Raw genomic sequence first — 65,096 nt, forward strand, 5'->3', positions numbered from 1 at the left:
GTTTGAATTTTGAAATGTGTTTATTTGTGATACATGCTTGGTAAGGTATGATTGATTTTAATTGTAATTATCATTTTATACATTTGAATTTAAAATAACTAAATTGAGGATATTCAAGTTTGATAATGTTATAAATGTATCGTTATTCTTTGGTGTATGAAAGGAGATAAATGATTGTGCTGAACTGTGTCTTGTTCGGTAATGCCTCGTAACCTTAATCTGGTGACGGATACAGGTTAGGGTGTTACACGCAAGGTACCATATGAAGATTGTGTATGTTAAATGCGTGCTTATACCATTCTGACAGAAACAAAACTATGCAAATTTGCATTTGTTTTTGTTATCTTTCTATTCCATTAAGCATCAATGGTTACTTTCCTTTGAAAAACTCACTTGCACTGATCGTGACCTATGTTTTTTTGCATTAGCAGCTTTGGCTTTACAATGCTTCATCCTATTAAGTCAGCTTTGTAGTCAAATCTTTATGGAAAAGCCTTGTATCCAGTATGTACTCAAAAACTTTTGCTACAGACTTACAAATGCATAGTGAAAATTGAAGGCAAATCACTAGGTATAATTATATAAACATTTGATCTTATTTGATAAGGGTCCTGGTTTCTTCCCTTATTATTTCTTAGAGATCCTAATGACCAAAAAGTGTTTTTCTACATAATAAAAACAACCCCAACATTCATCGTTCTAAGCATACGTTCCATCTCTAACTTGCATATCAAGCATTCACTATGACGCTGCCATCAGATGGAGGACTTGACCAGTTATGTAGGAAGAGCAAACATTACAGGTATGGAACACATAGCAGGATGCAACTTCAATAAGATGGTTAGCTTTCTTCATCGGTACATCGTTTCCAAACTGGACAATCTTCTTGTTGGAACATTGGCAACAACTAAGCATGAAAACAAATTTGAATCTGCTAAGAAGCTAAATCAAAACCGAAGCAAAAAATAGAGTTTGAACAACAAGATTGAAGGAAAATTAATTCATTTCATTGATAAATTCAAAATATATGTAAGTTACAAATCAAATTTGACAGTTACCTAATAGCATAACTGCTCCCGCTAATACAAACTTGAATTACACACAAAAGCAAGCTGACATATCAGCTACTACATCAATTTCAAGTCAAATTCTAATCCTATTAACTTTGAGTACGTATTACAAAGAAACTAGACTAAGTTATATAGGAACAAAATGGACAAAATGGATCAAACTAGTTGCTGCACTCGATTCTGCTTCATTGCTGGTTTGCTTGGTGAGCTGCTGGTCACATATTGCATTGCAGGCCAATGCTCAACACTCCTCCTTGGACTGTATGCAACATACACCAATTTTTTTTGTTAGAATTTTAAACCTTGTAGCACCGAGTGGCTTGGTCAAAATATTAGCCAATTGATTTTCTGAGCTACAATGAATAAGATTGACTTCCTTTGATTGCTCGGCCTCTCGAACAAAGTGAAACTTGATTTTAAAATGTTTAGTCTTACCATGAAAGACTGGATTTTTAGCTATAGCAACTGTTGATTGGTTGTAAACCATGATTGTTATTGCTTCAACCTGATTTTCATTCAAGTCACATAGCAACTTTCTAAGCCAAATGGCTTGATTCACAGCTGCTGTGGCAGTAATATATTCTACTTCAGCTGTAGACTGAGCAGCATTTTGTTCCGTCTTGGAGCTCCAGCAAAAAAATTCTAAGCCAAGGGTAAAGAAGTAACCTGAGGTGCTCTTCATGTCATCAACAGACCCAGCCCAATCGCTGTTAGAGTATCTAGCCAGCTTAAGCTTCTTTTCCTTCTTAAACATGACTCCATAGCTCAAGGTTCCCTTGATGTATTTGAGGATTCTTTTAGCTGCCTTAAAGTGAACCACATTACAGCAGTGCATAAATCTCGATAGAAGACTAACACCAAACATAATATCAAGCCTGGTTGCTGTTAAGTAGAGCAAGCAACCTACTAGGCTTCGATATTCTTTTTTATCAACCCTTTCTTCACTTTCAATACTAAACAGCTTCTCCCCTTGTGCCACTGGTGTGCTAACTGATTTATAGTTGGTTATACAAAATTTTTTGAAAATCTTTGAAGCAAAGACATGTTGACTGATAAAGATGCCTTGATCAAGTTGTTTTACCTCTATACCAAGGAAGTATGTTATGATTCCCAAGTCTGTCATTTCAAACACTTTTTGTATTTGAACTTTAAATTCATTAATCAGTTCATTCTTGCTTCCATTCACCAATAAATCATCAACATAGAGTGATACAATCAACAATGGCTCACTTTCTGACCTCTTCACATAAAGTGTGGCTTCACTAACACTTTTTTTAAACCCAAGCCTAGACAGGTAGGTGTCAATCCTGTCATACCAGGCTCTTGGTGCCTGTTTTAGGCCATACAATGTCTTCTTTAGCCTATACACTTTATCCTCTTCTCCTGGAACCTTAAATCTATCAGGTTGTTCAATGAAAATTTCCTCCTTTAGAAATCCATTGAGGAAAGCTGACTTGACATCTAGCTGATGAACTTTCTATTGTTTCTGAGCAGCTAAGGCAAACAGTAGCTTGATAGTGTCAAGCCTTGCTACTGGTGCAAAGGTTTTCACAAAATCGATCATATATTGCTAGCTGTAACCTTTCACTACACACCTATAACTTTCTTGTAATCTGGTCTGTTCACTAACTCCTAGGTGTCATTCTTATGGATCATGTCTAGTTAAACTTCCATAGCCTTCTTCCAATGTTTATCATTGGCAGCTTCCTCAAAATCTAAAGGTTCCATTATTGCAACATCACATCTTTGGTAAATTTCAACAATAGTTCTAGTACCTCTTACAGGAGCATCATTAACATCTTCATTGCTTGATCCTTCTTCAGCAAGTTCAACATTGCAGTCTAGCTGATCTTCTTCAATCAGACTTGCATCTTCACCATTCCAGCTCCAAACCTTTTCTTAATTAAATCTGATGTACCTGCTCACCACAATTTTCTTTGTTGAAGAAACAAACACCCTGCAACCTTTCTTAGTACTGTTGTAGCCAACAAAGATTCCTGGAACAGCCCTTTGATCAAGCTTGGTTCTCCTCTCAACTGGGATATGGGTATAACAGATACAACCAAATACTTTGAGGTGTGAAACTGTTGGCTTGAGTCCATGCCAGGCTTCAAATGGAGTCTTTTCCTTTACTGCATGTGTTGGTAGCTTGTTGAGTAAGTATATTGAGGTATTGACAGCCTCAGCCTAAATTTTGTTTGGTAACTTGCTTTGAAATAGCAGACATCTGACCATGTTCAACACTGTTCTGTTCTTTCTCTCACATACTCCATTTTGCTGGGGAGTATAAACATTTATGAGCTGACGATGAATCCCAGCTTGTTGACACAGCTTCTGAAATCTTTCATACATGTACTCAGTCCCATTGCCTGTTCTTAAAGTCTTAATCTTGCAACCTGACTGGTTCTCAGCTAGTGCTTTGAACTTAATAAAAGCTTCAAACACTTCAGATTTCTGCTTCAAGAAATTAATCCAACAAAACCTGGTCAAGTCATCTATAAATAGCACAAGGTACTTATTGTCATTCAGATAAGAAGTCTTCATTGGTCCATAGACATCAGAATGGACCAGCTCAAGCTTGTCTCGGGCTCTCCATGCTATGTTAGCTGGAAAAGGCAATCTAGCCTGCTTATCAAGCTGACAGACTTCATAAATAGTATCCCTGGCCTCAAATTTGGACATGTCTTCCACTAAATTCAACTTATGCAACAGATCAATTGATCTAAAGTTAACATGGCCTAACCTTTTGTGCCATAGGTCAGCATTATCAACAAGGCTAGTGTAAGCCTTCTTCTCAAGTTGATTCATGTTAAGCATGAAATACTTATCAGTCATAGCTACTGAGACTAGCTCCTGACTATATGTGTCCTTAACAATGCAAGTACCATTCTAAAAAATCAGTGAACACCCTTTCTCTACTAGTTGGCTAACACTAAGTAGGTTCTGATTTATATCAGGTACAAAAAGCACATCAGAAATCACTTTGTTAACTGAACAAGTGTTGATTACTACATTGCCCCTACCTTTGGCTTCAATCAGATTCCCATTGCCTATTCTGACTTTCAAGACAAAGCATCTGTCAAGGTCTTTAAACAGGCTTTCATTAGCTGCCATGTAGTGTGTGCAACCACTATCCACAAGCCAATTGCATCTGGCATTGTTTAAACTTGCAAAACAGGAAGCAGTAAAGACGTGCTCCTCCTGAGCTTGAAGGTCATCAGCAGCCTGAGCTTGAATTTGCTGCTGAACTGGTACCTTCCCTTTATTCTTGCACACTTTCTCTATATGGCCAAACTGCTTACAGCCTCTGCACTGAATATCTGGCATGTAACAACAGTATTTCTCCAGATGTGTGGTCTTCTTGTAGTGAATGCATGGTGAGAACTTCTTCTTGCCTGCATCATTTCTTGGTTTCTCCCTTTTATCGAGCCAAGGCTTCTTTCCTTTCTGGCTTGAACCTGAGGCTTCTTTGGCCTTTGCTTGGAAGGCTCCTTCAGGATACTCTTCTTGCCTATTGGCCCTCCTTTGTTCAAGTGCATACAATGAGTTTATCAGCTCAGATAATGAAATAGCTGACAAATCTCTCGAGTCCTCCAATGATGAAATTTTGGACTCAAACTTTTCAAGGAGAGTGGTGATCACCTTTTCAACAACTCTGCTCTCACTAAAGTCTTCTCCAAGAAGCCTTATACTGTTGACAGTGGTCATAATCCTGTCTGAGTACTGCTTTATAGTCTCAGACTCTTTCATCTTTAAATTCTCAAAATTTCTCTTGATATTGATCAACTGTTGCTACCCTGTTTTGTCTGAGCCCATAAACTCCTCCTTCAGCTTCTCCCAGGCTTGCTTAGGTGAGTCACAAGCCATGATTCGAGTGAAGATTACATCTGACACTCCATTCTGCAGACAAGCCAAAGTTTTGTGCTTTTTAGTGCTCTCTTCAGCATGTTGCCTCATTTGGGCAATCGTGGGATTGGCCCTCAATGGAGGTGGTTCGACATCATTCTCAACTACACTCCACAAGTCTTGTGCTTGAAGGTAGTTCTCACCAGCAAACACTGAAGGTGGAGGTGGTGTGAAACTCATCCTGCTAAAACAAATTCAACAGCTTCAATTTCTCTCTTCTTAAACTTTTGTTCTCGATGCAGCAATTAACAACAGAGTCCCTCAAAGACTTAGGCTCTGATTACCATTTGTTGGAGCATTGGCAGCAACTAAGCATGAAATCAGCTACTACATCAATTTCAAGTCAAATTCTAATCCTACTAACTTTGAGTATATATTACAAAGAAACTAGACTAAGTTACATAGGAACAAAATGGACAAAATGGATCAAACTAGTTGCTGCACTCGGTTCTACTTCATTGCTGGTCTGCTTGGTGAGCTGCTGGTCACATGTTGCATTGCAGGTCAATGCTCAACACTTCTCTTTATCAAAGGATACTGGTATCAACGGAGTCCATATCGGTCTTGGTGCAACACCATTAACTCGAATGCCTTTGTTGACAAGCTGAAGTGAAAGGCCTCTAGTGAAAGCTAAGGGTGTGCAAATTTCGGGTAAAACCGAAAAAATTCGATTAACATACCGAATTCAGTTAATCAGTCGGTTAACCGAATTAATTCGGTCGGGGGTACGTTAATTAATTTTTTAAGTTTTCGATTAATGGTTAATTCGACTCGAAATCGGTCGGTTAATCGAATTTTTTCGGTTTAACCCAAAAAAATAATAAATAAAATTATAATATATAAATAGCTCACTATTCACTCAAACCCAATCCAACATAAACCCAAATACCCAATCTAATATATATTAACCCAAGTACCCAACCCAACCCAATTACCCAACCCAATCATAAAAATTACAAATAATTTAATAAATAAAAATAAAAATCTAAAACTAAAAATAAAAATAAAAAATATAATTTATACAAATAATTCTGTTAATTCGATTAATTCGTGTAATTCGTGTAATTCGGTTAATTCGATTAATTCGGTTAATTCGGTTAATTTTATACTTATTTTAACCAAAAATTAAAAAATATATAATTTTCGGTTAATTCGGTTAACCGACCGAATTAACCGAAAAAATTTCGGTTCGGTTAATTTTTTTGAAAAAATTTCAGTTCGGTTAACGGTTAAAAATTTTGAAGAATCAGTTAATTCGGTTAATGTTATTTCGGGTCCGTTAACCGGTCGATTAACCGATTGAACACCCCTAATGAAAGCCACAATGGCACCCTTGGTTGCTGTGTGATCAAGTATGCATTCACCGATGTTGTGTTTATAATGGAACTCCCTCATTCATGTGCTTCAGAGCATGCCTATACAAATAATCACATCACATATAATCAATCACCATCATCACATTTTACTGATTTTGTAAAAGCTTGGTACAAGCAGCATCACCTGGTAATAAAGAAGTAAGACAAGATGTTGGTCCTAAACACCCTTAAAAGCCTTTCCTTATCAATCACCTCCACATTGCTCTCGTACTGTTCAGCTGCATTGTTAACCAGAATATCTATCCGACTGTACACTTCACGATGTCGTCGACAACCTGTTTGCTGTTCTTATCAAACCCCAAATCCGCAGGTATAGCCATGAGATCCTTGGCATCTGAGGTCTTATCCTTTTTCAGCATCTCTAGGGTGTCCTTTGCATCCTTATCCTTTTGAGCCTTTACATATGTGAAGGCCACGATTGCACCCTATAAATGGCAAACTGATCGGCCTATCTCAGAATCACCATTGGTAACCAAAGTCATCTTTCCCTGGAAAAAAAGAAAAACCCTTAAATTGAGAAATATATACTGTGCTGCTACTACAATTAAATTGGAAAAGAAAATAAACATGAGAAAGTACGTGTAAGGTGTCCAAAATGTTCTTATGAAAATTTAAAATAAGCTACGTGCAAATTACTATAAAAAATTTTGATAAAAGAATAACCCGCTTCAATATATTTAAACTCATATTTTTTTACAATGTCAACTGAGCTAAAATTTAATCAACAATTATAATAAGATTTTTTAATATTTGACATTGCCGTAAAAAAATAATATAAAATATAAAAATAATAATATTATTATTTATAATAATTAAATAAATTAATGGTATTAAATATATATACGAGAAAATTAATTTTATTTTTTTATATAAACATAAAAATATATAATTATTTAATAAATATAAAAATAATTACACCCAAAAAAGGGTATTTGTGGTTAAGTAATTTTCTTATAAAGGGTGTTTCGGCCTTTAAATTTTGAAAAAGTGTTGTTAGGCCCTTCATGAAAACTTTAATTAGGTTTTAAAATTTTGTAATCTTACATGATTAGGCCTTTCAAAACTTTTAAAACTTTTTATTAAACCCCTCAAAATTAAAAAAAAATTGTTAAGCCCTTTAAAAATTTGAAAATTTTTAATTAAACTCTTGAATTTTTTTAAAAATTTTATTTAAGCCTCCTAAAACTTAACACAAAGATCCCCTGGCAAATTTTGAATTTCATCTCTACAAAAGGTATAAAATTAAAAATTAATACAATGATTAAATTTCATTTGGACCTTAAAAATTTCTAGAATTTAATAATTCAAGTTCCAATTCTTTTTTTTTCTGACAGGAAAAAATAAAGTGCTTGAAGCTTGTTAGAAGGATTGTAATTAATGAGGGCTGCTGAACTGAGGGATAGGATTCATAACATGTTCTTCGCTAGGTTGAGAATCCTGTTTCTGAGGAGGCTGCTGCTGTCCACTTGAAGCCTTTTTTATCTTAAATAATCCAACAAAATTTTCTGACTCTTAGGAAAATAGTATTTCTTTGAACACTGATTTGTGTTTTGTTTGGATGCCAAGAGACTACAGTTTGGAATTAATGATCGACTTATAGAAGAAGAGAGCTTACGGTTAATGTAAAAAAATCAAAGAAGAGAGCTGTTTGGATATTAGTTCGTAGATTTATAAAGTTGTTTCATAAAGAAATAAATATAGAAGAGAAGGGAAAGCGAGCTTTTGATTGGTGTAGATGATATGAATAGAGAAAGTTATATAACAATAATTTTAGCGGCTAAATGACTTAAATGATTTTTTTTTAATTCTAAGATGATAAAATATATAAATATCCATATATTATACACTATTTTTTTAAATTTTGTTTTTTAAATCTCATTGATTGAATTTGTTGACACCATTTTTTTGGATGAAAACGGGGTCAACTTGGATTTTGAAAATAAAACGAAAAATGGGAGTCGCCACCAATCTTTTTTCATGAGGTGTGATCGGGTCACCTCGTAAAATGGTTGTTTTTAATAAACGATTTAGATTTTATTAAAACAACGATTTTTGTCTACGAAATTCAGAAAAATGGGTTCGGGAGTCGGTTACGCACGAGGAAGGATTAGCACCCTCGATACGCCCAAAATTGGTACCTAGTTGATTAATTTGTGTCTTTGTGTCGAAAATTAAAAACTCGAAAAGAATTTTAAAAATATGATCCCTCCTTATATCGTGTTATTTTAAAAATACTCAAATAAATCAAAATGGAAAATGCCTCCTTATCTCGAAGTAACAAGATATTACATCCAGTAAGTTAGGACACGACACCTCGTATTTTTTAGAGTAAGCTTGCCCTTCATTTTTTATTTAAACCTCATTTATTTTAATTTTAAAAGGATATTCGATTACTTAGAATCAACGAGAAAAATCGAAGCTCAGTAAGTTAGGGCACGATTTCTCGAATTTTCTAAATACGGAATATTGCCTTTACTTTCGAAAAATCCTCATATCGAGAAAACCACGTGTCATATCCAATGCGTTAGGCCACAACATATTGAAATCCCGATAATGAGTTTTTATTTATGTTTTTTATTAAAGAGCATTCTCAAGTATTTAGATTCAACAGAAAATTAGAACCCAGCACGTTAGGGCCCAATTCTCTCGAAGATCCCAAGTATCGAGTATTACCTTTATTTCCAAAATTTTCCTTTTTTACGAATTTGGGTAAAAATTGATGTGACGGAATAACAATTACGATAATGCGAGTAAAAATAATACGAGCAAAAATAACAAAAGTAAATATATAAAAAATCAATTATATACAATAACAAGTAAATAAACAAAATAAAAAAAAAACTGAAACATTTTTAAAAAAATAATAATGGACACCTAAATAAATAAATAAACATAAAGTAAAACAATAATAATAATAAAGAAATGAATAAAATTTTAAAAATTTTAAAAATGTATGTATGAATTTTAAAAAATTTAAAAATACGAAAAAAAAACTATGTAGGTATATATATATAATGAAAATATGTATGTCTATACGTATATATATGTGTATGTATAAGAATTATAAAATATGAAAACATAATTACATATATATAAATAACATGCGCATGTGTGTATATATATTACATAAAGACAAAAAAAGATATAAATATGTATATTATAAAAATAAAATGACGTAAGTATGTACATACATTTATAAATATATGAATTAAAATATGTAAATATATAAGTATATATATATGCATGTAGAAAATATGAAATATAAAAAATATATATTTAAATAAATAAAGAATATGTACATATATATAAAAATTATAAGATATAGTAAGAAATGTATATGAGTATGTATATCTATAAATTATAAAAAAATATGTACGTGTATGTGTATTTAAAACATGTATGTATATATAATGACTTAAATCAAGTAATACAAATAATAAGAAAAATATTAGGTAAATAAAATATACATATATATATACATATATATATAACTTAAAATAAATATTAAAGGAACTCCCCTTTTACTTTTTTAAAAAAAATAAATTAAATGAACTAAAGGATGAAAATAAAATCAAACCAAAATCTGGGGTTCCAAACTGTAAATAAATAAAAAGATCGCCAGGGACCAAAATAGGATGCGTTGGGAAGAAAGAAGGACTGACTGCGCAATATCCCCGTCTATTATGCGCTTCGTTTTGACATGGGCCAGAACGAAATAAGAAACAAATTATGCAGATAAATTAAAAAGGAAAGAAAGTAAGAAAAACGGACTGGATTAAAAGAACTAAAAATGAAGAGGGACTATCTACACAAATAACCCCAAAGAACCAAACATGCAGATTCCCCCCCAAAAACGACGTCGTTTTGCGTCTAGGGTGGGTTCCAACACACTGCCGCTTCAGCTCTCCATTTAAACCCTCCTTTTATTTTTTTGTTCATTTATTCCCCCCTATTAAGAAAAATCTACAGAAACCTCTCAAAGCCTCCCCATGCCTTCCGACAGTTGGGTTTCACACCGCCGTTTATCCGTCCATCGTACCCCACTATACCGGCGGCCAACGAAGCGACAAAGGGGCTTTTAGAGCCTAGCCTTCGGGCGATTTGAAAAGCCGGGTCTTTGAACACCCACGAGCGCCGAGACTGAGGCTCGTAGCTCCCCCCTTTCAGATCCGGGCCAGCGACGGAGAACCACACACCGACGGCGCAGTTGTGAGGTATCTCCGGTAAACCCCCTTTCTTTACTTTGTTTTCGTTAAAAAATATGTATATATAAAATAGAGTAAAACAAAATAAAATAACAGGTCTGGAGAAGAAAAAACTTAGTTTTCTTTTTATTTCTAAAGTTTGTTAAATTGCCCGAAGAAGCCATTACAATGCTTTTGTTCAGCCTATATAGCAAACTTTTACAACCCCTAAACTTCTATTTTTGTCGTTTTATGCTTTGGATCCTTGTACTGTTGCGTGTGGCTTCGTTTTGCAGGTGCCTGTGGCCGACAGTGGTGGCAGAAGCGTGCGAGTGGAGGCGTGGGCTGGAGGCGTGGCAGACGAGGGCGTGGCAGACGAGGGGGCCACGCATGGAAGCTTGCGACGGCTAGCTTGGGGAAGCAAACTAGGGTTTGCTGAAAATGGGGTTAATCTTGGGCTAGGGTTATGTTTGTTTTGGGTTTAGGGTTAATTTTGGGTAGTTTGGGCCATATGAAATTTGGGCTGCAATTTAGACTTTATTTCATGTATTTGGTTTATGTTTTATTTTTATTTTGTTTTTGTTTTGGCACTGGGCCCGGGCAAAATGGGCTCGTACAGCTGCCCCTCTTTGCTCATTTTCGTGTAACGAGAATAGAGCAAAGACATCAAAAGGGCCAATTTTGCCCGGTCTTGCCGAGTCTTGACTTTTGGTGCTCATCTTCTTCAAGTAGCCTTATTCCAACCTACTACGTTTTGTTGCTTCGATCCACTCTACTGCAACTTCAGATACGCCTTGTAGCTTCAATCTACTCTGCTACGACTCCATGGGGATGAGATTTGTGTTTTTAGTCTACTCCACTACTATTTAGGAAGATAAGACTGGGTGTGATCTGCTCCACTACTACTTAGGGAGATAAGATCTGTGGTTTCTTCTGCCCCGCTACTGCTTAAGGAGATAAGACTTGATGCGATCTGCTCCACTACTGCTTAGGGAGATAAGATCTGTGGTTTCGTCCTCTCCGTTACTGCTTAGGGAGATAAGACTTGATTCGATCTGCTCCACTATTGCTTAGGGAGATAAGATCTGTGGTTTTGTCTGCTCCACTACTGCTTAGGGAGATGAGACTTGATGCGATCTGCTCCACTATTACTTAGGGAGATAAGACTTGATGCAATCTGCTCCACTACTGCTTAGGGAGATAAGATCTGTGGTTTTGTCTGCTCCACTACTGCTTAGGGAGATGAGACTTGATGCGATCTGCTCCACTATTACTTAGGGAGATAAGACTTGATGCGATCTGCTCCACTACTGCTTAGGGAGATAAGATCTGTGGTTTCGTCCTCTCCGCTACTGCTTAGGGAGATAAGACTTGATGCGATCTACTTCACTATTGCTTAGGGAGATAAGATCTGTGGTTTTTTCTGCTCCACTACTGCTTAGGGAGATAAGATCTGTAATCTTCACTCTATTCCACTGTTGAATGCAGGGAGATAGAGTTATCGGCTTCAATGTACTCCACTGTAGTCAGGGAGGTAAAATCCGCCATCGTCGACCTGCTTCGCTGCCAAATACAGGAAGGCAAGATCTGCAATCCTCAATCTATTCCCCTGCCAAATACAGGGACAAGATCTGCTTTCTTCGATCTACTTCACCACCAGTATGGGAAGACAAGATCTGTATCTTGGATCCACTTCCTATCAATATAGGAAGATAGGACCTGCTATCTTCGATCTACTTCACGCCAATACATGAAGACAAGATCTGCTTTCTACGATCTACTTCGCCACCAATATGGGAAGACAAGATCTGCATCTTCGATCCACTTCCTACCAATATAGGAAGATAGGATCTGCTACCTTCGATCTACTTCACGCCAATACATGAAGACAAGATCTGCTTTCTGTGATCTACTTCGCCACCAATATGGGAAGACAAGATCTGCATCTTCGATCCACTTCCTACCAATATAGGAAGATAGGATCTGCTACCTTCGATCTACTTCACGCCAATATGGGAAGACAAGATCTACATCTTCGATCCACTTCCTACCAATATAGGAAGATAGGATCTGCTACCTTCGATCTACTTCATGCCAATACATGAAGACAAGATCTGCTTTCTGCGATCTACTTCGCCACCAATATGGGAAGACAAGATCTGCATCTTCGATCCACTTCCTACCAATATAGGAAGATAGGATCTGCTACCTTCGATCTAATTCACGCCAATACATGAAGAAAATATCTGCTTTCTGCGATCTACTTCGCCACCAATATGGGAAGACAAGATCTGCATCTTCGATCCACTTCCTACCAATATAGGAAGATAGGATCTGCTACCTTCGATCTACTTCACGCCAATACATGAAGACAAGATCTGCTTTCTGCGATCTACTTCGCCACCAATATGGGAAGACAAGATCTGCATCTTTGATCCACTTCCTACCAATATAGGAAGATAGGACCTATTTACGCCTAGTGTTTAGGATGACATGATCAGAATGAATCAAATGCTCCTAACTAGATGTGTATGTATTATATTTGTAGAATGTCATGAGAATGATCCATTTTTAATGCTTAGGTTGTCATTCCTCATTGTTCATCAAGGTTCTATCACTGATGCCTTCTTGTTCAGCCAGTACCTTTGACAGAAAACCTAAAGAAATAGATGCTATTTAGACTATCATTTCTCAAATGTTTCCAACCCTTAGGTTTGGTTAGTTCTAAACAATAGTCCTGTTTCAGGTCCTCGTATTATTTAGAAACTTTCAGAGTAATATGCAGAACTCCTTCTGCATGTGTATTGTCAGTCCATTAATCGTTATTTCAATGAAAAATGCTTGAAAAAGATTATCAAAATGGACAAAATGAAATTTTGTTGAGAGCAAAGCTCTAAACAAACAAATCAAGATAGCAAATTTTGCTGAGATACGAGAGGAATAAGATGAAAAAGATTATCACAACGGATAAGATGAAAATTTGCTGAGAGCAAAGCTCTAAATGAACAAATTAATCAAGATAGCAAATTTTGCTAGAATACAAAACGAGAATAAATTAATCAAGATGATGTATTTTGTCAAAAATACAAAAAATGAATAAAATGGAAATAGGTGCCCCAGATATCGTAGCATGAGCTTCTCTGCCCCAAACTTCTTAAGGACCCTTTTGAACTTGATATGTGTTTAGAAGTCCTAGAAGCCTTTGTTGATGCCCCAAGATGTAGCATCTTTCCTTCTTGTTAATTCGGAGAAGATAAAACTACTCTATGCCTCATCTTTGATCGAAAATTTGAATTGCCCATTCTTGGGTTTTCAATTCAAAACCCCTTTGGTCTCAAGGTGCCTTTTACGGGTTTTCGCCTTGGCCTCTCCTTTTTTTTTTTAGGCAAAGTACCTCTTCACTGAATCCGAATTCACAGGATTGGGCAAGCTTTTTCCATCCATCCCAGTTAAAATTAATGCCCCCCCCTGAAAAGGCCTTTTTTACTACATAAGGCCCCTCCCAGTTTGGCATCCACTTTCCTCTGAAGTCTTTTTGTATGGGAAGGATCTTCTTCAGTACCAAGTCCCATTCATGGAAGTTTCTAGGACGAACTTTCTTATTGTAAGCTCGCATCATTCGTTTCTGGTACATTTGACCATGACGGATAGCTCTTAACCTCCTTTCTCCAATCAAGTTCAGCTGATCATATCGGGATTGGACCCATTCTGCTTCGTCTAACTTTAGTTCTGAAAAAACTAGGAGGGAGGGAATTTCAACCTCAATTGGTAGCACTGCCTCCATTCCATAAACCAAAGAGAATGGTGTTGCCCCGGTAGAAGTCCTGACGGACGTTCGATAAGCATAGAGGGCGAATGGCAACTTCTCGTGCCAATCTCTATAGGTCTCAGTCATTTTCCCCACAATCTTTTTGATATTTTTATTGGCTGCCTCCACCGCACCATTCATCGTCGGACGATATGGCGATGAGTTGTGGTGCTTGATCTTGAATTGACTACAAACCTCTGCTATCGTGCTATTATTCAAATTTAATACGTTGTCAGATATAATCCTTTCAGGCATTCCATACCGACATATGATTTCCTTCTTTAAAAACTTGCTGACAGCTGTCTTTGTGACGTTGGTGTAAGAAGTAGCCTCTACCCACTTAGTAAAGTAGTCAATCACTACAAAAATGAAACGATGTCCGTTTGAAGCCTTTGGCGATATCGGCCCAATGACGTCCATGCCCCACATGGAGAAAGGCCATGGGGAAGTCATGACGTGAAGAGGTGATGGAGGCACATGAATTTTGTCTCCGTAAATCTGGCATTTATGGCACTTCTTAGCATATTTGATGCAGTCTCCTTCCATGGTAGACCAATAATATCCAAATCTCATGATCTGTCTGGCCATTGTGAAACCGTTAGCGTGTGTTCCACAAATACCATCATGGACTTCTTCCAAGATCTGCTTGGCCTCCACAGCGTCCACACATCTTAACAGCACCTGATCTTTTCCTCTTTTGTACAGGATCTCTCCATCTAAGACGTAATCACTGGCCAGCCTCCTCAACATTCTCTTGTCATTCTTAGTTGCTTGGTTTGGGTATTCACGATTTTTCACGTATCGCAATATGTCCTGATACAAAGGGTTGTCGTCTTTTTCTTCTTCCTCGTCAATGTTACAACAGTGGGCTGGAGCATCATAAATGCTCATTTGGATAGGCTTCACATCCTCTGGTCTATTTACTTTGATCATGGAAGCCAATGTAGCTAAAACGTCGGCCATCTGATTCTCGTCTTGTGGGAGATAACAAAAAGTGATGTCGTCAAACTCCTCAATCAATTCTAGGACTATCCTTCGATAACTAATCAACTTAGGGTCTCTTGTTTCCCATTCGCCTTTGAGCTGATAAATTACCAATGCCGAATCCCCATATACCTCAAGTACCTTGATTTTGCGTTCCATAGCCGCGCGGATTCCCATGATACATGCTTCATATTCCGCCATGTTATTTGTGCAATCAAAATCTAGTTTACTGGTGAAAGGATAATGATCACCGTTTGGAGATACCAAGACTGCCCCAATCTCGTTGCCCATGGCATTTGAGGCTCCGTCAAAATTTAATTTCCAAGTATTGCCTTCTTGTGTGCTTGCTTCAGTAGTTGCCACATACATCAGATCCTCATTTGGGAAATCAAAGTTCAAAGGCTCATAATCGTCCAGGGCTCTACTTGCTAGAAAATCTGCTATCGCGCTCCCTTTTACAGCCTTTTGATTCACATAGGTTATGTCAAATTCAGATAGTAGAATTTACCATCGGGCCATCCTTCCGTTTAGAGCAGTTGACTCCATCATGTATTTCAGAGGGTCTAACTTTAAGATTAACCAAGTCGTATGGTACAACATGTATTGTCTCAATCTCTGAGTAGTCCAAACCAATGCGCAACATAATTTTTCAATTGGCGAATATCTCGTTTCGCATTCAGTGAACTTCTTACTGAGATAATAGATCGCTCTTTCTTTTCGTCCTGACTCATCATGTTGGCGAGCACGCACCCCATGGAATTCTCAAATACTGCCAAGTATAGTATCAGTGGCTTGTCAGGGCAAGGTGGCATCAGTACTGGGGCGTTGGACAAGTAATGTTTAACTCTTTCGAAAGTTTTCTGGCACTCCTTATCCCATATACCTGGATTGTGTTTCCTAAGAAGACGGAATATGGGGTCACATTTCTTAGTTAATTGTGAAATGAATCGAGCGATGTAATTTAGTTTTCCTAGGAAACCCCGAACTTCTTTTTGAGTACTTGGCGGAGGTAATTCTTGTATGGCCTTAACTTTGTCTGGGTCAATTTCAATTCCCTTTTCGCTGACTAAGAATCCTAGCAATTTTCCTGATCTAGCCCCGAAAGTACACTTGGCTGGGTTAAGTTTTAGCTGGAATTTCCTTAACTTTAGAAACAGTTTTCTCAAAACTTGCACGTGTTCCCCTTCTGTTCTGGATTTTGCGATCATGTCATCAACATAAACTTCTATCTCTTTATGCATCATATCATGGAATAATGCTGCCATGGCTCTCTGATACGTTGCTCCCGCATTTTTCAATCCAAAAGGCATCACTTTATAACAAAACGTCCCCCACATTGTTACGAATGTGGTCTTTTCCCTGTCTTCAGAAAGCATCTTAATTTGGTTGTACCCGGAGAAGCCATCCATGAAAGAGAACAGTGAGTATCCGGCCGTGTTGTCTATCAAGGTATCGATATGAGGCAGTGGGAAATTATCTTTTGGGCTGGCTTTGTTCAAGTCTCTGTAGTCCACACACATTCGCACCTTCCCATCTTTCTTAGGAACATGGACTATATTGGCTACCCATTCTGAGTACTTGACCACCTGTAAGAAACCAGCATCAAATTGCTTCTTAACTTATTCCTTTATTTTTAGCAAGACATCAGGCCTCATCCTTCGGAGCTTTTGTTGGACTGGTTTGCATTCTTCCTTTATAGGCAATCGGTGTACCACGATATCAGTACTTAACCCTGGCATATCTTGGTAGGACCATGCGAAGACATCTTTAAACTCTTGAAGCAACTCAACAAGGTCTTGCCTTGTTTCCTTGGCAATGCAAGCGCCAATTTTTACCTCTCTGCCCTCTTCTAATATCACAACTTCTACTGATTCCTTATAGGGTAGAATTTGTTTTCCTTCTTCTTCCATCATTCTTAACAAATCCAGAGATAAAACGCTGTCTTGGTCACCTTCAAAATCTTGAGGATCATCTATACTCATGTCTTGTTCAAATAGAGACTCTGAATTAGTATCAGCGTCGCTCATCTCGTTGATATCTGAAGACCTGTTATTGGAACAAATGGAGGCCCAAATAAAAGAATCTAAGAATACTTATATGCATAGTATGATTATAAAGGGAATGAAAAGAATGAAAGAATATTTGCTCAAGATGAAACTGAATGATAAGTTTTCACTGAAATTAGATTTTGGACATGTGCCTTTTACAAAAGATTCTTATCACCCCTGGTTCAGGGCAACAAATGTTCTAAATATTACTCTGAATTAGTTCTAAATGTTACAGGGATCTCTTCTGCAGTTCAGTTGTTTAGAACGCCTCTAGGGATGTAGAAACAAGTCCCTGATATGTTTTTTAGTTCTTTCTTCAAAGGCACAAACATCTTTACTTTCCAATCCATCGATATATTCAAAGAATTCTAATTCTTTTTCATCTATCTGGCTCTGTACTAAAGTTCTGAACTCAATACACTTTTGGATTTTAGGAAATTTATTGTATGCAATGAAATGTAATGTTAATGAATAAAAAGATGCTTGCAATGAAATGTAATGCAGATACATGAATGCAAAAAGAGACGTTGATTCTTGATTCAATTCTATTAGAACAACTTTACTAGAAAACAAATCTCTTTACATAAAGCGGATACATATACGGCTTTGCCCTCATATGCGGAGACATTCGATCATTTTCTTCGTTCGAGCGTTAAGATAAGTCTCACGAACTCTTCAAAAGGGACGTATCTTATATCTCCTTTTTACTCAATTCGGGCCGTGACTCGTTGCTCACTAAACCTCATGGTGCTCGTTGGCTTCTCTTTTAAGAAAGTTCAGCGGCTCTCGAATAATCCTTGTCACATTAAATTCTCGGGCCACGGAGCAATGGTTGTGTGGTCCTCCATTAAACAATTATCCTTCTCTTATCACGTTTTTTTGGACCACATTCGGACAACCGTATTATTATCCACTTTATCAAGAAACCCATTTCCTTATGACAAGCTCTCTATTTAACAACTGAACGTGAATCAACACCTCTTTTTATGATGAAAATGCAATGCAATCATAACAAAAAGAAAACAGGTTAGTACAAAGCAAAAGCAAGCAAGAATAAATAGAACACCTATTTGGGTGAATACTAGGGGTTCGAAGTGGTTCTACCTAGGGTGGGCTCCTAAGGTTCACTACATGAGGTTTGGTTCTAAAGTAAGGGTACTCGAACCAGCAGATTCCTCGATCCTCACCCATTATAGGCTCATGCGGACCGAGTTCGGTTCAGGGGGATACATTTCTCTATGGCCATGCGGAGATGAAAATCTCACGAAGACATAGGTACGGATGTATCCCGGAAGCGATTCACTATCCCATGCGGAGGTGAAAACCTCACGAAGGCGTAGTTTCTCACTCCCACTTAAAAGGTGTGACCAACGGTCATGCAATGGAATGTGCAGAAATATACACCTAAACTCTAAACAAAGCAGTAATTATAAACAAATAATAAAAGCCAAAATAAAGGCAAAAAGCAAGTTTTCAATTTTTGACACAAAGACAAAAAGCAATCAACTCGTGGCTTGACTCTCTTATTTAAAGTCCCCAGTGGAGTCGCCAAGCTGTTGACACCATTTTTTTGGATGAAAACGGGGTCAACTTGGATTTTGAAAATAAAACGAAAAATGGGAGTCGCCACCAATCTTTTTTCATGAGGTGTGATCGGGTCACCTCGTAAAATGGTTGTTTTGAATAAACGATTTAGATTTTATTAAAACAACGATTTTGTCTACGAAATTCAGAAAAATGGGTTCGGGAGTCGGTTACGCACGAGGAAGGATTAGCACCCTCGATACGCCCAAAATTGGTACCTAGTTGATTAATTTGTGTCTTTGTGTCGAAAATTAAAAACTCGAAAAGAATTTTAAAAATATGATCCCTCCTTATATCGTGTTATTTTAAAAATACTCAAATAAATCAAAATGGAAAATGCCTCCTTATCTCGAAGTAACAAGATATTACATCCAGTAAGTTAGGACACGACACCTCGTATTTTTTAGAGTAAGCTTGCCCTTCATTTTTTATTTAAACCTCATTTATTTTAATTTTAAAAGGATATTCGATTACTTAGAATCAACGAGAAAAATCGAAGCTCAGTAAGTTAGGGCACGATTTCTCGAATTTTCTAAATACGGAATATTGCCTTTACTTTCGAAAAATCCTCATATCGAGAAAACCACGTGTCATATCCAATGCGTTAGGCCACAACATATTGAAATCCCGATAATGAGTTTTTATTTATGTTTTTTATTAAAGAGCATTCTCGAGTATTTAGATTCAACAGAAAATTAGAACCCAGCACGTTAGGGCCCAATTCTCTCGAAGATCCCAAGTATCGAGTATTACCTTTATTTCCAAAATTTTCCTTTTTTACGAATTTGGGTAAAAATTGATGTGACGGAATAACAATTACGATAATGCGAGTAAAAATAATACGAGCAAAAATAACAAAAGTAAATATATAAAAAATCAATTATATACAATAACAAGTAAATAAACAAAATAAAAAAAAACTGAAACATTTTTAAAAAAATAATAATGGACACCTAAATAAATAAATAAACATAAAGTAAAACAATAATAATAATAAAGAAATGAATAAAATTTTAAAAATTTTAAAAATGTATGTATGAATTTTAAAAAATTTAAAAATACGAAAAAAAACTATGTAGGTATATATATATAATGAAAATATGTATGTCTATACGTATATATATGTGTATGTATAAGAATTATAAAATATGAAAACATAATTACATATATATAAATAACATGCGCATGTGTGTATATATATTACATAAAGACAAAAAAAGATATAAATATGTATATTATAAAAATAAAATGACGTAAGTATGTACATACATTTATAAATATATGAATTAAAATATGTAAATATATAAGTATATATATATGCATGTAGAAAATATGAAATATAAAAAAATATATATTTAAAATAAATAAAGAATATGTACATATATATAAAAATTATAAGATATAGTAAGAAATGTATATGAGTATGTATATCTATAAATTATAAAAAAAATATGTACGTGTATGTGTATTTAAAACATGTATGTATATATAATGACTTAAATCAAGTAATACAAATGATAAGAAAAATATTAGGTAAATAAAATATACATATATATATACATATATATATAACTTAAAATAAATATTAAAGGAACTCCCCTTTTACTTTTTTTTAAAAAAAATAAATTAAATGAACTAAAGGATGAAAATAAAATCAAACCAAAATCTGGGGTTCCAAACTGTAAATAAATAAAAAGATCGCCAGGGACCAAAATAGGATGCGTTGGGAAGAAAGAAGGACTGACTGAGCAATATCCCCGTCTCTTATGCGCTTCGTTTTGACATGGGCCAGAACGAAATAAGAAACAAATTATGCAGATAAATTAAAAAGGAAAGAAAGTAAGAAAAACGGACTGGATTAAAAGAACTAAAAATGAAGAGGGACTATCTACACAAATAACCCCAAAGAACCAAACATGCAGATTCCCCCCAAAAACGACGTCGTTTTGCGTCTAGGGTGGGTTCCAACACACTGCCGCTTCAGCTCTCCATTTAAACCCTCCTTTTATTTTTTTGTTCATTTATTCCCCCTATTAAGAAAAATCTACAGAAACCTCTCAAAGCCTCCCCATGCCTTCCGACGGTTGGGTTTCACACCGCCGTTTATCCGTCCATCGTACCGCCACTATACCGGCGGCCAACGAAGCGACAAAGGGGCTTTTAGAGCCTAGCCTTCGGGCGATTTGAAAAGACGGGTCTTTGAACACCCACGAGCGCCGAGACTGAGGCTCGTAGCTCCCCCCTTTCAGATCCGGGCCAGCGACGGAGAACCACACACCGACGGCGCAGTTGTGAGGTATCTCCGGTAAGCCCCCTTTCTTTACTTTGTTTTCGTTAAAAAATATGTATATATAAAATAGAGTAAAACAAAATAAAATAACAGGTCTGGAAAAGAAAAAACTTAGTTTTCTTTTTATTTCTAAAGTTTGTTAAATTGCCCGAAGAAGCCATTACAATGCTTTTGTTCAGCCTATATAGCAAACTTTTACAACCCCTAAACTTCTATTTTTGTCGTTTTATGCTTTGGATCCTTGTACTGTTGCGTGTGGCTTCGTTTTGCAGGTGCCTGTGGCCGACAGTGGTGGCAGAAGCGTGCGAGTGGAGGCGTGGGCTGGAGGCGTGGCAGACGAGGGCGTGGCAGACGAGGGGGCCACGCATGGAAGCTTGCGACGGCTAGCTTGGGGAAGCAAACTAGGGTTTGCTGAAAATGGGGTTAATCTTGGGCTAGGGTTATGTTTGTTTTGGGTTTAGGGTTAATTTTGGGTAGTTTGGGCCATATGAAATTTGGGCTGCAATTTAGACTTTATTTCATGTATTTGGTTTATGTTTTATTTTTATTTTGTTTTTGTTTTGGCACTGGGCCCGGGCAAAATGGGCTCGTACAGAATTAATATTTATTTGATTCATAACATCAAATTTAATTAATTTTTTAATATAGATTATCAAATAATTAGGATTGTGAATGAATGAAGTTTGAAAGAAATGAATTTCTATTTAGTTTCATTTTATTCATTTTTAATCTTGATTTGTGTTTAATTTGTGTTCGATAATAAGTCCAAATATTGTATTAAAATTCATTTATTTAAAATTACTTATGTGTTTGTTTATTTAAGTTGCATGTATTTATATATATATATATATATATATTAAGCAAATATTTTGCAAACATGTTCGTAAATATATAATTGAATATGCTCACGAATAATTAAAAGTCTATCCATAATTAATAATAATTTCTTATTTGATAGAATATTTATTTGATAGAATATTAGGGAAAGAGGAGAGGAAAGAATGACAAGGTTTAAACTCGTACTATCTAAGTGCGAGATGAAAATATTAATCATTACTTTAAACAAATCTTGATCAAATATAAATCTTTATAATTATATTATATTTATATTATATTATAAATAAAATAAACATACAAACAACAACAATATTATTAATTATTATATTATAGCACAGTGATGATATGAATGAAAAAAATTATGTAACTGATATATTTAAAAAAATAATTTAAGAATTAGATGTTTTAATTAAAATGATAAAATATTGAAAATTGTGGTATTTTGTGTTTGAATCACATCAAGCATATTTTTCTGAATTTTACATAATTTGAAATGACAAAAAAATCCCCATAATTATATTAATTATTTTACAAAAGGAAAAATATTTTGTAAATACTCAACTAAGTTAGAAAACCGGTTGAAGAGTGATGCAAACTCATAAAACTTCTTAAATATGGGAAAATATTATTTATATTCGTTTCTACTTTTTAACTTGTAAAAGAATATAAAAAAATTCATTTATGAAAATTTCCATTAATATACGTATTATATTTGTTTTTAACATAAAAATATTTAATCTCGTAAATAAATAAATAAATATAAAAAAATGGGCCAAAAGACAGCTCCAATAATGGGGCTACTGTTTTTTTTTTTTTGGTTTTGTTTTGTTTTTTAATTAATTTAGAGGAAAAGGCCCAACCATTTTAGCTGCAGTAGGTGCGCACAACCTAAATCTACGCACCCGTTCTTCACAACATGCTTCGAAATAAAAATCAGAGATTTTCAGATCAACCGATCGATCGCGCGAAAAAAAGGGAAATAAGGAAAGAGCTGTAGACGCCTTCGAAACTATGGCCGGAATCGGCGATGACGTTGGATTCGGCGATTTCTTGTTCTTTTCTTCCTCATCGTCACATTCAATCAATGGTCCTCAGTTCTCCGCCAAAGACATGACCACCACCGCTGCCGCCGCCAACGACGACGACGACGATGATTGGGGAGATTTCATCAACTCCAGCAATAATCTCTCTCGCACTGAATCTCTTCCCGTCAATAACTTTCAGTTTGATTCCTCTCCCGGCTCACCCCCTCCAACTCAATCCGACTCGGCTCCGAGCCGAGTGGAATCGGTGAAAGCCCAATGGGACAAGCTGACTGGAGCTTTACCGTTGTCGATTTTCGGGGAAGAAGAAAAAGAGGATGGGGGATCTGACGCAGTGGACGCAGGGTTTAATGGTGTGAACAGTTCGTTTTCGTTCCCTAAACAGGACGGAAATTTGAAGGAAAAAGGATCGAATTTAAAGGATGTGTTAGCGGATTTGTATAAAGAGAAAGAGAAGGGGAATGAGGCAAATGGGTTTAGGTCGGGCCTGGATGTTAAGAAGGCAATTGATTTGAATTCTAATGCGGGGACTTGGAATTGGAACGGATCGAATTCGGGGTTGAACGGATCAGGGTTGAAGGTGGATGCATTGGATTTGAGTACTAACGGTCCTGCTTCGGTTAAAAAAGAGGAGAATTTTGGTTCAAATGGGTATGCATTTGGGATGGAAAGAACAGAAGTGAATATGGGGTTAAGCGGGTTGGATTTGAGCTCAAATGGGTCGAGTTTGGGTCAGAAAGGGTTGAATTTGGATTCGAATGCGGGGAATTCTGTTTTGGTTGATGAGGAGGACGATGATGGGTGGGAATTTAAAGGAGCAGAGCCAAAAGCAGAAGCTGCAGCTGAAATTTTGAAGGTAAAGTTTATAGCTCTTTTGTTATTTTGATTGTTAATGTCATTTCCAGTTTTCATGTTTGATTAAAAAGAAGTGAGAAGACATAGAAATTTTGATACATAACCCTCTTGTAGAATGTAGATAAATGACTGTTTAGAAAGTGCTTTTTTTTTTACGGGTTCTTTATTGATGTTGTTTAACCTTTTGTTTTATTAGAGTAATCCAAATGTGCCAATGTCGAATTTCAATATGTCTACTTTGAGTTGGGATCCATTGGGTACAAATGCCAGTGTGCTGAGTTCAAATATTAATGGGGTAAACGCAAATGCAAGTAGGTTGGACCCTAATTTAGTTGATGAAAATGATAAGACTAGTGTTGATGCTGATGATGATGCTGATGATGATGATGATGATGATGGATGGGAATTCAAGGCTGCAGAGCCCGAGACTCGCTTCTCAGCCAGTGATGCTAAGGTTAAACTTTAAAATTTTTTTTTTTTTGGTCATTTCGATAAGCCAGCAAATCCTTGTTAACCAGATATCCACAAAACTGTTCTGTAAGTTCTTTTGCTTTTTGTTAGTGGTGATAGTTTGTTGTTACTAGTGTGTAAGATGTATAATTTTTGCATGTGGCTCTTGTTTATACATAAAGGCAATCCTTTTGTATTTCAAGTTTGATTAATACATATATTTTCATCAATCGATAAGTTGTTCAGGGATTCTATTTTGTTCACTACTGCTGACATTTACTACATTGAAGGTTGAGGACCAGGATCGGGAAAAACCTCAGGGAGCTGAATTCAGCGTTGGGTTTGGGAATGGTGCGAATGGTTCTAGTGATTCTTTTGGCACATCAGATGGAATATCTAAGAAACCTGGTGAATGGGACTTAGGATTTAGTTTCTCCCCTAGTTTTGAATCTCAAAGCAAGCAGAATGATACTAAAGATGGTGAGATTTCTTCTTCAGCTGGGATAAATATTGGTTCTGGCGAAATGTCCTGGGCTTTTAAGGACGCAACTTTTGGACATGAATCGAAGGCTAAGGTGATGAATTGATTGATATAAGTTCATTCTTTTTTCTCTTTTTATATCACAATCAATTTGCCTTATCAAGCTCAATGTTTTTACACTTATATCCATAGGAAGAGCCAAGGGTTGCTGATGCCTCCTCTTCTGCGGTTGAAGGTTTTTCATTTGACGGTCATATCCAGGTATTAGATCATTTTGCTGCTTGAGAAAAATATCATTAAAAAAAAAAAAAACTTGATGGGGCGTTGGTGGATTGGATATGTTGTGCTAAGCTTCTATAAATTGAGCTCATGTTAAGCATCAAATGACTGTTGCATAAGACATACCTCTTCATCTAACAAATTGTATTTTGTTTGTCATTGAGAAAGAAGTTACTAGTGGTACCCATTGGAAAATTTTCTTCTTTTGTTCACCGTTCATCTTCCCTTTAATGTGTGTAGGGGAATGAGGAAACTTCAAAGAAAAACAAAGGAGCATTGCCCCTGTCCATCTTTGGTGATGAAGAAATTGAAACTGAGGATCCATTGAAACATGAAGATGTTTCCCTTCTTAAACCAACCACTACAAAGGGTGGCTTGAAGGATACTCGTTCAAATATATCCATCAATGATCTTATATCAAGTTTATATAGCCAATCTGAGATAAATACTTCTTTAAATCCAATCAGCAATCAAAATGGACCTCTTTCCTCTCAGATAGATGCGGGTTCCAGTTTAGTAAATGGTGATAATTTTGATGACGACTCCTGGGAATTTAAAGGTGCCGTTTCTGGAACTGGAGGAGAAAACCAGAATTCTTCATTCAGTTTTGGAGATTCATATGAAAAATACACTATCAAAACGGAGCTAAATGATTATCTGGACTTGTATTCTAAATTTTCCACTGAATTGTGCTTTGTTGCACTTAGCCATCTTGAGAATATGAAGGTTGGTAGAGTCATTTAATTTCATGTCTTCTCGTCTCCTTTTTGTTGATATCAATGTTTTTAAAAGTATTTTGTTTCTGAAATATGCTTTTAATTAGAAAGATAAAAGTACTGCTGCTCCTTCTGGTGAAGATGCTGAAGTAAAAGCTATTGAGGAGGAAATCCAGGTATGCAGTTATTTCTTATCTTTCTTGCTATGTTCGTTTCCCCTCTCTATTATTTCTGGAGTCTCTTTTATTTGAAAGGTACATGCCAAAAAGATTAGATGAGTGTCTATAAAAATCCCTTTCTGTTTATTTTTCTTGAATTGTGACCCCTTCTAACTTCATACTAAAATCATAAATTTGGAAGATTTCTTTTGACACTGTTTTGTACAGTTTATATTTAATTTAAACAAGACAAATTTCCAATTAAACAGTATTATCCTTGGATTATTATATAGTTGTTCATGTTCATTGAATATTTAATGTCAGGATTATGTCTGTTGCCTGTGGTTGTAGGGTCTATATAATGAACTGCAAAAAGATGGCATAATATCTGAAGAAGTCACCTCAGAGAATCTCCAGTCAAGAAGTATTCACCTTGGTGAATATGCAAAGGTTCTACTAGAAAAAAAGTTTCAAGTGCTGGAATCTGAATATCAGTTATCAGAGAAATTATCATTGGTTCGTATCTTTTGGCTTTGATTCATGGGGCTATATGCTCTTATTTTTCGAGAAATTGATTTGATTCAAATCTTGATAGACACATTAACAAAATGTAAGTATAGTTGTTTCCATCCATTACAACTCCTAGGAGTCTAGGACCATCATTTGGTGGGACTATATCTGGTATTACCCCTTTTATTTTCAGAACTCCCAAACATCAAGTTGATCTACTTTCCATAACAGGCTGTTGTTATGTAGGATTCTAGCTGGTATCCTAGATTCAATACCCATAAGCTTCCCTTCATGCACCTGTTTGTCATATATTTATGTTCATAAATCTACTATTTCTCAGTATGGATGGCTATATCTGAACTAACATCTCCGAATATGAAATGCTATGTAGTGGGTGAATATTCTCTTTTCCATATGATTGGTGATTTTTTTTTTTTTTATTAGTGGCTTTGTCCATGGCATGACCTTGGCTTGTATTTTCAAATCAATAGGCAGAGAAGGATATGGCATCAACAATTGAACTCTTGAAACATGCTGCATCAACATTAAAGGTTCTAAAATTAGGGTCAGCTGAGGATCAATCTTATTATGTATCTACCTGGTTGAGGATTTTGACTGTTTGTGCACTAGAGCTGAAACATGGTTCTATGATTTGGAAGCAGTCATTGCAGAAAAACATCCACAGTCAATTATTGTCTAAACCTCAAGGTGCTTCACTTGAAAGTCGAGCATATAATTTTTTTTTTAACTCTTTGTTGTATTAAGTTTATTGAGATGATATTTGGGGCATCTGCAGGCAGACAGTACATTCTAGCTCTTGGAGAAATTTACAGAATTGTCAAAATTGTCGGATCTTTGTCCGCCAAACTCTACAAACCTTGGATATTGTTTAGTTCTGAAAATCCCACAAACTTCCCTGCTCTTGTGAGGGAGTGTTCTTCTGTGTGGTCAAGTTCAGGACTTGAAGAAGCCCTTCAAAATCTGACTGATTTGACAGATTTAAAATATGATGTTCAAGCTTTACTTGGTTCCATTCAGAGTATTCATGATCCTGATGCGCATGAACTCTATAAACAAGTTTTCTTGGAGCAAGAATCTACATGTTGTCTGTCAGGTTTAACTGCAGGAGCAGTGCCAGGTATGAAATTTTTTGGTTTTAAGCTAAGAACAGGATAACTATAGAATTTTCCCTAGGACAAAGAAGTAGCCGGAGAGAGAGCTATTTCAAGCTGTCATCTGTTAGATGTAGGTAGATCATTCAATGTGCTTGCTCCATAGGGTCTTTAAGAGTGTAGATTCATGGATGATACACCTCGGCCTTTCAGATAACCCTGATTAGTTAGTCCTTGACGTTTTTGAACCTAAGTTCCATAAACTTTGAACTTAATAAAACATTGTCAATGTTCTTGGCTTTTAAGTTCCTTTTAGGGCCAATGTAGGGTGAAGTTTTGATATCATAATCATATTAACACGTTAATTTTCCCCTTAACAGATTAATCTGATCTACCAACCTGATAATCATGCTTAGTTAACAGATTATCTTTTGAAGTATGATAACTGATTCTAAAGGATATCGTTTTACTTGATCTTGGAATATAACCAAGCAAAAGATTATGCAACTCCTCAATTGAATCTGAACTATCTTTTTTAGGACCACTTGAATTTGTCTCTAAAATTATCTTGATTCTCTTTTATCAGGCATGAAAATGGTGCTTTGGGATGGACGGCATTACTTTGTAACCATTGTCAACTTGTGGGCAAATTTAATAAGTCGCAATCCACCAAATTTGCCGCTCATACATGCTCGAAAATAATGCTGTCATGAAAAGACGTACATTTTCCAAAAGTTTCACAGCATAGGTCGCACTGAATGAAGTTTCTGGATTGTAATCAGGGTTGCCCCAGTACTAGAATTTTACTTTGGAAAGAAAATGCAGTAACTCTTTGAGTTATCCAGAATCCGATGTGGTGCAAGGTGCTAGGTGCTTAATTAAGCCAAATATCTATTCAATATTTACTTAGATTGGTTGTCATTCTTTTTGAGAGAGCTGTTATATAGCAATTTGATGTAGAAATCTTGTCTTTATTTATGATTTGCTTGTATTCTATTATTCATTTGCAAACTGGGTGAATCAAATAAGCACCCCCATACATCTAGAGAAGAGTTGTGAGGCAAATTAGTTCATCAGTGTCTTTCTTTTCTCATTTTGTACTACAACACGAATAATTTAAATGAAAAAGAAAAAAGAGGAAAAGAAAAAGTCTTTATTTTGTACCAATTGTGCAACATATGTTGAAACGCCTGTTGGATGTCTTAGAAGCTGCCGTAATGTATAGAGAAATTTTGGACTGAACTGTTTCAGACCCTTGCTTGCTTTCAGAATCATTGCTGTGACCATGGGCTCACACAACCATACTGCTTCACTAATCAGTATTTGAAGCTCTGATCTTTTAATTTCTTTCTTAAATATCTGTGTTTTATGCATACTAGAACTTAGCTATGAAAATATCATATTTTGGAAAATATTAAGTAGAAGTATCATGAAAGCTTTTATATTATGAGTTAGATTGTATTTTGTATCTTTTAGTAAGAAAATGGAGAAATTAGTCCTTGAACGATAGATAAAAGAGCAAAATAGTCTTTTTTGTTAAAATTTACGTCTATTTCTACTATTAAAAACTGACTTGGTTGACAGAATAATGTGTACCTCACATTGATGTATAAAGACTAGTTTCTAATAGTAGAAATTAATGTAATTTTTAATAGAAAGATTAATTTGTTTTTTTATCTAACCTATAGAGATTAATTATCTTTTTTTTTTTAGTAAATGGTAAATTGCAATTTTACTCCTAATATAGGAGTCTCCAAAGTACTTTTACCGAAAATGTTAAAACATGTATGTATCAAATATATATTGGTGTTTAATACTGAGTACTTAATATCCCCTGATACCATAATGCCATGAACCACCAAACATGTTTCCCTTATGCCTTTGTTGATATAGTTGAAGAAGGCAAAATTGGTTGAGCCATGGTTGGAACCCCAACTTCACTCTCCAATGCAAGTTTGGCAATCATTAACCTAAATCTGGACCGTCAACTGTTTCATGTATTAATCAACTCCGTTACAAGCAGTAAACCATTGCCAAAATTTATAAGCAAATTTCTTTAGCGTCCTTGTTGCTTATTTCCTCTGAAACTGAACCAAAAAAAAAGGAAAGCAATATAGTTAAGATGAAGGCTTGAACTTTGGATAGGCCTTTAATATTTGATAAAAATGTCCCCTGGGATTACCTTTCTTGCAAAGTACTACTCTAAAACGTGTGGTTTTTACTTTACAAGTTCTTAAAATGTAAACATGATTTGAAGTATTTTTTTTTCCCTTGTAGGCGTATAAAATGGGCGGTGAGGGCCCTAAGTGTTGGGGTAAATTCAAACCTATTGACCTAATCTAGTTAGAAAATGCATGCTAGCCCTTGGGAACAAAACAAGAATCCAAAACATTGAAATTTCAAAGAGTTAACACATTAATCAATTTTATATTAATGGTAATCAAGAGATGAATTCGGTAGTCAAAGAATGATGATATCCTGATGCATTGCTGATCTTATTCACATTTGTGCATGCTTACCTTGTTAGCTTCAGCTTTCAAGTCCTTACTCAAGCAAGGTTGTTGGGGTTTATGCTTCCGCCATATTCTATCACTGGTTTTCTACTTTGCTTTCCTTCTATTTTACTTAGACTCGACAATGAGTATCAGATTAGGTATTTGTTGAGGGAAAGCCAACTTTTTTCAGAGAAGTCTTCGAATTGTCATCCGTCTGAAGTTAAAAGATCTCTCGATGGGTCGACATTGTCCCCAGGTTGAGCCAAGGTTTTGTCTCTAGACTCTACAAAGAGCTCGAGTGTCTAAAGAAGCCACATTGGACGGGAGTTCACCAAACGAAAGTGCCTCGCCAAGTTGGACTGTGCATGGCACATGGTCACCTACCAAAGAAATGGTAACTATTTGTCATTGGTAGGATTTGAACTCTGTAACACTCCTAACCTAAATCCATCGCTAGGACAAAATTAATACCAAAAAATATAAGGTAACCCTATTTTAGCGACAGATTCAGGTTAAAGGTGTTACAAATCCTAACCTAAATGGAGGCATGGTTCCTATTGTCACCGTGTGAACCATCGCCCAAGCTTCTAACCTCCTCTTCTCCTGTACAGTATCTCCGATATTAGGGTATTAAGTTTATCAAAGTTCATCTATATATGTAGAGGACTGTATCCTTATACCCATAATTGAACATATGTTAGACACAAATATCAACATGGATATTTTTAAGAATATGAAATTGGAAACACATATGCATGGATGAAGTGTCTCTTTTAAGATAAATGTTTTCCCATCCAAGTCTTTTTTATATTATGGATATATATCAATCATTCTTTTAAGTTCAACAACAATCCCTCATCTTTTCTATCATGTGTTGCAGATTGAACTTCCCCAAATTTCTTAACCATCAAAAGAGATATCTTTGCTGAAATACTGAACCAAAAGATCATATAAAAGTATGAAAGAATGAATTATTGATCTCTGTCTTGATTTGTAAACCATTAACAACCACATCAAAATTTTGATCAACCAAAAAAAAAGAGAAACAAGAGGCTACATTTTGTATCCAATATATGATATAAATTCATATTCCTTTTTTTTTGCATACAAGTCTCCTACAAACCAAGAATAATCCTTAGTTCCTATATAAAGAACTTTGAATATATAAGGGGAAACAAAAAAAAAAAACAATAGGAACTATGTATATACAGCTTGTGAAAGGTATATATGTATTGCATTTGCTACTTGTTGTGTAGTGGATCAGGACAAGAAGGGACTTCTCTGTTAATTGTTGCAAAAAACCCATCACTCCCATTATCCAGATTCTGATCCTTCCAACTTCTCTCAGTCTTCTCTTCATCTTCAACCTTCTCTGCTAGTAACCTTGCTCCCATCACTCCATTTTTTAGAGCTGAAATACTCAGCATTATCAACAAAACATACCCTATTAAACCCTTTGACACCATTGTCTCTCTTACACTACAAGCTTAAAGTGGGAGAACAAAAGATCAGAAAGAAAAGAAAGTTTGAACTAGAAAGTTTTTTAAGTTGGTAGAAATGTTATATAGGGATATGCAAAAGCCAAATATTCAAATGGTAAAACTAAAAATTTTATGGCCTTGCATTTGACAATTGAGGGGGATCTACAGACTTTTTTGCTTGGGCACTTTCTATAGGAGGAGCCCACTGTAACAGCTTGCACTTTTCTAATAATTTTGATTACCAAAGTTGTCCCATATGTGATAATAGTGTACAAGAAGTTTTATCTTGGGAAGATTGTATTTTGTTATTTTATTAAAAAAAAGTAAATTAGTTATTATATGTTAGATCAAAGAGTAAATTAGTTATTTTTGTTAAAATTTTATTCATTTGTACGGTTAAAAATTGATTTGACTAATAAAATAATCAAATAGTAACATGTGACATGCCATATGTACCTCATGTTAATGTGTAGAGACCAATTTTTAACAATAAAAATAGATGAACTTCTTAAGAGCAGGACTAATTTTCTTTTTAATCTAATGTGTAAAGACTAATTTATTTATTTTTTAAATAAAACAGACAAAATATAATTTGACTCATAATATAAAAGCTTCGATAATTTCTACCCAATTACACTCTTCCAATTGCTAATACGATTAGCAAAATCTTTTGTTACTCGAATTCAAGATAAGCGTAGAATACTGATATGTGTTTAACACGAGTACATGGTTTAGTACGTGATTAATTGAAATTAAAAGGGTATTTTGGAACTCTTGAGAGTGGATGAATGGTGGTTCATTCTAGTCCAAATCTAAGACCATTCCAGCCATGCTAAGTCAAGCTAATGTCACTCAAATTCCAACAGATAAAAATAATAAAATTTAAAACCACACCCAACACAAAAAAGAAGAAAAAAAGTAATCTCACAAAGGGACCTCATTTTCAGGATCTTACATTTGACCCTTACTGACCCTTTTCTTCCTATTGCTAATGTTCTACATTAATGCAGTTTTCAAGGGCTACCACCACTCATTTTGCCATTTCTTTATGTTATAAAAAATGGGTTTATTTGCCTTTTGAAGAAAACAATACATTTTTCTTATAAAAAGGCATCTTCATCTTTTCTGCTGTTTTAGCTTATAGGGTTTAGGTTTCAAACTAATAATATTTTAATAGGATTTTGTATCTTCTCATGGACTTCCTCATGGCAGCTATTGCCCATAGTGTAAATAATGATTTCTATAATCTTGTGTTTAAGATTTGTCTTTTACTTTTAACCCCCTCTCCCCCTTTTTCAATTATTCTTTTTTTTTTCTTTTACATGATTATGATTTGTGAATCAAAAGTCTAAGCATATCCCTAACTTGCTAATTATAACATTATTAGAAACTCTGTTAAGGCCCCCAAATAAGAGAGAAGAAGCCCACATGTTTTGACTCAAAGGGAGGACATGGAAACAAATTTTCATTGAAAAACATGATGGTTATGGACTCTTCTAAATCCTTTTTTTTTCACGTAGGATCCAAAGCATGAAATGATGTGAAGTTGACCATTGCTTGTGTTTCTCAATTAAGTTTGTCCCCAAAAATTGTTTTTCAATCAGTGTTGAATTATTGGAATGAAAGCTGCAACAATAGAGCATTGAGACATTATTATTGTTATCATTCACCATAAATGGTCAAATTTTTGTTCATGTTCCCTGCCTTTACTCATCTGTCTATATCTTCAATCACCTTTGCAGGGAATTTACCTCTAGTTGTCTAAAACATTAAGTTGACCTCTCGATCGACTGGTAACCAGAAGTTTAACCGATCTAACCGGTATTTCCTAGTTTTCGTGTTTGTTACAACATATATTTTTTGTAAGGAACAAATGTAAATCAAGTTTGAAGAGACAATGGTGAAGAAAAGCCGCAATTACATTGGAATAGTCAATTGCAATTCATATTCCCACAGGCATAAAAATGAATGAATAGATGATGTTTTTACTTGTCATGAATAATATTTTCGCCAATTAAACGGCCGAAGGACAAAAATTCACTTTCTTTGTGATCTACAACTAAACCGATTTAGCTTTATGGAAGAACGGTTTACTCTTATACCGAAACGGTGAACAAATAGAGTTTGAGCACAACAGCAAGACCCAGCTGCAATAGAAAGATGCCAGCAACGATTAAGACCCATCTTTCTCCAGCTGAAGTAATGTGAGCTTTGAGATTAAGTGCCACAAAAGTTGCTGACATGAACCCAGCTACAGCTGCAATTATCCATCTGAAAATTTCCAAGGGGACAACAGATAGACACTGCAACCAAGGACAAATAAAATTTTTAGCTACAAATGAAGTTATAGAACTGTTATATCACACATATATGTCATATTAAATGTTATGTTGTTAAGGACAAGAACGTCCAGATAATATGCCTCACTCGAGCAAAATCTCTGAAAGTCGAGATGTTAGCTTTACAATGAATATTTTCCACATGAACGTTTCAAGCATGAGGTTCTTACTTCTTATTTCCTTCAGACAGTATACTCAGTTCATTCTGAGAGCAATATTCGAAAACCAAAGAACTTACCAGTGCTGGAATAAAGATAAATAATGAGTATCCATATAGACAAAACAGTTGGACAAGGCCTGATGGTGCCGAGAAGTACTTGAGAATAACATACAAGACAAGAGGAACGACAGTGACATAGCCATAGAACACACCAGCAGACCATGTAACCAGATTTATGTCATAATTCCATTCTTTATCCCGGAGCTTGTGTGCTACATAGGTCACAAATGTCCCAATAGACGCTGCTACAAATATAAGAGTGGTGCAAATCCAGAATGGTCCATATCTGAACAACATTGAGCATTTTCAATCACGCATGAGTGGCAAAGAAGGGTGAAGAAAAGACAAAGTGAAATATTTCCAGAAGATGAAAGTTATTAGATGAGAGTTACTGAGAGAAAAATATTTTCAGAAAGGCATACTTGAATTGCATGTCTGATAATATCCAAGAAACTAAAGTTCGGCAATGATAAACTCTTTTTCCTTTTTATTTAGTGTTTTAGGCACCCATTCCTAAATAAATGTTTCTAATCAAGTGAAATAGCAAACAAACTTTATAACTTCTCATACATCCAGACCTGATAATTATTCAATGCTTAGCTCACTATCTTTAAATACAAACGAGCCACGGGGAGAAAACTCACAAATCTGGGTTGGTAGCTGTTTTCTCTGTAAATGTTCCCCTAAATGGATAGAGTGACTCCTTAAGTCTATCCAAAACATCTGTAGTATCAACATCAAAATATGGCTTGTATGCAGCAACTGTGAATTTATGAAGCCATCCACTTGCTTGTGGTTCATCAGAGCCACTAGAAGAGCCACCAGCAGGTCTTGAAAATGAATCTGCCTCAACAAAATGACATCATTTTTCAACCAACATAACAACAAATTTTGTTCATGTGACAAGCTAATTAGAGTCGTCATCTGAACTACACATATCAGAAATGATATTTAAGTCTATTTGAAATTTACTTTCATTAAACTGTTTGATATTTCAAATGTATCATTGATGTTATGGATCATTTTTCATACTAAGAACTTGATCAAACCAAATCCTTAAATTACTAATTCATCGGCATGATGATAAAGCTAATGCAATTAGTACATGCAATGCGACCGGCATCATGAACCCTTTACATAATGCACGATGATGAACAAATCAAAGCACAAGCACTGTCATGACTGAGATTAACCTAATACAAAAATCAAATTAAAAAAGAAAATGAGAAATACCGTCGGCATCAGATGGAGGTAGAGTTCCACCCGAGATCTTCCCCTGCACACCCGATGGAGGAAATGTTTGAAGGCCCGAATCTACAATAATTAATTAATTTAAAAATAAATAAATAATACACACAAATTAGATACCTTAAAGCTAGAACAACACTCTTAACACTCCATTATCCATTAAATCACAAATTCAACTCATTGATCAAATTCCGATCATCCTTTCATTTCCTACATTTCTAGCAATCAAACAATTATAAAAATACAATAATTTCAATTCAGATCCATAATTTGACAATTACAATAAAACGAGGACCTGCGAATTGGACCGGGACACGGCCGGAATCCGAAACGGCCTGTGAAATTAAGGATTAAAAACAATTAGAGAAAGAGATCTAATCAATTTTATCCCCCCCAAAAAAAGAAAAACAAAATTAAATTCCTAAATTGATAATAATTAAAAAAAAACAATTCGTAAAACAAAACCTACGGGTACGGATCCAGAAACTTTCTGGTTATCAATGCTGGTATAACCTCCGGACATCATCTTTTCGTCTTTTTCCTTTCACTTTCTTTTTTCCCTTCTCTTCTCTTCGTTCTACAGATCTTCTCTCTCTTGTTGAAGTCGAGAGGTTTTTATTTTTATTTTTTGTAAATAATTTTTCCCGTTTGTTTTGTGTCAAATTGAGCGAAAATTTTGGATTAAGACAGGATCCGAGAATATCGGCCCAAATAAAAAACATGGATTTCGGTTATTGGACTAAATTGGGCTTGGCTCTATCCATTTTACATTTAAATCAACGTATCTCGTCAAATTTTCTCATAATATTTTATTAACGTCTTCCTCGAAGGAAATTATGGAAGCTGCCAAAGCTTGTATTTTTGAAAGACTCCAATGCTTTCTATTGCCTAAGTTACGAAAGGTGATAACTATTGAAGGGGTCTTTCAATAGAGTAATAGTCGAGCAAAGTAAGGGTATTGCTGAAGATAGACTAAACCTGATTATGGGTTAATTCATGAAGGCTTGTTCGATAAGCGGAAAGATTCAGATAAAAATATAGGTTTGAAATTTTAGCTTGGGTAGAAAAGTGACCCGTTTCGAATAAGTTTTTTGTCTGAGCCTAACTTAGCCCGAAGTTGAAAAAAAATATATTGCTTTTTGTTGCTGTTTTGGTATATTTCCGCTATTATATTATTATTATTTTATTGTTATTATCTGTATATTATATAACTATTGTTTTATTGTTAATTTTATTACTATTTTAAAAATATTTGTTTACTAAGTTGTATATATCTTAGTGTTATTTAAGTATAAATAATTTTTTAATTTATTTTCAATTGGTTGAGAAACATATATTTTAATATTTTTAATTTATTTAATATATTATATTTTTAATTTTATTTTTACATAAAAATAATTTATTCAACTATAAAATTTTAAGCTTTATTTTTTAAAGCGAGCTAAACCTAAAAAAACAGGCTTAAAATTGTATTGAGGATGAGCCCATATTGAGATGTGGACATAAAAGAGCATTTATGGGGGTGTTGGTTGCATCAAAGTGCATAAAAGATGAAGTCATTCTTCGCATGTGATTGGGTGAAGTTGATGTGGAGGATGTTTTATAATTTATTGCTAGTATTTTTGACAGCTATGTATAACTTATATTTCGCCAGCAAGGAAAGACGAATTCAGAAGATGCAATGGCCTGACTCCCTTTTAAGTAAAATGTGTATATCGTAAATTTGGACCTTCTCATTGTTTAGTAATACAATTTAATTCTTTTTAAAATAAATTTTTTCTAAAATTTGACCCCCAACTATTTATATTCTTATTTTGACCCCAACAAAATTTTCTGATTTCACCTTTACCAACAAGTATGGTTGGATCTAAAGCTTGTTTTCTTATTCAATTGGGTTGGTATAACATTAATTTATTAATTATTTCAAAAATATGTTGATACTATGTGATGCAAAATCTTTCATCTTTTATAGTACAATTTTAAAAAATCAATAGTTTATAGTTTTTTTTAGGAGTATAAAAAATCTTTAATTTAAAAAAAAAATTAAGTCCCTATTTTTATTTGTACTAAATTAAGTATTTGAACTTTTAAAATGCATAAAAAAATGCTCTTAAACTTTTTCAAAAATAATAAAGCAATTAAGTCCTACCTTTTTTTTATACTCAATTAGGTACTTGAACTACCAAAATGCATAAAAAAAACCCTTAAGCTTTTTCAAACAAAATAAACCCTTACTTTTTTTTTGCACTCAATGGGGTGCTTTAACAATTGTTGATCGTTAAAGTTAACCGCCCTAATTTTTTTAATTAAAGCCATCACGTTTCACAACCACCGCGTGACATGTGGCAAAAAAAATTATAAAAAATAAAAATTATAAAAATAGATAAAAATTGTAAAAAATATAAAAAAGTGTAAATTTTTATAAAAAACATAAAATATAGAAAATATATAAAAATATGGAAAAACAATTATAAAATTTTATAAAGTCGTAAGAAAATTTTAAAACTATAAATAAATATAAAATTTGTAAAAAATTTAAAAATTATCGTACTAAAAGAAGTATCTTATAATTTTTATTGATTTTTATTTTTTATAATTTTTCACCATATGTTACACTGTGTTGCAACACATGATAGCTTTAACTGAAAAAAAATTGGCAGTCGTTAACTTTAACGATGCATTTTATAATTTTTTTATGATTTTTATAATATTTTTGTCGCATGTCACATTGTGGTTGTGACACAGGGTGACTTTAACTGAAAAATTTAAGGACAATTAATTTTAACAGTCAATTGTTAAAATACCTAATTGAGTGCAAAAAAAAGGGACTTAATTATTTTTTTTAAGTTTGAAGGTATTTTTATGCGTTTTGACAATTTAAATATCCAATTGAATGCAAAATAAAAGCAATGACTTAATTGTTTTTTTTTTAAAGTTTAAGTGCTTTTTTTGATCCAATTGAATGAAAAAAAAACTTAATTATTATTTTTTAAAAAGTTTTAAAGGTTTTTTAACACTCTTTTTTGAGTTTTTTTTTTTTTTTTGGTTAAAGGATAACACAAACAACACCATGTACTACCATAATGTAATTAAAACCATGGGCGTGTGACTGTAGTGTGTCAAACCGTTGGCTATTACCGGGAACTATGTATGATGTAAATATTCAGCAAAGGAGACAAGGAAATGACTGATAAATTATTCAACTTGCATCTGATTGTCGCTGAACAGCTTAATTGTCAAAATCACATTTTCATATACCTTTCACCATATTCTACAAATATATATATATTAAAGAAATGGCATTTATAATACTTTTAATCACAAAAGAATTCTGAAAAACTTTTAAGCCCTTGCCTGTCATGGTAAGACTAATTCAGATAACAAGTACAAAAGAATCATAAGCTATGATATATGGCCAACAACAGCCATTTCCAAGTTTTGAGCAAAAATGCTCCCCTCTTCTAACCAGAAAAAAAGAATGACAGATAATGCTATACTATAACTCGAACAGGATATGCAATTGTACTATAAGTACATATTATGCGAGTGTCTTCGCATTGTATTCTGGCATACAGGATTATTTCGAGGATGAAGCAAAAAGAGAGAGCTCTGGTTGGTTTACCTACTAGAGCATCTATGTTGCTGCAGCTATGCTTTGTGTTCTAATGAAGCCGGATTATTAACTTGATCTCCAAGTAATATCTGATAGTGTTCATATCATGCCTTTTTTAACTTACCCCTTGTAAGCAGCAAATACCTTTGGATAGCAAGTATAAGAACCCAAGCGGTGGCTGAAATTTTTTCTTTGATCATCAGAAGCAAAGCGGAGCTTAATACAGTCTTTGTGATTTGAGCCTCTATTCCTTTGAAAAAGCCGGGAATCCCTTCCTTTTTCCAGATGTTACAGAAAACACTTGACACTGTTTTCCGTGGTTTTCGTTGAGCTCTCTTAGTTTTATCATCATCTTCGTCTGGATCTGAGGCTTGGATCATTACCTTGCACCTGCATTGAGTAGATAAACACATTACTTCCATATAGCGCACTCTAAAGCATGCTTTTATAGTGTCAAGATTTGGAAGAGCCCTCTGTGAGGGTCTTCCAGAGCCCTTTTGATTTTCCATATGCACTTGTCTGCATTCTTGAGGAGGCTGTATCCAGAGGCTACAAGTGATAAACCAAGTATTTTACATAAACCACCAGCATTAAAATACATATGCTCTTCGGACAGCAAAATTGTACATGATAAAGAAAGATGGTTGAAAGTTGAAACTTTAATGGCAACAACATCAGTATCTTTTCCACTTCAGTTCACAAATCAATAATGTTAACAGTACTCTAAAATTTCTTATTACCGGTCAACTATCCCCATGATGTAAAACAAAGGAGTAGTCAATCGAAAGGTCATTCGTAATCAAAGTATTAGACAGGAGTGTCCAATGATAAAAGATAAACCGAAGACGTTGCATTCTAAATTTCAATGGCATTAAAGTTTCATTTTCTATTCTTCTTCGATATTTTTTTACAGAAATTTCAATGTAGCACGTTTTTGTCATGTTTAATCTGTCTTTGTAGCAACATGAAATGCTTCCAAGCAAAAGTGCAAGTCATAAATGATTGTAGTTTCCAAATGAACATGGAAGATCGAGTGTTCCATATTTTCCAAAGTATCCTACAGTTCAATATCCATACACTATGCAATAAGGATTGGAACAAAACGAAAACATAAGTGACTCGTCTTACCTGAGTGACAATAGCAGTACAAGCCCCTGCTGCCGCAGCAAGAATCAAGTTTGCTTTTGTCCCAATCGACTTGAAACCACTCTTTTCTAGATACAGTCTTTTGAAGTAGCTATATCCATAAAAATAAACAAATTGTGCAATAAATGACTGTAGGTTTTTTGTGCCTAATCCCTGGTATAAGGAAAGAACTTGGCGGTTAGATATCGCTTCCCATAATACATCTGACAGGTTCCTACATAAGATAAGAGAAATTAAGATCAGAAAACTGACAAGTTAAAATCCTAGAACTTCCTGCATTGCCAAAAGGCCTTGTAGTACGATCAAAATAGAATAAGCATCTTCATTTTTCAAGCATATTATCAAAAGGTAAAACACATAACATGAACAGTGAAGTGAAGGGAACTAAATCTATAAGGTAAAAACTGTTGCTCAATTACAATTCATATGATCCAATTCAATTAACATGACTAAATCTATAAGGTAAAACTGTTGTAAATTCATTCAAAGACGCAACCCCAGGAAAAAAAAGTTATTTTATTTTTTAAACCATCTAACAATCAACACAGCTAATAAAAAAACCCTGAAGCCATATTAACAAAGAGAGTCATTTCAACACAAATTCACACATTAAAAAAAAATCAAATTTCAGAATTACCCGGATCATCATGATCACAACAAAACAAACCCAGAATTTAGAAACATCAAAAAATTTTAAAAAGAAACTCGAAAACAAGAACTGGGTTACCTGTATTTTCGTTGACCATGGTCTTGAACCTCGACTTGATACTTGGTTTTGCAAGTGTCAAGAGGGTACAAAATCGTGGTGCTTAACAATGACCCTAAAGCACCTGAAGTAGCCTCCGATAAGGACTCTAAATCAACAGCCATCTAAAAGATTTTCTTCTTTATTTATTTACTCTCTTTTTTTTTCTCTATATTTTGATTAGGCTTTCTAAATTAGAAGTTGAATTCTATGAAAGTTGTTTTGATCTGGTTTTTAATATATAAATAGGAAGAAGGAAAGGGAGGTAGCTGAAAAAGAAAACACGCTAGTGAGATGGAGATGCGCTGTCGTTTCTTTGTATTGGGATTTGAAAAAACGTGGGATTTCTCCGTCCATTTTAACGGCAATGCTTACGTCAGTTGTATCGTTTTTAACGGATCAGTATGAGCTGGACAGTCGGTAGTTCGTACCGTGGTAATTTTTACTCTTCTTAGTAGTCGCCCAAGTCAGCCGTTACTAACGGCGTTTTGTCTCCATAGTTATTGATTAGTATATTTCTGACAAATTGGATAAATTGATAGTATTTGGATGATTTTTTAAACATAACTTAAAAAATGGTAATTATTAGAATTGAATCAAATTTTATTTTTGTTTAATTTATCATGTAAAAAAATATTTATTTAAAATAGTTAAATAATTTTTAAAATTTATATAAAAATTATTTTTTTAAAAATTATATAAAAACTTGATTGTTTTTTATTCACTTAAAATTTTATTTTTAAGAAATATTTATAAAACAATTAAAATATTATTCAATAATAAAAATAAATCTTAAAAGTTAAAATGAAAAATCGAAACCTGAACAAAACTATCATGGTCGGTTCAAAAAAATTTCAAAAAGATCGATCAAATCGAACCAAATTTATCTTTATTTTTGTTTTGATCATCCAATTCAAAAAAGATTTTCAATTTTACTACCAATATTATCAATATTAATTTTTTTTGCCACTCATTTGTTAAATTTTTTTTAAATCTCAATTAGATCATTAGCGGATGGATGATACAATTTTTTTTATTGATACAACGATAAATTTAAGACCTAATATTTATATATTTTATTAATTTGATCTTAATTTTTAATAAATTAAAATTTTTAATAATAATATATAAAAATTCCGAAAAAAATCTAATTTGCTTTTTCAGATTTTCAATAAAAAATTCGTAAAGAAGATTTAAAGTTCTAAAAAGTAAAATATAAAAGCTTTGTGGTAAAATTAAAAATGGTATGACTTTGAATTACGGCGATGATCAACGAAGGCGAATCCAATTGAATACATGCAAGTAGTGAAAGTGGGATAAGTAAGTAAAGACTAAAACCACCAACATGGTTATGTGGTATCTTTGCATATTTGGGTGGCGGCTAGTACTGATTATGGGTCGGTTTACCGTCTAGATTCGAAGATCTACATGAAAAATGAGAAGATTTTAGTAAAAGTATAAATCTAAAAAATGAGTTTAAATAAAAAATAAGATCTATTTTTTAAACGGGCTAAATATTTGGTACTATTTTTTTACCTAGGTTAGCCTAGCTTGAATTTGGCTAAATTTTTTCTGCTATTGTTGTTTTGATGTTATTTTGCTATTATTTTACTATTATATTACTATTATTCTATTATTATTGTTTGGGAATTGAATCACTTTTATTTTATTGTTAATTTTACTGTTATTTTAGAAGCATTTGCTTGTTAAATTGTAACTATTTTAGTGTTATTTAAGTATAAAGATTTTTTAATCTATTTTCAATTTATTGGGAAACATTGATTTTAATATTTGTAGTGTATTTGATGTATTATATTTTTTAAATAAATAATAATATAAAAATTAATACGGAAAGGTTGGGTAGAACCAAGCTCAGGTTTAGCAATTTTTTATCTGTTTGGGCTTAGAAAAAATTGTAAACTAATTTTTCATATCAAACTCAAACCCAAAAAATAAGTCTAAAATTTTAGATTCACCTAATTCGACCCATAATTAAATTTAATAGATACAGTACAATAGTGGGTACGAAATGTTATAAATTAAGCTGAATGATCTAACATTATTATCAATTCAAGTTAATGTTTTCCCAAAACTTTAGGGTAAGCTTTTGAATAGTAGCTTCAAAATGGCTGTGGAAGATTGTAAACGATTAATATTCAAGTCATTTAAGGAACCAAAATTGACCCATTAATGAGAAAGTGATTGTGAAGGTTTTCAAATGTGGACCCCCAATCTTGAAATCTAATTTGCAAGGAAACAAGCATTTTTTTTCCTGGTCAATGGATGTTTCCTGCAAAAAACAAATATTGGTTGCACGTAACAATTAGTAGAAACGTTTTTTTTTTTTTTTGTAAGTGTCCCATTTTAAATTTTTTTGGATTTAAATTTATTATATGAAAATTACATTTTTATGTAGGGATGACAAAAATCCTCAAATCTAAATTTTAATTGATTTCAATTTTATATAATTTTTCCATCAGGTAAGAGAATTAGAATTTTCATTAAAATTTTTGGTATTAAGTTAGAATCGGTTAGATCGAATATGCTTTCTTCATATCTATATATTTGTTAAAATGCTCATTTTTTAAAACTATTTTAATTATGATTTCTTAATTTAATAAAAATTTAGATTAATTGTATTAGAAAACCCTAAACTATGACTCAAATTCTAGATTGGTCCTTAAATTTTAAAACATTTTAAATTGGTTCCTAAACTATAGCGCCTAAAGGTGGATTGATCTTTTTTATACCATTGTACACATACGAGGCCAGGTTCCACTTTCCCCTCCATTTTTTTTGTTGTGTGTGTGGGAAAGTTCTGAGTTTGTATGGGGCGTCAAGGCAGTTAATGCGGACATCCTAGTGTCACGGGCTGCAAATCAAAGCCCATGATGATTGCGCAAAGAGCATCCCATGAGGGTCGATCGATTAAATGAGGCTTATTCGACCCACTTAAACAAGCCCAATTTGTGGAACATATGGAGAAACTCGTCTACTTGAAGTCTGATGGCCTAGTGAAGCATTTACGGGAAATTAGGGCTACCTTGGTAGATATGGAAAGTAATTTTAAAAAAATTGTAATCTGATAAGATTTGATTCTGTAATCTTAAATGATTGAGTCAATCCTTAAGAATCACAATTGTATATAAGTTTTAATCTTGACCGTCAATGTAACTCAATATGTACCGTTGATTTTGGGGGAGCTTAACTATAAATAAAAGCCTTCTTCCGTCATTTGTAATCATTCCATTCTTTGTATTCTTTCTATAGTAATAGGATACTTTGAGAGCATTTACTCAAACACTTGGCGTGCTTTGCTTTATTGTGGCATTTTCTGTTTTTTTGTTACTCTTTCATTTTGAGTTGTTTCCATTTTATTTCAGTGCATTGGAGAATTTCTAGTGAGAATTCTCACTTTGCCAGATTTAGGCTGACATAAGGGGGATTTGAACCCAAGAAATCGCCTAAGGTTGTACAGTTAATGAGACTAAAGTTCTGGCTCCGTGACAGTTAGTATCAAAGTTAAGGTTCGAAGGAACCAATCGAGATGAAAAAAAGAGTAGAAGATAAAATTAAGCCTATGAAGATCCGTATGAAGTCTAAGAAAGCTAGTCGATCAGGGGACATGTTGTTGGATTTGTTAGAATGGGTGATCAATCTCGACGAGTCCATGGCAATATGAAGGAGACACTTGAGGTAGTCGAGGGATGCACTGTAGAGTTGAACTCGATGGGAGAGCAACTCAAGGAAAAAGCGTTGAAATCTTTGGGTTCCAATGTGGAAGAGATGCATAGGGTGCTCTATTCCACAACAAGTAAGCTGAAAATAAGGGACGATGCTCTCGAGGCCACGATGATTGCTTTGAAAGAGAAAACAATAACCAAAATGAGGGCTTTGAGCACAAGAATTTAAGAGCTCAAAGGAGAGCTTACTATGTGTCGAGCCGCCGTAGGTCAATGAGTGTTGGGTGCAAAACTAAATCTTGAGATAGATGCCCCTAAATTGGAGAAGTTCCAGGGGGCAAGGTCCGTAAGGGAAGTGGACAACTTTTTTTGGGAGATGGAGCAATACTTCCGTGTTGTGGGCATTAAGGATGACGATGCTAAGGTAAATACTACTACTAGATATTTTACTGATTTTGCTCTTTTTTGTTGAAGGCATAGGTTCATAGATGAAAAGTGTGGTCAACTTACAATTGGGACTTGGAAGAAGTTCCAAAAAGAGTTCAATGAGCAATTTTACCTCCAATATGTCGAGAATGAGGCTCAATCTAAGTTGGTTCTCGCAATAAGGCATAATTCGGGAGTATGTGAAGAAGTTTAGTAAACTGATGCTCTAAATAAATGATCTGAGTGAGAAAGAAACTTTCTTCTATTTCATGGATAGGTTGAAGTCGTGGGTGAAACATGAATTGGAACATCGAAGGGTCCAAGAACTGTCCAAAGCCATGATAATGGTAGAGTCCTTAATTGAGCTTGTTCTGTGAAAAGACAAGTTCAAGTCTTCCAAGCCCAATTGAGAAGAGCGATAGTGGGGAAAATGAAGAAGGACGAGTTGAATATAGCAACAGTAATGGTGGCAATGGGACACAAAATGGGAATGGGAAACTCAACAACCCAAAGGAAAAGAAGAGCGAGATAAAATGTTTTTTTATGTGGCGGTCCGCATATATAGTAAGGGACTGTTCGAAGCAAACCGTGTTTTTTGTCATCAAAGAGGATGATGAGCCAGAAAAAGAGTCTATAAAGCTTGGTTCAATCATGCGTCGTGTCAAATCCAATAGGGGCAAAAAGAGTGAGAAGAAGTTAGTGAAGTGCCTTCTTATGTAGTGAACTGAAACACATGAATTAAATAGACAAACTCTTGGATCAAAATTGATTTCAAGAGGAAAAACAAAAGCGTCATGAAAAACCGAAAGAAGAATAATTTAAATCCTACTCCTAAACTACTAGGTTTTTTTAAGGCGTCTAGGACAACTTAGTTACATTAAACCCCTACGGTACGTTTGGTTCACTGTAATGGAATAGGGCTGTAATTGAATAGAGTTGTAATGGAATATAGTTGTAATGGAATAGAGCTGTAATCAGTAATTCAATTGTTTGGTTGAATGGAATTGAATAGAGCTGTAATAGAATTCTTGTGTTTGGTTGAATGGAATAGATGTTGTAATAGTATAAGGAAAAAGACTTAAATGACCAAAGTACCCTTAGCAGAATTTTTGTAAATAGATGATTATTGTTATTAAATTTTAATAAGATTATTGTTCAATATATTTTAATAAAAATAAAAATAAATAATTTAATCATATTTTAGCATAATTATTATTAAATACAATTTAATAAAATAATATATAATTTAATAACATTATTAATATAATTATTAATAATATTTAATAATAATTTTAATATAACATTATTATTAAAAATATTTCGATGCCTAATATATTTGCTTTAATCTAGCCTCTCACTTGTTCTCTTAGGTCACAATCGCCAATATAAAAATGAGTTTAACATACGATATGATAATCCTCTAATAACATTTTATTTTAATAGTCAATTTTAATAGAAAACATATTTTTTATATTTTATTTTATCCTTTATAATAACATGATAACAACAATTAATTATTTATAGCAATCTTTTGGTGAAATAAAAACCTTCAAATTTTACATAAAAATTACTAAATTTTAGTAACATTAGTTCTTTTCATATGTGAAATAAAAAATAAAAACTCATAGTTCTTTATGTTATTCAAAAACATGAAGAAAACTTGATATAAATACAGAAGGAGCTGAGATCCGCAATCCTTTGTCTCAAAAGCCATTCCTCATTTTATGTTAATAAAAAACTTATAGTTCTTTATGTTATTCTCGTATAAGAAATAACAAATTCTCTCCATGGCATTGGCTTCTCTTAGAAAGTCAAACTCATATCCAATCTTGACAGCACAAAGGATAAATAATTAACGACATGCAGAAGAAAAAAGAAATCCAAACCCAAGTGGAACGATACTCTCAATTTACATAAATTTGAAAAATTCATAAAAGAAGGATAGATGTGTTTTGCAAGGAACATCAGTGTGAATACAAATACCTTTTTTTCCATTTCCTTGCTAACGAAAAACAGATCAAATTTGACATCATTCTTGTGAATGTATAGTGCAAATGCTTGTAAGTTACGGATGTCGGTCATCATAAGATCCCAGATTCCCGAATATTGCACTTGCCATAAACTTGAATGGTCAAAATCACATAGACATGTGAGGTTTTAAAATTATTTTCAAGGGGACTTACCTTAACAACAACATCGATCTTTTCACCTCTCAATCCTGCTTGATGAACCTAATTCAGATACGAACATATGTTAAGGTATATCCACTCTGTTCTTGTAAGCATTATCCACATCTGTGCCTTAACTTTGTTCCCATTTATATCTAACTTCTAACTTTGAAACTCTACTTCTATGGTTGACTTTGAATTTGGGTAGAACTCATTCCTAGCAAATCTAGCAAGTAAATTTGATATCCCAACAGCTAAATCACTAACTAGTAGAATCTTGAAAAGGTAATCCTCAGCTTTTTCTTCCTCTGAAACAAAAGCCATTTTCCAACCTTCCTACGACTGTTATTCTATATAACCATATCAACAGTGGAAAGCACTCGGAATTAAGTTTCTTCTCTGGTACTCGAAGTTATCACCTAAGAAGCACCAACCTTATATCATGTTCAAGAACAGAAATGGATTTACAGAAGAAAAGAATAAAGGCACGCTGAAAAAGGAAGCTAAAATAGGAATAAAGAGTACAACTGTCATTCAGCAATTGCTTCCATGAAAATACCTTTCTTGTGAAGCAAATATTAGGTCAATTGAATAAAAAAGGAATAAACTCTACTCCGCTTTCACCCTCCTGCAACATAGACAAATCTATCCTGAGTGCCCTACGCGTGTAGTACTAATCACCTTCCTAGTGAATATGTACGTTACGGTTCCTGCAGTAACAAGAGGAGGGCCCTCATGTAAAACCAACCAAAGTACTAATCGTTATAGTACAGGTAAAACAAATGTCTGTCTCCGGCTAAAATATTCAAGATAAGTAAAATATTTATCAGAATTTGAAAAGTAAACAATTAAGTGAAACAAGTAATATGCAACTCATTAAAGTCTTTTAATTATATAGTTCCTTAAAAGGCAAGGAACAGTACCTTGATCTCTCCATCTTGCTAAAACCTTGCCTCGCACCTGAAATCCCACTTAAGCTCCTTCTACTGCTTAGATTTTAGAAGCTCAAAACAAGGACATGTGATAAATGACAGATCATTCATGTGAAATATCCAAATAATCGATTGGAAATAAAACCACAACTCACCCAACGACCGTGACAGATTAATAGCTCACCTAAGATTCCTAATCCTATGTTTAGTCCTTGCGCTTAACTAGTAAAACATCACATCATTTTTGTATAAACTTTAAAAGTTAACAGATATAAGTGTCATTAGATAACAAAAAACTAGAGGCCAGATTTAGAAGCAAAGAACTGATAATTGATAAGATCTTTTGAACAACAATTATATAGCTATGAAATCAATCATAAGCAACAAATCAGCTAAAAGGGCAAAATAAGATGATTGATTGTATAATAATATGCATCAACTATGCACTAGACCTTATAAGATAACATGTGATAGTTCAATCTTTTGAATATTACCACTGGACCATGGTACAGAAACAACATAGAACTTCATATATAAACAAGCCCCTGTGCTTTCACTTCTAAATGTAAGAATTCTTTTAAAAAGTTATTTTTTGTCTTATTCTTTGTTTTAACCATTAGAGATGCTGAAAAACTCAATCTTTAAAAGGTTTCATATATTTTTCAATAAGAATCTTTTAAAGAGTTAAATTTAAGGATTGAAAACTTTTACTACTATGTCAAGAACTCATAAAAATTCACTAAAACACAGAAACTCTGATTGTATGAACTAGAGAACTTTCACCAGGAAATAAACTATAGATCCAAGTAAATCAATTTCAACATTCAAAGAGAAAAAAAATATATGCTCTTGATCATAAAGTAGAGCATCTGCATCAAGTAAAGAGAGATCAAATTATAGCATACTAGACTCAGTTTTTACAGAGAGATCAAATTATAGCATACTAGACTCAGTTTTGCATCGAAGAGACACCAGTAGAAACTAAATCACCAAGCAAACTGCCCTTTTATTTTATATTTTACAATTGACTAAAAGGCTAGAACCAAGTTCATATATGGAATAGCCAGTTAACTCTTTCCATAAAAGAAGAAAATAAAAACCTTAAAAGCACCGAACCATTATAACTAAGTCTAGAATATCCACATGAATTAGAGCAGAAAAAATCGATTTACACATTATGCCTTCACCTTAATTGCTGCTCTTACCTAAACAAGAAATTCAATAGGTCAAAAACACACTTGCAGATACACACTTGATTTATCAATAATTAAAGTTGGTTTCAAAAGGGTACAATCCACGAGTGACCACTGCGGGCTTTCCAGCAACATTACACTGCAGCCTTTTGAAATAAGAAAACCTGCAAGGAAAAAGGAAGTTAATTAGCAACAAAGCTTTAACAAATTGCCATGAACGCACAAACCCAAAACAAACAAAAAAAAAGATAAAATGAAAATTTAAACTTACCAAAACAAAAGAAACCCTAAATCAAGAGAAAAATCCAAAGAGAAATCACTGATGCATTGATAGAGCAATTAGCGAATAGAAAAATATTGTAGTCTTTGTAGATACAATCCCAACCTGAAATTGAAATCCCTTGCTATCTACAAAAAGAAAAAAAAATCATGATTTCATCTACAAAAAATCAAGGAATAGGAAAAGAAAGAAAAAATTACAGGGTATTGGTGAAATGAATGTTAGCTTCAAGAGCCTTGAGAGAATCCTTGAACGATTTCCTCATCTCCCTTATCTCTGTTTTCTTTTTCTTGGTGAAATTACAGATTAATAGCTCATCCTTGAACGAGGAGACAGGGATGGGGTGTGGTGGCTTGAGGTGTTTCCTGAAGGAGAGTGGTGAAGGGCAAGAATAGGAGGTTATGTTTTTTTCTTTATTCGGTGGAGGCTCTGCATTGCTATTCTTTGGTTCTGGTGGGGACTGGCTATTAAGGGAGAAGATGGAATACCTGGTGGGGATGAATGTGAATTCGTTGAATGAAGGATTCAGTGAACCAAACTAAGGAATACCTGTTTATCACTGAATCAGTCAGGAACCGTTTAGTTATTCATGCCAACCAAACATACCCTAATGTCTTATTAATAGAGGTGTCGGTAGCCCAAATTAGGTCTTCGGTACGTCCTATGTCTTTGTATAAATTTGACTGCATGGATGAAAATAGCATCGAATTACTTGGGCAAGACGTTGACCTGTGTCGCGCCACACCCTTTGCGTGGGGTGACATGATACCCAATTTCAGCCTTGTGTCATTTGTTTGGTGCTTTGACGTCTCAGGAAGCTTGTGCATCACTCGTCCCTCACTTCCACGTCAATTGGGCCTTTATATCTTCATCCTATACACTCAATTGAACATTTTAGCACAACATAAGGCCCGTGTAGGCCTATTGGGTCACAACACTTATAAAAATGTGTTAAAAAACACTTATTTTATTAATATTGAATTCTATGACCTAATTATCAAAAACATAATATAAAATCCTAAATTGTATAGAAAATAAGCTCCTTTAAGTGCAGAATTGACCCGAATTAACTACTACATTTGACATGTCACTAAATTAATATAATATGTAAAAGTTGATGACTAAATTTGTTCTTATACCTTTTTTAACTGTCACCTCAGCTAGTCATTTGTGATTTTAACAAGATTGACTAAAATGATTAAATGTGTAACTTGGATGCTTAAATAACAAACTCTTTATTTTGAGTGCCTAAAATGAAATTTTTTATAATTAAGTGACTATATGTGTAGTTGACCGTTATTAATTAATGTAAAACTAGTTTCTATTTGATATTTCAAGGGGGTGTATGGAAAACAGTCTAATAATTGATTTGGGTGCAATTGATTATAATTACTTGTATCATATTTGAATAATATTTGTAATTAGCGAATCCTATTAAATTATTACTTTAATAGTTACGCTTTTTTACAATTATTTTATGTGGTAGAAGCACACCAATCCCTCAAAAAATTATCATAATATTTCAATTTCGTACTTGCAAAATGATTTCCATTTATGATTAATTTGTCGAATCTTTGAATTTTTTCCCCACAGCCACAAGAATTATGAGCTACCATTTGTAGAACAAATGGCTTAGTAATACTCTTCTTTTCCAATATCACTATCATTCATAACAAATTTTACAGCTCAGTTTTCCAAATTCCAATTTGGTAACCCCACTAATGTTAACACCTAAAGTTTACCTGTCAATCCCACAAATATGTACAAATTATTTATTTAGAATATGATATTAAATAAATACAACATGAAAAATCATTGAAATATGATACGTCAAAGTTTACTAAAAATCCTTATATTATCATATAAAATTCATTTTAGCCCCTTTACTAAAAATTACTTTAGATTAATAGTTATATATTAAAATTTTATTCAAATCATGACACCGTTATAATTTTTCATTAGATTTCTAATAAGATACACAAAATATTACATACCCAACTGATTTACTCGTAACCCGACTCATAAAAAAACCCAATCAACCCAAAAAAGTCCATGCATTTTTACATAGATATTTTTGGGAAAGGTTGGGTATAAGTAAATCAATTGTGTATGATATATTTTGTCCAAATTATCAGTAACTTAACAACAAATTGTAATGTTGCTATGATTTGCATAAAATTTTAATGTATAAAAACCAATCTTGAGCAATTTTTAGTAAGGAATTAAAATGAACTTTACTAGGAACTCCTAGTAGACTTTGACCAATAAGATACAATGTAAAAAAATTAGTTTCTTTTCCCGTGCAATGCACAGGTTAGTTGTATATATTAATTATAAAAAAATTAAATATATTTTTAATTTTTTAAAAAAATTGTACATTTTAAAAAATAATAAAAAATAATATAACCTAAATATTTTATAAAATATTTTATATTGTTCAACCCATCTATTAGTTGAGTCAATGAAATCTATTTGATAAATCTTCATAATATTCTTATTCATTTCAAGCTCTTTAAATGAAAAATAGGGCCTAATGAAAATAAAAGTATAAAAATTAAATTTGTGAAGATATATCTAACCTTAATATTAATTTAACTAATGAATTTTTTTTATTTAACAATCTCATTATGAGTTTTGATAATATCTGTTCTTTTTTACATAATACCCAGTGTTACCCATAGCCCCTCCCCAACTGGTAAATAGGAGGATAATGCGTTTCATCATACTCGAACCTACGATCCTTCTCCATTAGCAACGGTGATTATCATTTAAATAAATTTATTTTTATGGAAACTATTTTAAAAAATTATCATTTAAATTATCATTCATCAAATATACAATGATTTTAAATTCTGGGGTTTCATGATAGTAGAATGTAAAATGTTGGGAGCACAACATCAATACTTGATGGTTAAGAGTCTACCCACTATGTAAGCATGCACATAGAAACGTTTGCCTAAACACTACCAACCCTTTCCATATTTATTTCCTTATAAATTTGAATGTTAAGAGCGGAATCCCTATACCAAAATGGCTCACAAAACCCTTCATTCCAACCAAAAGCTCTTCACTCTCTCCCTAATTCTTCTCTCTTTATCACTGTTAATCTTTTTTATATTTTTCGGATCAAAAAACAACGTTGTCAACAGATTTAAGGTCGAAACAGATCAACCTAATCAATTTTTTACAAATCCGAGATGGTTTGATCTTATTCAAGAAGAGAGTAACGGTGATAAGAAGATCAAGGTTGGTTTAGTTAATCTCAATGATGAAGAAGTGAGTCAATATGAAGTGCATGGAAATGGTTCACTTGTTGATACCGTTCGTGTACATTTTGATCGTGTTTCTAAGGTAAGAGAATGGAATGATTTTTTTCCTGTTTGGATTAATGAAGACTCAAACTTGCAACCGCCGACGTGTCCGGAGATCCCCATGCCACGGCTGGAGGAGTATTGGGACCTTAGTGTCGTGGTGGCTAAGGTACCATGTGATGGGTGGACAAGTGAGGCAGGGATGAGGGATGTGTTTAGGTTACAAGTGAATTTGGTGGTGGCTAATCTTTTGGTAAGGAGTGGTTGTGCCAAAGGGCCGGACATTAAACGGGAGGTGTACGCGGTGTTCATCGGCCATTGTGGGCCGATGCCGGAGATATTCAGATGTGATGATCTGTTGAGGAAGGAAGGGGATCATTGGGTGTATAAGCCTGAGCTGAAGAGGCTGAAACAAAAGGTGCTCATGCCTCCAGGGACATGCCAAATTGCTTATCCATTTGGAAAAACAGGTTTGTTTTAGTTTGCTTTTAGTTTTGTTTAATATTTTTTTTCTTTGAAAAAATTGAAAAAAAATTACATGTTATGAGAGTTTTAAATTGTATAAATTCAAATATAGGCTCTATTGATTAAAAATTAATCAATTAATTTCTGAGATACTCTAATTAAATTAATAATTCTTCACATAATAAAATACCTATTCTTTTCAATACAATATCTAAAATTATCTATAGCCTCTCCCCAACCTTTAAATAAGAGGATAATGCGCTTTACACTCGAGCTCATGTCCTCTTGTACAAGCAATAATGTCAATATCAATCGAGCTAATATTCAATTACAATTTTATTTAAATTTAACTTCAAAATAAAGAGAATTAGTTATCATACCAAATAAAGAGAATTCATATAAGGTAATACAACTTTTGGTATGGTGGCATATATTTGACCTTGCCATGTTTATAGGTAAATATTAAATGTCAAGATTTGCTATATTTATTTTTGGAATTTTTTACTCATTAAAGCTTATTGTTCTTAACTCATATACACAAAATTGTCTTAAATATTGAAATAATAGCACTGTAAACTAGAATCTTAAATTTCATTCTAACCACTAAAATTAGTATTTAGTACCTTTCACTTTAGTAATTTGCCATAATTTGATTTTTTTTATTACTATTAATTTTATGCCTTAGTCACCATTAACGCAGTTTAAAATTTTCATTAGTCATGAATCCCATGTGATGGTTTGATGGTTAAGAGTGTTCGCCGCTCTAAGTATGACATGGGTTCGAGTCGCGCTAGTCGCGTTGGTTGTTTAAGCTTTACGTTGTTATTGTAATTCACAAAAAAAAAGAAAGAAAAGAAATCAATTAATCATGATCAGTCTAGTTTAGTTGATTGCACTTAATTGTGTTTTTTCTTCAATTTAAAGATTCGGGAAAGTTATGGGTAAAATTAAGGGTGTAATCTAACTAAGTCGAGTTCAAATACTACTTAGCTTGAGGTCGATTTGAAATTCGAAGCTCGATTAGACATTTGTTTTTAAGCTTGAGCTCAGCTCGAAATATAAGTAATCTACTCGAGTTCGAGCTCGATTAAACTTATTTACTAATTTTTGTACTCTCTTTTTTGATACACAATTTCTATACTCAAGTTCAAGCTCAGCTTGATAATTAAGTTTAAGATTAATAATATATATTAAGAGCAATAACAAAATTTAATAATATAAAAAAATATGAAAAGCTCGATAAGACTTATTAGCCATTCAAATCAAGTATTATTAAACTCGAATTCGACTCAATCAATAGGTTGAGTTGCTTAAGCTAGAGTTCAGCTCGACAAATACCGAATTGAATTTAAAATTTTTTTTATTCAAATTCAAGTAGAATGTGAGCACCATTATCTCATTTCATCCTTAGGTAGAGTTAGGCATTGTATTAAAATAAAATTCCGTTGGTTATTAATCAGACTTTGGTTCAATGGCGGAACTGAATTCTTGAGAATTTTGAGATATTAGATTCGTATTTGAGTTTCAAGTATTGAATTTTTAATAAAAAATTTCATATCAAATTATTAGTGATTTGGACTAATTGCTATTTAAATTTCAAATAAAACCTAAATTGTTGTTTTTGTAATACAGTTTTATATTTATTCCACAGATAATGCACGGGAAAATAAGCTGAAAAACAGGCAATTTAATCACAGGGAAGCATATGTAACAGTTCTTCACTCCTCCGATGCTTATGTATGTGGCGCCATAGCTTTGGCACAAAGCATTATTCGAACCAATTCAACGAAAGATTTACTGCTTCTCCACGATGAACACGTATCCCCTAGATCCTTAACAGGCCTAAGAACTGCCGGCTGGAAAACAAGACAAATCGAACGAATTCGAAGCCCCTTTGCGAAGAAAGGTTCATACAACGAATGGAATTACAGCAAGCTCCGAATCTGGTTGTTAACATGGTATCACAAAGTCGTTTTCATTGATTCAGATTTACTGGTTTTCAAAAACATGGATTGGGTCTTCCATTATCCCCAGATTTCAGCTGCTGGAAATGATAGAACTCTGTTCAATTCAGGGATCATGGTGATCGAGCCTTCACTGTGTACCTTCGAAGATTTGATGTTGAAAAGCTTCAAGGTGGGATCATACAATGGAGGAGACCAAGGGTTTTTAAATGAAGTGTTCACTTGGTGGCATAGGTTGCCTAACGAAGTGAATTTCCTCAAGTATTTTGATAGGAACCACAGTTTAGATCGTGAAAAGATACCTGATGATCTTTCTGCGATTCATTATTTGGGTTTGAAGCCATGGATGTGTTACAGAGACTATGATTGTAATTGGGATATAAAGGAAAGACAAGTTTTCGCTAGTGATAAAGCTCATGAGAAATGGTGGCAAGTATATGATGAAATGGCTGAGAGACTGAAGCCATATTGTGGGTTGAGTCCACATATGAATTGGAGGATAAAGAAATGGAGAAGGATTGCTAAGAAACTTAGCTTACCTGATGAACATTGGAAGATTGGTGTAACTGATCCTCGACAGTACAATCTTGTTCAATAAAGAAAAGGGTGCCCAATTCTTGAAGGGAAAAATCAGAAATATTTTGAATTTAAGATTGACGGATTGAAAATAATGGTTGATCGACTTTCTATTCACATTAGTCTCAAATTCCATCAAGTTATTAAATTATTTGAAAGTTTTCATTTAAGTCATTGAACTATTCTAAAGTTTTTAATTAAAAAACTAAGGCTTAGTTTGAATGGGCGGTGTGTTTACCTCCGGTGAGGTTAAAAACAGCAGTGACAGTGAGATTAGTTACTGTAGCGGTGATATTAGATATGAGATTAGAAACAACGGTGGAATGTGTGTTTAGATTCAAACGCAACTGTAACGGTGAGGTGAGAATAAAAATAACTATTAAGGACACCATATTAGAATTTATATATAATAGAAGTTTTTTAAATTATTTTACTTTTTTAAAATTATTAAAATATGTGAATTTATAAATTCATTTAATAAAATATTAAAATGTATCTTCCAATATTTTATTATAAATATTTTAATGAATTATATAATCAATTTAAATTATTTATTAGATAAAATGATAATTATTTTTAATTTTTTATAGTTAAATATTCTTTTATAACAATGATAAATATTATTTTCACAAATAGTAACATTATACTTGGATCAAATTTTGAAGTATCTAAACGGATATTTTTAATAAAAATATAGTAACATAAGACATAACAAGTTTCATTATTATTAGAAATTAGGTTATGATACAAAATGTTTTTACAAATATGGATTAATTAAACTAGTTGCAATGGTTTCCCTTAATATCGCGATTTCAAGGTCACTTTCACTATTAGAAGAACTCGATTTACCTCTATCAAAATGGCCTAAAGAGACTGGCATGTCGGGTATATTCTCAAATTGTCGAAAATCTTCATCATTTGACCAAGCATGTCTTCGAATGTAATTATGCAAAACTATTGTTGCAATAACTATTAAAACTTGCTTGTTGAATGAATAACTTGGAATATCTCTTAATATTGGCCAGTTTTTTTCCACACTCCAAATGTTCGTTCAATCACAGAGCGTAACGAAGAATGGGCATGATTAAAGATTTCTTTTTTTTTCCAGATACTTGATGATTACCTCGACAAAAATCAGGTAAATGATATCGTTTCCCCCTATATGGACCTAGAAAACCTACCATTTGTGGATATCCTGAATCCACAAGATAATATTTTCCTACAAAAAAGTAAAACATAATATCAAGTTTAAAAATAAATTAAAAATTTTAATATTTTTTTATGTAAAGATTAATTAAAAAATTAAAGTTCAACCTAGTGGAGGGTGTGGAAACTTTAACTCTTTTTTTCCAAGTGCTTGCAAAAAAATTCTATTACCATGTGTTGTTCCTTCCCAACCAGGAAATGCAAAAATAAAACACATGTTGAAACCACAAACTGCCATAATATTTTGAGTTGGTTTATCTTTCCGTCCAATATAAGATATTTGACAAGAAGCGAAATGCGTGCTTTTATGTGTGTTCCATCTATGGCTCCAATACAATGCTTTAAAATAAATCCAAGTAATAAGATAAAAGTTAGAAATAATTTATATTTTAAAAATATAAAGTTTGTGTAAATTTTACCTTAAAGTGAGGCCAATATCTTGTATCATATCGAATATGGTTCGGTACTTCCTCGAATTGACCTTCAATAGGTTTAATCGTGTCTATTCCCACTCGAGCAAATATATGCAACATATCAGTAAAAATTCGACTAACAGTTTCCCCATATCGTTGAAATCGCTCTGTTGCATTTGAATTTGATTCTCTATTTCCAAGAATGTACAATGATAATGCTAATTTCTCCATCGTTGATACTTTCTCATGCTTTAAGCCATAATTTGTTTGCAAATCATGCAACAAGCTGTGAAATATAATTTTTAGCATCCTAAAACTATTCATGCAACGATCATCATGCCCATTTAATACTTCGTCCACCCACATTTGACCTGTATAATTTGAATCCATACGTGGTTGCATAGTGAAATAAGTTTCATGGTGTACCAAGACACTACTTAGCACATATTCTTCCTCTTCATGATAATTGTTGTACTCAACTTGGGTAACAATTGTGGCTATCCTTCGTTGAGCTTCTTCACTTAATTCAGGGGTATCATAATTCATATAAAAACTATTATATATTATTAAATTCATCCATAACCTGAAAAAGTAATCAAATGAAAATAAATTAATATCTTGTGACATTCTATACAACACAGAAACTTGAATAAAAGCATAGCATAAAAATACCAAATATAAAAAAATCATAAATTAGTTTTACATATAAAAAAGTAGTATAGTTATATTACAATAATAATTCTAATTAAGGAGCTTATGGTGGAGGTGGTTGATGGTATGGTTGGAAGGGAAATGAGGATGTTGCTACCAAGGATGAAAATGATGCAATTAGATTTTGTTTAGCATACTCACGTCGAAGCCTCCAAACCCTAACATCTAGATCTAAGTTCAAAAACACTTATCGTTTCACCGGTATTTGGAACATTTTGATGGTAAAATAGTATAGTTCATATTTTTTTGAAATTTCATCTCCCAAAGCACGCAAAGCATCTATTGCATTTGAAATAGTATATTGAGAGTGAGGAAAAATAATTTCATTCACTGACTTCCTTGGACTAGCCATACTCTCACACAATTTCTCAATCTGAGTAGTTAATGTATTTCTTGATGATTTTCTACTTGAACTTGATTTTTTCCTTTACCGTGTACAACCCCAAGTGTTTGCTTTCTTCGATTGTAAGCTTCATGAGAAAGGTTTGATGGTACCTCATTAGGAGGAATACCTTCATTCTCATTACTATGTTCATCTGAATCACCAAATCCCTTATTAGGTGTATCATATCCCATAGGAACCCCACTTGGAAGAACACCAGATGAAGGTGCCCATGCATTCTCTCCAGTGGCTACAATGCCACCAAACATTTGCCACATTAACTCATTCAATCATGGTGCAATTCCTTTCTTCTTAAATCCTTTAAAATCAGGATTTTCCTACATAACATGTTAAATGTTAAATGTTATACTAAGATTTTTATAATTCTAAATTATTAATTTCAAGAAACTTTATGCATTAAAATAATGATAAAGTTAACACTAACCCGTATTTTTTCAGCCCACTATTCTTCGGTAGCATCGACTGTCTTTTTAGATGGACACTATCCAATACCTGTAGATTCCTTAAGCAACTCCTTCCATAACCCCCATTCCTTTTTTAATGTATCCCACTTATTTTTCAATTGAGGTTTTTTATAATTTTTTTGTGTTTTTGCTTGAAAAAGAGCAATGAAAATTTCCCATCCTTTTGAGTTTAGATGAGTTGTTGGTATATTACCATCATTGACTTCATTCATGCAAAGTTCACAAAATATCAACGTCAGCTTATCATCCCAAACAACTTTTGTTGCTAAGGTACTATCACCCTCCACAAAATTTTGTGTCTTTACCATCTATTATTATTATTTTGATTTTAAATGTCAACTGACATAAAACCATAAATATATAATTAGATATAATAATATAGTTTCATAAAAAAATAAGAATAATACATCACGAATGAATGAAAGCCATAAGATAAACACTAAAGAAAAAATTCTCAAAGATCTATAGTAAACAATAACGAGATATAGAAAGGATAATTGATTATGACTATCTTTTCAAAATGAATAAAGGCATTTTTAGAGACATTAAACTACCTCTTGCTTTTGGATGGATTTAGATAGTTGCTCTTGTCGCTGTAGAAATTAAAATAAAAAAAGAGAAACATTAGGATAAATAAAGAATAGACAAGAATCACTAGCAAATTCAATGAGCAACAATTATTGTACTGCTTGAAGCGAAATCAAAAAGGGGAAACATTAGGATAAATAAGTAGTAAGCTGCTTAGCTCCAGTGTAAAATTGCACTTGATGCTAACAAACCACTTCAGATTCTTTAGAATTTGGATTAAAACAATAGTACGAACAGGTTTCTACCAGAAAAAGTGTAAGCAAACTTGAGTAGTTTGGTTTTTCTTACCAACACTAGTCATCAATTTTTTTTTTCGTTTAATCAAAATCAGCAAAGCAAGGCTGAAGAAAAACAAAAACAAATAGTAAGAGCAAAAACATAAACCGAAACACAAACCCAACATAGCAAGAAAACCCCGTCAACCCAACAAGCCCCATCCAATAAACAGACCACAAAACTGATAAACCTACACAAACACCCCATACAATCGCAAAATAGCCTGCAATAACACCTGTAATTACACCTATAAATATACCTGCAAACACCCTTGAGAGCTTTATTTGCATCGTTAGAGTTTTTTTTGTATGTTCTATTCAGAAATCTATGACAAGAAATTAATGAAAAATATCATCAAAAAGCAGACTCTAACAATTGGAAAAGATGAAATGTAGCAGCCACAACCAAGAACAAAGCAAAAAAGAGGGGAGAAACCAGCAATAATGTAATGAACCGAAAGTTACGGTATCGGAAATTGAGTCTTGAGTACTGTTTCCGTGAAATTTATTCATGAATATTTATTAGAAATATTTATGAATTATAGTTGAATGGTTATTTAGTGTTTAATTAAGTGAAGTAGCTTGAATTTAGTTTAAAGGGCTAAATTGCATAAGGAATAAAAGTTTAATTATAGATTAAAGAAGTAAAAGGGACTAATCTAGTAATTAGACCTTAAGTGTCATGTGTGTGTTAATATTGAATAACGTGTGTAATAGTTGGTATATATGTGTAATAGCTATAAGATATTTTATGTTATAGCTATTACACATGTTAGTTTTATATTTATTATAGGTTAATAATAGTATAATAAGTAAAATTGATAAAATAGAAAAAGAAGATAGAAAGACTAACAGAGAGAAAACATGAAAGAAAGAAGAAAGAAAGAAAGAAATAAATAAAAAAGGGAAATTTGAGGATTAAGGCCCTAAAGTTTGATTGGTAAGTTGTTTTAGCTCATTTTCTTATGATTTTTATGTTTATGGATGCCTAATTCAAAGTTCTACATGTATGAGGTTAAAATGAAGAAAAATAGAGAATTTTTAGATATTGATTTAGTTGAATAAATTGAGGTTTTATGGGTTAAATTGATAGAAATTGAAGTTAGAAGTGATTAGTTAAAGGAATTTCTAAGTTAGGTTTAAATAGGGACTAAGTTGAATAGAGCTCAAAATTTATGTTTTATAATGAATTTTATGAGTTAGAAATCGTTAATGAGTTGATTAAAAGAGAATATGAAGCTTAAGTTAAAGAAAAAAGATTAGTAATGGAAAAAGGACGAAATTGGAATTTTTGTAAAAGTTTGGTAGAAAGTGAAAATGTGTTTTATGAATTAATATATTGATGATTTTTAATTGTATGATTGTTAGTAGCAAATGTAGCACCGAATACGTCATCAAAGAAGGGAAAAGAGAAAGTGAACGAAGATATCGATTAAATTCGATAAATAGTGGTTTGTATTTCTATAAACCGAGCTTGATCGTTATTGCTATATTTGATATTTATATTGTATGAAAATGTGAATGAGGTAAGTATTTTTACCATATTGAAATGAATGTGATTTTGAATACCCTATTAACAGTGTCGGGCTAGTCGAATATAGTTGACATGTCATAGGAATTGGAAGTATTGGGATATTCTGACTTGAGTCGATGAGACACTATGTGTCGACTACTGTTAAAGTTTCGGATTTGTTCCGATGAAGTACTTTGTGTACTATAATGTTAAAGTTCCGAATTTATTCCGATGAAGCACTATGTGCTTATCCCGGAGTGCGGGTTGGATCCGTGTATCCGTCAGTGTCCGAGTTATGTTAATAAGGGTAAATAAAGTAAAGGTTATTAAAGTACTGATTGATATTGAATAATAGCAATAATGTGTTTGAATTACCATGTTTTAAAGTTGATTAAGCTATTGTTTATAGAAATACCACTGAGAGTATTCTCAGCGTATGGTTTGTTTCTGTGCGCAGGCTAGGTACGAAAGTATAAGAACTCAGCATACAAGCCGATCCCCAAACTCAAATTGGTGAAGTTTCTATCTTTTTGGAAAATGGCATTGTACCTAGGATGTCTTTTGGTCATTTTGAAAGTATCTAAGTTGTTAAGTGATATTTTGGTATGTTTTGTAAATGTTACCAAAACCTTTAAGTATGGTATGTTTTGATATGTTAGTGAAGAGTAATAAGAGGAAGTGTTGGTAAATATTGTAGAGAGAAGAAATGAAGATGTTATAAACTTAGTTATCAACATTTTATACTAAAACAGATTTGGACAGTAGCGGTAGTCCAACTTTGAAACTATACCAAAAATAGTATAAAGTGAATTAGATAATGAATAAAATTTGTAATTGAAGCTTAATGAATCTATTTTTATATGGAAGAAATAAAATAGGTAACAAAGTTGTATTTTATGAGATATTTACGTTTTAGTGAAACAGGGTTAGAACAATTTCTGGATTCCCTGTTCTGACTTTAGAAATTCACCATAAATTGTGTATTAAGAATTAGGACTCAAAATTTATTTGTATGGATTCCTTATTGAGTCTATTTTTAATTGAAACAAATAGCATAGTCATTGGATTTCTTTACAGGAAGAAATTTGATTCGTAGTGCACAAGGGTCAGAGTAGCCGAACCCTGAAACAGGGGAGACTTTTTCTAATAAACTGTACTAATTGGCCTGACCAAAAATTCTAGAAAAAAATTAGTAAGTAGATATATGAGTCTAGTTTCAGGGAAAATTTACGGAATTAGATTTCGAGTTTCGTAACTCAAGATATGATTTTTTTAGCGACCGTGACACAGATGGATAGTTTACTACGAAAATTGTTTAAGTGCTAAGATAAGTTTTGTAATGTCTCCTGCTCGACTCCGGCGACGGTCTCGGGTAGGAGGACGTTACAAATAATCACTGTTTTAGTTCTCAAATATGAAAAACAAAACGGCTGTTTTCTTCCCAAATTTGAAAAAAAAATAAGGTTGAGAAAGAAATTAGTTTAACTTTCAAGGATAAAATGGTAAAATAATAAATAAAAGTATGGGTATGTTTGTCTGTTAAAAATACCTACTGCCTCAATGCCTTTAATTGCTGCTGAAATCTCCAGCCAGTTTTCAGCATAGCAGTGTGGTTGAAATCAATTTTAACTGAACTGTGATGCTGAACCAAACAACATATTAGTGAGATTGGTAGCAATTATCTACCCCAACTGCACCTCACTGGCATTAAAAGCTAAACCAAATAAGCCCTAAATTGTTAAGCTTTTTGTTTTTTAAAAATAGTTCGGTTTAAGGATGAGTATTCAATCAAATCGAATGGAAAAATTTCAAGTTAATCGAGTTTTTAAATCCTATTTCATCATCTTAATTGGATTTGAAATTTTTACGAATCGAGTAGAATGAAATAGAATTAAAATCGAATTGAATATATTTGTTCGAGTTAAATTTAAAAATGATTTTGATTTTATTTATTTTTATGTAATTTTTTTAAAAAATATTTTTCTTTAAAATTTTCTTCTTAGATTCGTCATTATAGGGATTTTGATTTAAGGGGTTTGAATAATTTGATGATGATGAAGAAGAATGAAAGGTTTAAGTTAGGGGTTTTTTTTTTTGAAGAAGAGAAGAATTGATTTGAGGTTTAATTTAGAGATTTTTTTTAAATAGAAAAAAATTGGTATTTGGGAATTATGAGTTCAGGTTAAATTGAAAAATAAAATGTACAATGAAATCTTGACTTTTGGGAAAATTGGGATGGTGGGACTGGCCAGGCTTTTGTAAATTGGGAAAATTGTAGATGGGCTTTTGGTTGGGGGGGATTTGGGCTTGAGGAGTGGAGAATATAAATTTAAAATTTAAAATTGTATAGTTTGTATTTAGTTTATTTGAATTATTTGAGTTATTCGAATTTAAAAATTTAATTCGACTCGAACTTGAAATTAAAAAAAAATTCGAGTTGATTTGATTAACTCGAATAACTTGATTCAAATAATTTGATTTTTAATTTTTTTTAAAATTTTTCGAGTCGAATTGAATTTTGTTCACCCTTAGTTGGGTTAGTGAGCTTCAAGCAATAATTCGATAATTGGTGCAGTAGATGACAAGTAAAAAACACACCTTAGATCCAAATAATTTGACAATCAGCATGGAAGATCAAAGAAAAAAAACTATTTAGATTTTGGTTCATAAGTTTGTAATATTCAAAGTTGCTTTGTGAAAAAAAAACTATAAAAAAGAATGAGAAGAAGAGGTTTCGACTGGTTTAAGCAATACAAGTGGAGAAGGTCACACAACAATAAATATAATAACTGAATTATTTAAATGAAAAATTTTAAATAATTTAATAACCATTTCGAAATTTTTTAAAATTAAATGGCTAAAACTTAAACTTACTAAAATTCATTATAGTTTACTAATAATTAACATTTTCTTTTTAGTATTTTAACCTAAATGGTACTAAAAGTAAGATATGCTTTTGTTAACTTTAATAATTAATGTAGAATTAAAAATATGATAACTTAATTGGTATCATTAGTTTTTCAATTAATAATTATTTAATTCTTATTTGAATTTTTATATTTAATAAATTCTTTTTTATTAAAGTTTTAAATTTGTTACTACTAAGAAAATGAAACCTAATTAGTCATTGCTACCTAACTTAATAGAAGCATTTTCCAAATAATATATTTCAAAAGTTGTACTTTTTCTCCTTACACTACTAATATTCCTTCTTCCATTCTATTTTTTAAATAAAATAAAGGTTACATCCTGTTATTAGTCCCTATACTTTACCAAAATTATGAATTTAGTTCTACACTTTAATTTTATCAATTTTAATCATTGTATTTTTCGAATTTAAAAATTTTAATTCCAACCCAAATAGTAGCAGTTAAATTTATTTGGTTAAATTTGATTACTAGTCATGTACTATACGAACAATTATAGATTTGGTCCACATTCTCCAATTAGATCATTTTAAGTCCATGTACTTTTCAAATTTTAAAATTTCAATCTTGATATAAATTGGCTTTCATTAATCCATTAACTGAATTTTTAGTAAATAATA

The 65,096-nt window shown here is 33.2% G+C and overlaps 4 protein-coding genes, 1 long non-coding RNA gene and 1 pseudogene across 5 annotated transcripts; 2 read left to right on the forward strand and 4 right to left on the reverse strand.

Moving 5' to 3' along the window:
* Window positions 1-696: 696 nt before the first annotated feature.
* LOC107955682 (NADPH-dependent aldehyde reductase 1, chloroplastic-like) lies at window positions 697-10,721 on the reverse strand (annotated as a pseudogene).
* A 12,238-nt stretch (window positions 10,722-22,959) lies between these two features.
* On the forward strand, window positions 22,960-28,854 carry LOC121209332 (uncharacterized). The gene is made up of 10 exons (XM_041079856.1): window positions 22,960-23,986; window positions 24,182-24,439; window positions 24,726-25,010; window positions 25,109-25,177; window positions 25,436-25,921; window positions 26,019-26,087; window positions 26,421-26,585; window positions 27,071-27,287; window positions 27,376-27,717; window positions 28,278-28,854. The coding sequence occupies exons 1-10, from the start codon at window positions 23,099-23,101 to the stop codon at window positions 28,391-28,393; spliced, it is 2,895 nt and encodes a 964-aa protein (XP_040935790.1). The 5' UTR covers window positions 22,960-23,098; the 3' UTR covers window positions 28,394-28,854.
* A 4,714-nt stretch (window positions 28,855-33,568) lies between these two features.
* On the reverse strand, window positions 33,569-36,136 carry LOC107958658 (protein YIPF1 homolog). The gene is made up of 6 exons (XM_016894485.2): window positions 35,944-36,136; window positions 35,770-35,809; window positions 35,460-35,540; window positions 34,871-35,069; window positions 34,245-34,512; window positions 33,569-33,970 (listed from the first exon to the last, which is right to left on the reverse strand). The coding sequence occupies exons 1-6, from the start codon at window positions 35,998-36,000 to the stop codon at window positions 33,764-33,766; spliced, it is 852 nt and encodes a 283-aa protein (XP_016749974.2). The 5' UTR covers window positions 36,001-36,136; the 3' UTR covers window positions 33,569-33,763.
* A 2,622-nt stretch (window positions 36,137-38,758) lies between these two features.
* On the reverse strand, window positions 38,759-41,211 carry LOC107887340 (peroxisomal adenine nucleotide carrier 1). Its single transcript, XM_041082138.1, has 4 exons — window positions 40,961-41,211; window positions 40,216-40,447; window positions 39,546-39,636; window positions 38,759-39,502 (listed from the first exon to the last, which is right to left on the reverse strand). The coding sequence occupies exons 1-4, from the start codon at window positions 41,101-41,103 to the stop codon at window positions 39,192-39,194; spliced, it is 777 nt and encodes a 258-aa protein (XP_040938072.1). The 5' UTR covers window positions 41,104-41,211; the 3' UTR covers window positions 38,759-39,191.
* Window positions 41,212-46,995: 5,784 nt separating this feature from the next.
* Window positions 46,996-50,251, reverse strand: LOC107887347 (uncharacterized). Its single transcript, XR_001681153.2, has 5 exons — window positions 49,861-50,251; window positions 49,652-49,788; window positions 48,179-49,544; window positions 47,815-47,965; window positions 46,996-47,674 (listed from the first exon to the last, which is right to left on the reverse strand). It is a non-coding gene; the product is annotated as an uncharacterized lncRNA (long non-coding RNA).
* Window positions 50,252-52,690: 2,439 nt separating this feature from the next.
* On the forward strand, window positions 52,691-56,098 carry LOC107955650 (putative UDP-glucuronate:xylan alpha-glucuronosyltransferase 4). Its single transcript, XM_016891456.2, has 2 exons — window positions 52,691-53,441; window positions 55,088-56,098. The coding sequence occupies exons 1-2, from the start codon at window positions 52,691-52,693 to the stop codon at window positions 55,996-55,998; spliced, it is 1,662 nt and encodes a 553-aa protein (XP_016746945.1). The 3' UTR covers window positions 55,999-56,098.
* The last annotated feature ends 8,998 nt before the right edge of the window (window positions 56,099-65,096 follow it).

The sequence above is a fragment of the Gossypium hirsutum genome, chromosome A11, assembly GCF_007990345.1.
Source record: "Gossypium hirsutum isolate 1008001.06 chromosome A11, Gossypium_hirsutum_v2.1, whole genome shotgun sequence".
Classification (NCBI taxonomy): Eukaryota; Viridiplantae; Streptophyta; class Magnoliopsida; order Malvales; family Malvaceae; genus Gossypium; species Gossypium hirsutum.

What these genes read in the sequence shown, in the direction of transcription:
- LOC107955650 (XM_016891456.2), top strand. Translation starts at nt 52,691, where the DNA reads ATGGCTCACAAAACCCTTCATTCCAACCAAAAGCTCTTCACTCTCTCC. An exon ending in TTATCCATTTGGAAAAACAG is followed by an intron (nt 53,442 to 55,087) that starts GTTTGTTTTAGT and finishes TTTATTCCACAG; the next exon opens with ATAATGCACGGGAAAATAAG.
- LOC107887340 (XM_041082138.1), bottom strand. Translation starts at nt 41,103, where the DNA reads ATGGCTGTTGATTTAGAGTCCTTATCGGAGGCTACTTCAGGTGCTTTA. An exon ending in GTACTGCTATTGTCACTCAG is followed by an intron (nt 39,637 to 40,215) that starts GTAAGACGAGTC and finishes TATCACTTGTAG; the next exon opens with CCTCTGGATACAGCCTCCTC. An exon ending in CACAGAGGGCTCTTCCAAAT is followed by an intron (nt 39,503 to 39,545) that starts CTTGACACTATA and finishes GCTATATGGAAG; the next exon opens with TAATGTGTTTATCTACTCAA.
- LOC121209332 (XM_041079856.1), top strand. Translation starts at nt 23,099, where the DNA reads ATGGCCGGAATCGGCGATGACGTTGGATTCGGCGATTTCTTGTTCTTT. An exon ending in GCCATCTTGAGAATATGAAG is followed by an intron (nt 25,922 to 26,018) that starts GTTGGTAGAGTC and finishes GCTTTTAATTAG; the next exon opens with AAAGATAAAAGTACTGCTGC. An exon ending in TATCAGAGAAATTATCATTG is followed by an intron (nt 26,586 to 27,070) that starts GTTCGTATCTTT and finishes TCAAATCAATAG; the next exon opens with GCAGAGAAGGATATGGCATC.
- LOC107958658 (XM_016894485.2), bottom strand. Translation starts at nt 36,000, where the DNA reads ATGATGTCCGGAGGTTATACCAGCATTGATAACCAGAAAGTTTCTGGA. An exon ending in ACCTCCATCTGATGCCGACG is followed by an intron (nt 35,070 to 35,459) that starts GTATTTCTCATT and finishes TTGTTGAGGCAG; the next exon opens with ATTCATTTTCAAGACCTGCT. An exon ending in ACAGCTACCAACCCAGATTT is followed by an intron (nt 34,513 to 34,870) that starts GTGAGTTTTCTC and finishes AATGTTGTTCAG; the next exon opens with ATATGGACCATTCTGGATTT.